Raw genomic sequence first — 50,753 nt, forward strand, 5'->3', positions numbered from 1 at the left:
GGAGGCTCGGCCCCCACCAGGTCATCACCTCTGCCCGCCTTCCTCGCAGAAATGCTGGTAGCAGGAATTTCGTCTGCGCGTATGAGCCAGGTCCCCGTTCCTAGGGGCACTGTGGGGCTGGAAGGGGTCAGCCACTCGCACTTGGGCAGCAGATAGCTCAGCCCTGGCTGGAGACCCCACAAGTGTAGGACAGGAACTGCCCTCAAGCCTTCACAGTCAATGTCCCCGTCCAAGCCAGCACATCCTGACCCACTCCCCTTGAGAGGGGATGGTGAGAGGGGCTGCAGGTGGGCTATAAGAGTTTCCTGTATCCCTTGTGAATGAGCCACTTGGTGACTAAATGGCAGGATGGGCCTGGCTGGGCTATGCCGGGTCAGCTGCTGTCTGGGCATCAGGAGGAAGGCACCCACTGCCCGGGGAACAGCTCCCTGCTGGCAGAGCAGGGAGGGTGCTCAGGGACACTCACGCTGCTCCCTGTATGAGTGGCTCATGTTTGTCCCCACATCTGAGAGTGAGTCTGGCCTCTGCACAGGGACTCGGGGTCCAGTGAATTGGGCAGAGTGGTTTGGCACAGGCTGCAGCAAGGACAGACCCAGGTGCTGCCTGAGGTGCAGGGTGGATTCGCGGGGTGGCCGGCAGAGGGCAGCAGAAGGCTGGCCGCCCCTGAGGGAGGGGAAGCCAGGTGGGTGGCTCTGATGGCTCCTCCCCAGCCTCAGTTTCCCCACTTGTGAATGGGAGAGGTGGGCCTTGTGATGTCCAGTGTCTGGGGGGCACATAGAGGGCGCACCCTAACCTGAATTGTAGACCTGCCGGTGGGGGAGGGGTGGGGGGTCCTGCAGCACCCCACCCCCTCCCAGCTCCTTGGTGTAGGAGGAGGGGCAGCCGGGGCAGGTGGGTGGGGCACAATCCCCCACCCACGACACCCACCCCACCCTGCAGCCTCAGGACACTTCTTTCTCACTGGTCAGCATGTGTGGCTGGGTCAGGGCAGGAAGTCACTGGCAGGTCTTTCCCACGAGCCACTGCCAAGGGGGAGGGAAACTTCCTGCCTCCACCTGCCACCCACCGCCAGCTGGGGCAGCGACCAGTTTGTGCCCCAGCCCAGGGGCTTGGCCTGCTGGGGCCCCTGTCAGTGCCACCCAGAGGCTCACCACCAGCCTCCTTTCTCCTCCTCCGCCCACCCACCCCGCCACAAGGGGCTCCCCCTGGCTGCAGCAACATCCTCCGTGTCCCCTCGCTGCCCATGCCAGACCAGCCGGCAGCCAAGGGGAACCCCACGTCACAAAACAGGTCCTATCACACCCGGGAAGCCCCTGCAGCCTGAACGAAATCCCAAGGCCTCTGAGACAGTGCACCTTCGGTCTCCAGCTGGGTTTCTGACCTCAGCCCTGCTCCCACCCACCTTGGCCTTTCGGGGGTCAGGGAAGGCTCTCCGATGCAGAGCCCTTTAGCAGGGGCTGAAGGAAGCCCCGGGGAGCAGGCAGAGCCTGGCGGGGGAGGGCGTCTCAGGCAGAGGGAGGGGAGAGGCCTTGAGATGGTCCCATCAGGACGAGGAGGCCTGAGTGGGCGGGACGGCAGGGGGAGAGCAGATACAGGGGGCCCTGCGCCATCAGACTCGGCACACGCTGTTCTTGTCCTTTGTTTCTTTATTGACCGAGGCCTCCTGCCTGAGGGGACTGCAGGCTGCAAAAAGCCCAACAACTTGGCTCGCTGGTCACAGTCTCCCAGGGCCCCGCACCGGTCTGCACACAGGGGCTCCAGCGCTGTGGACGGAGAAGGGGGACGTGCCTGCACATCTGAGGCAGGCGAACTCAGTTACAGAGGAGGTGTGGGGGACCCAGGTTTTGCCTCCAGCAACTGCAGGGTGGCATGTCCTCAGCACTGAGGGCCCTGCCTCCAGCCTCTCTCAGCCCCACATCCAGAGAAAGACTGATGCCACCCCCCGAGCAAGATTTGAGCAAGCTGGAGAGGCAGGTCCTCAGCAGCCTCTTATCTTTGATTAACTAGCAACACCCACCCCCGTTGCTCCCTCCCTGCCCTCACCTGCACCCCCAATGCCTGCTCCAATGCCCACCACCCTCCTCCTCCAGCCAGCCTGCCCAGACCACCCACTCCCCCATGAGCCTTGCTTCCTGGGCTCCAACCCCAGACTCCAAGTTAGCCTGAGGGTTGCCATGGGGGGCCGGATGCCTGGTGGTTTGATTTCAACACCCAGCCTTTCACCCACAGCCCTAGCTCCCAACCACCTTCCCCCACCTCCTGTCGTGGGCGGGCTGGAGCTCAGGACTGGAACCAGCCCTGGAGGTCCTGGTAGACCTGGCTGCGGGGCAGATGGGGGTAACGGGCACAGATGGCGCAGAAGCGCTCCCGCCAGTCTTCGACCAGCCGCACGCGGAGCCGGTCTCGCCAGGCAAAGTAGCGCCGATAGGAGCTCTCGTTCATGCCGGTGAGGAAGGCGGCCAGCTCGCGGGCTGAGCCGAAGTCGTCCACGTGCACGAAGGCATCCGGCGGCACGAAGGCCTCATAGGTGGCCCGCGGGGGCCCCAGCACCACGGGCACGGCCCCAGCCGCCAGCGCGTTGCGCCACAACTTCTCTGTGATGTAGTCCCGGTGCTGGGAGTTCTCGAAGGACAGGTAGAAGCGGTACCGCGACACCGTGGGCAGCAGGCAGCTGGCGCACAGCGGTCGCCTGTTGGCGCGGCCGAACACGTCCACCTGCAGGTGAGGCGCCAGCTGCCGATACAGCTGCACGCGCCGCTGCCGCTCCCGGAAGTTGCTGACCACCCAGGCGGCCACCCTGTCCTTGGGCGGCAGGGGTGGCGCGGGCCCCTCTCGGGGCTCCAGGCGGCCGTAGGGCACAAAGATGTCAGAGTCACGCCGGTAACTCAGCACCCAGTTGAAGATGCCGCGGAAGTCACTGAGGCCATGGCTGTTGCTGGGTGACTCCATGGAGGCCCACACCCAGGGCTGCCCGCGTGGCCGTTCGGCCAGGGGCAGGCGGATCCGCCCGTCCCGTAGCTCGCGGTGGTGGAAGACCACGGCGTCGGCGGTGGCCAGCAGGCTGCGGTTGGTGCTCAGGTGGCAGCGGGCCACGCCGTAGCTGGTACAGGTGTTGCTGGGCAGCTCCGGGGGCGGGTAGGTGAAGGGCCAGTGCCAGATGAGGATGGTGAGTGTGGGCTGGGGCATCGGGGCTCCCCCAGGGGAGGATTGGAGTAGCCACAGGAGCCAAAGGGCCATGAGCAGGGCCACCCCGGCCAGGCTCACCAAGGCCCGAAGCCTCTGGGTGGGGCCGTGCCATGCGAAAAGAGGCTGTCTCCTCGGGCTCAACCACAGGCCCCATCCTCCCAGCTCAGGGTTCCCTAAGGACCAGACACTCACCGCCATTATTCATCCACAGCTCCCAGAATCTGTCACCCAAGAAACCCCAGGTTCTCAAATCACAGCAGCCACTGGGCAGAGGCGCCCTGAATCACAGCGGCACCCCGTGCTCGGCCCCACCTGGAAGCGCTCTCCTTTCATCTGCCTGAGATGAGGGAAACCAGGGTCCCTTGCCCCTCCTGCCCCGCCCTGCCCCCCGCCCTGGAGGTGAGCTTTGGCATCAACCACCCTTCTCACCTTGCCTCCCTCTAGTCCTCTGGCTGCAGGGGTCCTCCGGTTACAGGAGGGGCGCCAGGCCAGGGCCCAGCCTGTGCTGCCCACCCCTGCCAGCTCTGAGGAGGCCCGGAGACGACCTTCTGTGCAGGCACAGGAGGCAGGAGCAGGAGGGGGCCCTCTTGGCCTCCTGAGCCGAGGCAGCCTCCTCCCCAGAAGGGCACCCCAGAGTCACTGCCTGCCACCCAGGCTAGCGCCACCCCCTGCCACACTGGCATTTCTCACTTCCCTTGCTCACCTCTGCCCCGTTCCGCTGTGGGCTCCCAGACCCTGCAGCCACAGACCTGCTGTGCTCAGCTCTTTGCCAGGAGGCTGAGGTTTCTCCAGTTGATTCTTATTGGGCCACCCCACCCCACCCAACCCCACCCCTGCCTCCTCTAGGACACCTTATCCCAGAACCCAGATTCTCAGAAGAGGGGTCCGTCGGGGGTCCTAAGAGAGTCTGTCCACACGAGGCCCCAGCACATGCCCACAGTGGGCAGATGCCAGGCTGGGCTGGCCCCGGAGTGGACTATAGGCCACCACACCTTCTCTCCCCGCCCAAGGACGTGTGTCCGTAGAAGCCCCTGGCTGTGGGTGGGCCCTGGCTCCTGGCCAAGCAGAAGGAACGTGGGGTGGGAGGGCTGCCCTTGGGGGCTCCAGGTCTCTTCCTCCAGCCCCCACAGCCCAGGATGGGGGTGGGGAAGGGAGGGGGCTTTCCAGGCTGGAAGGAGAAGGCGTCGTTGTGTCTCTGACGGGGACGGGCAGGGGGCTGGCACCCGCTCCAGGAAAAGGAAGGCTGATGTCCAGAGTCCCTCTCCTCCCCGGCCTCCAGCCAGCCCGGGGGCCCTGACCTGGAGGTCCAGTTCCTTCCCCTTTTGCTCTGGTTCCTCTGAACTGGAGATGCAGCAAGCCAGCACGGCCAGACTTCCCCGAACTCCAGCCCTCACCCCACTCTTAGCTGAGGTGGTGCCTCTCAGCTTCCTTCACCCCAGCCGGATCCTTGCTTGGTCCTGGACGTGGTGCATGCGGCAAGGCTCCTCCCTCATGCTCAGCATCCTGGAGGCCTCAGGCTGCTCAGGTTCTTGGGGGCTGTGAACCGGGGGTTGTGTAAGGAAGAGCAATCAGGAACCGTTGCCCAGTCTGCCACCTCGTGCCATCCTGAGGGCCTCCCACTGCCCCACCATCCCTGTCCTGCTGCATGCTCGGGTCGCAGGGCTGCTGGCCTCCCCCAGCTCTTGTCCCCAGTGAGGACCAGACTGCCATCGGGGTGGAACCAGGGAGCTGGCAGCAGACCCACTGGGGGGGCAGAGGCAAGTCCAGGAGAGGGGGCCAGTTTGGCCCCTCTGGGGCTCCCCACCCCCTGCATAACCACCAAGCTGTGGTGGGGCCTTGTGCAATATCGAGGGAGGGGAGGGAGGGCTGTGGGTGCTGTCAGAAACCATGAGGCAGGCCCAAGGTGTGTGTGCAAAAGCTGGGCCTGGCATCCCAGGGCCTGGCCCGAGCAGGTGGCTGCCACCATCCCCTGCCCTTCCGGCTGCCCAAATATTTAGGGAGAGGACCACGGTGGCACTGGGTCTTTTGCCCGACCCTGGCATCTGTTCCTGGGCAGGGCCACCCCAGGAGAGAAACACCCTGGCTAATGGCCTCGCTTCAGTGCACCCCTTCTCCCCATAGCAGGCACCCTGTGGGCGGTGGTGGGCATGCAGGAAGGAGCTGGTCCTGCCACAGCCTGCCAGCCACATGGCTTCTGGCTGCCAGCACCTTTGCCCTTCCTGTTTGCACTGCCAGGCTGGCCGGGGTGCTTACCACAGGCCTCACCCTTACCCGTGCCCAGATCCCTTCCTGGGAGGATTCAAAAGAGCCTCTCCCACCCTTGGCCCTGGTCTGCTGCTCCCCCGCCAGCCCGCCAGCTCACATTGGCAGCCACCACGCCCATCGTGGGAACCTGCCAGCTGGGAAACAGGGCTCCGAGGTTTGGTGCAGAAATGGGTCAGAATGAGAGCCGCTCAGAAGAAGAGCAGGTGAGAGAGCGTGACTCAAAGAGAAAGCAGGGCCTCATCCTGCCGACTCCCCCCAGGCCTCGGAACTCGCCAGGCCGCGGGGCAGGCATCTGACTCCAGCTCCACTGCTCTTGAGCACCTCGGAATCAGGTGCACACTGTCACCCTCCCAGCTGAGCCCCAAACCAGCTCCGGGGCCAGCCCCTTGGTGGGCACCTATTGAAGAAGCGGCCACCAGCGGGGCATGCCCCCAACAGAGGGCCGGCCAGTAGCCTGTGGATTGCCACCCCCTCACAGACAACAGCAGCCAGGGCAGTGGCAGAGCACCCAGCCCGAGGGGCACCCCAGGGAGAGAAGGGCAGAGTCTAACTGCCGGCCCACTTGTCCCAAGGAAGGGCTGGCCTGAGCAGGGCAGAGTCCAGACCTGGGCCCAGAAGGCCCCCTGGTGGCCGAGCTCCAAGCCACCTGACTCCAAGGGAGTGAAGGCAGCAGAGAAGAGCCAACACACACTTTATGCTCAACAAGAGGTGGAGCGGGGGGGTAGTCAGGGAACCCCCTGGGAAGGTGGGGACACACAGGCTGGCAGGTGGCTAAGGGGGTCCCCGGGGGGGTGTGCAGCCAGGGCATCAGAAGTGGGTGCCAGTTGCCAGCCGCAGCAGGCAGCAAGAGGGGCCGTCCCTCTGTCCTGAGTTGCAGACGCTGCCCTGGACCATCTAGAGGTGCGGCTGCGGTCCAGGGCTGGGCAGACCCCTCCCTCTACGCCTTCCCTGCCCACCCAGGCTGGGGAGCCGCCCCGTCCTCGTCCAGGAGCAGCTCCAGGATATCCCGGGGGCTCCTCCAGGAACCTGTGCTCCGCACTGGAGTTTGGTTCATCCCTTTCTGTTCTGCTCGGAGAACCGAGACCCACTCCTCTGAGCCGTGCACCTGGGGGAGGGGGTGCAGCTGGGGCACTTGGAATCTGGACCAGTCCAGCCAGCTAACCGGGCTGGCGGGAGAGTGGGTCTCAACTGAGTGGGAGGATGTCACCTCCTGGGGTCTGCTGCTGGGGACGTTCCCACTTCCTAAGGTCTTGTCGAGGGGACCACACCACCTTTCTGTGCCAAGCGTGGTCCCACGCCATGATCTTGCGGGGTGGGGGCATCTCCAGATGGATAGGTGTCACCTCACGGTCTATGCTGGGGTTTGGGGGTGTACCCATCTGTCACCTATACTTTGGGAGGACACTAGGCTGGGGAAGCTTGCTAAGGAGCTGACGCACAGGCGGGCTCAGCGGTCTGGCGGGGTCTGGCCAGAGGGCAGAGGCAAGATCAGCCTTTTGCCCCAGGAAAGGTCCTCATGGGCAGGGTCCCTGGGGCAGGGACAGGACCAGCAGCCTGGGGCTCTGAGGCTGCAGGGGCAGCAGAGGAGAGTAATGGGCCCACGGTCGGCGTCTCCAGAGTCCCTGTGGAGCCAGGGCCTCCATGGCCCTAAGCCCTGGACCCAGGGCAGCCCACTGCACCCCGGGGCCTGTGGGAGGAAGGGTGGTTGTAGGAGATTGGACGAAAGCGGGGGCTGGCTCTGTGTGAGCTAGCCTGGGGCCAACGGAAGAGAACAAGCCAGGTGAGGCGTGGAGTGCTGACTGCTCAGGGCCCTGTGCCAAGTAAGTGGGCCGAGGGAGGCCCCACCGCCTGGAGGACCCCTGCCACCTACCCCTCCTTCCTTGGCCCGGCCTTGCCGGCTCCTATCTCGTTGCAGTTTCCCTGGAAGGGGGACCCTCCTCACTGGGGCCCTGGGGAATGGGCAGCGAGGACTCTGGGGACCGGTTGGGGACCCACAAGAACGTAGAGAGGATGCGGTGCATGGGGAACATGTGTGTGGCTGCTCTCTGCCCAGGTCAGGCCAGCAGGAGGGGGGACAGGCAAGAGTGGTGGCCCCAGGAATGGACCCCAGAGCTCCACGGGAACCTCCCGGTGCTTTGTCTACAGGGTCCAGCCAGCGAGACAGATTGCCCTGGGCCAGACCCAGCTTGGTGCCAGGCTGCCTCTGCTCTGGAGTGAGGAGTTAACCTCTCTGCCCCCCACTTCTCTCTGTGGATCTCTCCCCTAATGCAGATTAAACGACAGCGGACAGGCAACCCTAATCACCCTGCCCTCATCCCACACTGGCGCCCAGCTCCCTGTACTCGCCTCTCCCATCTCCCATACCAGTGCACAGAAGGGAAACTGAGGCCCCCAGCTGAGGGCCAGCCCAAGGCCACAGCCTGGGAGTCAGGGTGGGGGACTTCCCAGCCTGGGTGGGCTCTAGCCCCAGGATCATACTGCTTTAGGACAAGCCATTAGCTCCAAGTGGGGCGACCCCATCTCCCCCAGCCCAGCCCACTGGCCTCTCTTCAGGAACCCACCTGTCCTAAACAGGCCCTGTCTTCCCCTTTGAGGGCTGTCTCCATCCATCCAGGAGGCAGAAGTCCAGTATTCTCCGGACCCCCGGGCCCAGGAACCACTGAGGGGCTTCTGAACCCAACCCTTCCGCCGTCTCCAGCCTTGGTGGGGCAGACAGGGCCGATCCCTCCACCCCATCTGCACCAACCCCACTGCTGCCTGGGCCCCAGAAACCCCTCTCCCCGGCCCAGACTCAGCACCTCTGACGACACAGTGTGGCCGCTCTGGGCCTTCAGCTGAAGGTCACCCTCCCCGTCTCCCTGCCTCCTTGCTCCTGGGGGTGGGGCTTGGGGTGGGCCGAGACCCAGCTCCTGACATCCTGGGTTGCCCCTGGGCCCAGCCTGGTGTACCGCTGTCCAGGCATCAGGAGCAAGGAACCCGCTGCCCGGGGAACGGCTCCCTGCAGGCACAGCAGGCAGGGTGCTCGGGGAGACTCAGGCTGCCCCCTGTATGAGTGGCTCATGTTTGTCCCCACGTCTGAGAGTGAGTCTGGCCTCTGCACAGGGACTCGGGGTCCAGTGAATTGGGCAGAGTGGTTTGGCACAGGCTGCAGCAAGGACAGACCCAGGTGCTGCCTGAGGTGCAGGGTGGATTCGCGGGGTGGCCGGCAGAGGGCAGCAGAAGGCTGGCCGCCCCTGAGGGAGGGGAAGCCAGGTGGGTGGCACTGATGGCTCCTCCCCAGCCTCAGTTTCCCCACTTGTGAATGGGAGAGGTGGGCCTTGTGATGTCCAGTGTCTGGGGGGCACATAGAGGGCGCACCCTAACCTGAATTGTAGACCTGCCGGTGGGGGAGGGGTGGGGGGTCCTGCAGCACCCCACCCCCTCCCAGCTCCTTGGTGTAGGAGGAGGGGCAGCCGGGGCAGGTGGGTGGGGCACAATCCCCCACCCACGACACCCACCCCACCTTGCAGCCTCAGGACACTATTTCTCACTGGTCAACACGTGTGGCTGGGTCAGGGCAGGAAGTCACTGGCAGGTCTTTCCCACGAGCCACTGCCAAGGGGGAGGGAAACTTCCTGCCTCCACCTGCCACCCACCGCCAGCTGGGGCAGCGACCAGTCTGTGCCCCAGCCCAGAGGCTTGGCCTGTTGGGGCCCCTGTCAGTGCCACCCAGAGGCTCACCACCAGCCTCCTTTCTCCTCCTCCGCCCACCCACCCCGCCACAAGGGGCTCCCCTGGCTGCAACAGCATCCTCTGTTTCCATTGCTGCCCACGTGCAACCAGCTGGCAGTTAAGGGGAACCCCACGTCACAAAACAGATCCTATCACACCCGGGAAGCCCCTGCAGCCTGAACGAAATCCCAGGGCCTCTGAGATGGTGCAGCTTCGGTCCCCAGCTGGGTTTCTGACCTCAGCCCTGCTCCCACCCACCTTGGCCATTCAGGGGTCAAGAAAGGCTCTGCGAAGCAGGGCCCTTTAGCAGGAGCTGAAGGAAGCCCCGGGCAGCAGGCAGAGCCTAGCAGGGGAGGGCGTCTCAGGCAGAGGGAGGGGAGAGGCCTTGAGATGGTCCCATCAGGACGAGGAGGCCTGAGTGGGCGGGACGGCAGGGGGAGAGCAGATACAGGGGGCCCTGCGCCATCAGACTCGGCACACGCTGTTCTTGTCCTTTGTTTCTTTATTGACCGAGGCCTCCTGCCTGAGGGGACTGCAGGCTGCAAAAAGCCCAACAACTTGGCTCGCTGGTCACAGTCTCCCAGGGCCCCGCACCGGTCTGCACACAGGGGCTCCAGCGCTGTGGACGGAGAAGGGGGACGTGCCTGCACATCTGAGGCAGGCGAACTCAGTTACAGAGGAGGTGTGGGGGACCCAGGTTTTGCCTCCAGCAACTGCAGGGTGGCATGTCCTCAGCACTGAGGGCCCTGCCTCCAGCCTCTCTCAGCCCCACATCCAGAGAAAGACTGATGCCACCCCCCGAGCAAGATTTGAGCAAGCTGGAGAGGCAGGTCCTCAGCAGCCTCTTATCTTTGATTAACTAGCAACACCCACCCCCGTTGCTCCCTCCCTGCCCTCACCTGCACCCCCAATGCCTGCTCCAATGCCCACCACCCTCCTCCTCCAGCCAGCCTGCCCAGACCACCCACTCCCCCATGAGCCTTGCTTCCTGGGCTCCAACCCCAGACTCCAAGTTAGCCTGAGGGTTGCCATGGGGGGCCGGATGCCTGGTGGTTTGATTTCAACACCCAGCCTTTCACCCACAGCCCTGGCTCCCAACCACCTTCCCCCACCTCCTGTCGTGGGCGGGCTGGAGCTCAGGACTGGAACCAGCCCTGGAGGTCCTGGTAGACCTGGCTGCGGGGCAGATGGGGGTAACGGGCACAGATGGCGCAGAAGCGCTCCCGCCAGTCTTCGACCAGCCGCACGCGGAGCCGGTCTCGCCAGGCAAAGTAGCGCCGATAGGAGCTCTCGTTCATGCCGGTGAGGAAGGCGGCCAGCTCGCGGGCTGAGCCGAAGTCGTCCACGTGCACGAAGGCATCCGGCGGCACGAAGGCCTCATAGGTGGCCCGCGGGGGCCCCAGCACCACGGGCACGGCCCCAGCCGCCAGCGCGTTGCGCCACAACTTCTCTGTGATGTAGTCCCGGTGCTGGGAGTTCTCGAAGGACAGGTAGAAGCGGTACCGCGACACCGTGGGCAGCAGGCAGCTGGCGCACAGCGGTCGCCTGTTGGCGCGGCCGAACACGTCCACCTGCAGGTGAGGCGCCAGCTGCCGATACAGCTGCACGCGCCGCTGCCGCTCCCGGAAGTTGCTGACCACCCAGGCGGCCACCCTGTCCTTGGGCGGCAGGGGTGGCGCGGGCCCCTCTCGGGGCTCCAGGCGGCCGTAGGGCACAAAGATGTCAGAGTCACGCCGGTAACTCAGCACCCAGTTGAAGATGCCGCGGAAGTCACTGAGGCCATGGCTGTTGCTGGGTGACTCCATGGAGGCCCACACCCAGGGCTGCCCGCGTGGCCGTTCGGCCAGGGGCAGGCGGATCCGCCCGTCCCGTAGCTCGCGGTGGTGGAAGACCACGGCGTCGGCGGTGGCCAGCAGGCTGCGGTTGGTGCTCAGGTGGCAGCGGGCCACGCCGTAGCTGGTACAGGTGTTGCTGGGCAGCTCCGGGGGCGGGTAGGTGAAGGGCCAGTGCCAGATGAGGATGGTGAGTGTGGGCTGGGGCATCGGGGCTCCCCCAGGGGAGGATTGGAGTAGCCACAGGAGCCAAAGGGCCATGAGCAGGGCCACCCCGGCCAGGCTCACCAAGGCCCGAAGCCTCTGGGTGGGGCCGTGCCATGCGAAAAGAGGCTGTCTCCTCGGGCTCAACCACAAGCCCCATCCTCCCAGTTCGGGGTTCCCTAAGGACCAGACACTCACCGCCATTATTCATCCACAGCTCCCAGAATCTGTCACCCAAGAAACCCCAGGTTCTCAAATCACAGCAGCCACTGGGCAGAGGCGCCCTGAATCACAGCGGCACCCCGTGCTCGGCCCCACCTGGAAGCGCTCTCCTTTCATCTGCCTGAGATGAGGGAAACCAGGGTCCCTTGCCCCTCCTGCCCCGCCCTGCCCCCCGCCCTGGAGGTGAGCTTTGGCATCAACCACCCTTCTCACCTTGCCTCCCTCTAGTCCTCTGGCTGCAGGGGTCCTCCGGTTACAGGAGGGGCGCCAGGCCAGGGCCCAGCCTGTGCTGCCCACCCCTGCCGGCTCTGAGGAGGCCCGGAGACGACCTTCTGTGCAGGCACAGGAGGCAGGAGCAGGAGGGGGCCCTCTTGGCCTCCTGAGCCGAGGCAGCCTCCTCCCCAGAAGGGCACCCCAGAGTCACTGCCTGCCACCCAGGCTAGCGCCACCCCCTGCCACACTGGCATATCTCACTTCCCTTGCTCACCTCTGCCCCGTTCTGCTGTGGGCTCCCAGACCCTGCAGCCACAGACCTGCTGTGCTCAGCTCTTTGCCAGGTGGCTGAAGTTTCTCCCATTGCTTCTATTTTATTTTTTTCATTTTTATTTATTTTTTTAAAGATTGGCACCTGAGGTAGCAACTGTTGCCAATCTTCTTCTTCTCTTTTTTTTTTTTTGGCTTTTTCTCCCTGAATCCCCCCAGTACATAGTTGTATATTTTAGTTTTAGGTCCTTCCTCCCGTGGCATGTGGGACACCACCTCATCATGACCTGATGAGCGGTGTCATGTCCGCGCCCAGGATCGGAACAAGTAAAACCCCGGGCCGCAGAAGTGAACCCTGCAAACTTGCCCTTTTGGCCATGGGGCTGGCCCCTCTCCCATTGCTTCTAATTGGGCCATCCCACCCCACCCAACCCCACCCCTGCCTCGTCTAGGACACCTTATCCCAGAACCCAGATTCTCAGAAGAGGGGTCCGTCGGGGGTCCTAAGAGAGTCTGTCCACACGAGGCCCCAGCACATGCCCACAGTGGGCAGATGCCAGGCTGGGCTGGCCCCGGAGTGGACTATAGGCCACCACACCTTCTCTCCCCGCCCAAGGACGTGTGTCCATAGAAGCCCCTGGCTGTGGGTGGGCCCTGGCTCCTGGCCAAGCAGAAGGAACATGGGGTGGGAGGGCTGCCCTTGGGGGCTCCAGGTCTCTTCCTCCAGCCCCCACAGCCCAGGATGGGGGTGGGGAAGGGAGGGGGCTTTCCAGGCTGGAAGGAGAAGGCGTCGTTGTGTCTCTGACGGGGACGGGCAGGGGGCTGGCACCCGCTCCAGGAAAAGGAAGGCTGATGTCCAGAGTCCCTCTCCTCCCCGGCCTCCAGCCAGCCCGGGGGCCCTGACCTGGAGGTCCAGTTCCTTCCCCTTTTGCTCTGGTTCCTCTGAACTGGAGATGCAGCAAGCCAGCACGGCCAGACTTCCCCGAACTCCAGCCCTCACCCCACTCTTAGCTGAGGTGGTGCCTCTCAGCTTCCTTCACCCCAGCCGGATCCTTGCTTGGTCCTGGACGTGGTGCATGCGGCAAGGCTCCTCCCTCATGCTCAGCATCCTGGAGGCCTCAGGCTGCTCAGGTTCTTGGGGGCTGTGAACCGGGGGTTGTGTAAGGAAGAGCAATCAGGAACCGTTGCCCAGTCTGCCACCTCGTGCCATCCTGAGGGCCTCCCACTGCCCCACCATCCCTGTCCTGCTGCATGCTCGGGTCGCAGGGCTGCTGGCCTCCCCCAGCTCTTGTCCCCAGTGAGGACCAGACTGCCATCGGGGTGGAACCAGGGAGCTGGCAGCAGACCCACTGGGGGGGGCAGAGGCAAGTCCAGGAGAGGGGGCCAGTTTGGCCCCTCTGGGGCTCCCCACCCCCTGCATAACCACCAAGCTGTGGTGGGGCCTTGTGCAATATCGAGGGAGGGGAGGGAGGGCTGTGGGTGCTGTCAGAAACCATGAGGCATGTGTGTGCAAAAGCTGGGCCTCTACCAGCCTGCCAGCTCCCGTTGGCAGCCACCGGGTCGCAGTCGTGGGAACCTGCTGGTGAGAAACGGGGCTCCGAGGTTTGGTGCAGAAATGGGTCAGAATGAGAGCCGCTCAGAAGAAGAGCAGGTGAGAGAGCGTGACTCAAAGAGAAAGCAGGGCCTCATCCTGCCGACTCCCCCCAGGCCTCGGAACTCGCCAGGCCGCGGGGCAGGCATCTGACTCCAGCTCCACTGCTCTCGAGCACCTCGGAATCAGGTGCACACTGTCACCCTCCCAGCTGAGCCCCAAACCAGCTCCGGGGCCAGCCCCTTGGTGGGCACCTATTGAAGAAGCGGCCACCAGCGGGGCATGCCCCCAACAGAGGGCCGGCCAGTAGCCTGTGGATTGCCACCCCCTCACAGACAACAGCAGCCAGGGCAGTGGCAGAGCACCCAGCCCGAGGGGCACCCCAGGGAGAGAAGGGCAGAGTCTAACTGCCGGCCCACTTGTCCCAAGGAAGGGCTGGCCTGAGCAGGGCAGAGTCCAGACCTGGGCCCAGAAGGCCCCCTGGTGGCCGAGCTCCAAGCCACCTGACTCCAAGGGAGTGAAGGCAGCAGAGAAGAGCCAACACACACTTTATGCTCAACAAGGGGTGGAGCGGGGGGGTAGTCAGGGAACCCCCTGGGAAGGTGGGGACACACAGGCTGGCAGGTGGCTAAGGGGGTCCCCGGGGGGGGTGCAGCCAGGGCATCAGAAGTGGGTGCCAGTTGCCAGCCGCAGCAGGCAGCAAGAGGGGCCGTCCCTCTGTCCTGAGTTGCAGACGCTGCCCTGGACCATCTAGAGGTGCGGCTGCGGTCCAGGGCTGGGCAGACCCCTCCCTCTACGCCTTCCCTGCCCACCCAGGCTGGGGAGCCGCCCCGTCCTCGTCCAGGAGCAGCTCCAGGATATCCCGGGGGCTCCTCCAGGAACCTGTGCTCCGCACTGGAGTTTGGTTCATCCCTTTCTGTTCTGCTCGGAGAACCGAGACCCACTCCTCTGAGCCGTGCACCTGGGGGAGGGGGTGCAGCTGGGGCACTTGGAATCTGGACCAGTCCAGCCAGCTAACCGGGCTGGCGGGAGAGTGGGTCTCAACTGAGTGGAAGGATGTCACCTCCTGGGGTCTGCTGCTGGGGACGTTCCCACTTCCTAAGGTCTTGTCGAGGGGACCACACCACCTTTCTGTGCCAAGCGTGGTCCCACGCCATGATCTTGCGGGGTGGGGGCATCTCCAGATGGATAGGTGTCACCTCACGGTCTATGCTGGGGTTTGGGGGTGTACCCATCTGTCACCTATACTTTGGGAGGACACTAGGCTGGGGAAGCTTGCTAAGGAGCTGACGCACAGGCGGGCTCAGCGGTCTGGCGGGGTCTGGCCAGAGGGCAGAGGCAAGATCAGCCTTTTGCCCCAGGAAAGGTCCTCATGGGCAGGGTCCCTGGGGCAGGGACAGGACCAGCAGCCTGGGGCTCTGAGGCTGCAGGGGCAGCAGAGGAGAGTAATGGGCCCACGGTCGGCGTCTCCAGAGTCCCTGTGGAGCCAGGGCCTCCATGGCCCTAAGCCCTGGACCCAGGGCAGCCCACTGCACCCCGGGGCCTGTGGGAGGAAGGGTGGTTGTAGGAGATTGGATGAAAGCGGGGGCTGGCTCTGTGTGAGCTAGCCTGGGGCCAACGGAAGAGAACAAGCCAGGTGAGGCGTGGAGTGCTGACTGCTCAGGGCCCTGTGCCAAGTAAGTGGGCCGAGGGAGGCCCCACCGCCTGGAGGACCCCTGCCACCTACCCCTCCTTCCTTGGCCCGGCCTTGCCGGCTCCTATCTCGTTGCAGTTTCCCTGGAAGGGGGACCCTCCTCACTGGGGCCCTGGGGAATGGGCAGCGAGGACTCTGGGGACCGGTTGGGGACCCACAAGAACGTAGAGAGGATGCGGTGCATGGGGAACATGTGTGTGGCTGCTCTCTGCCCAGGTCAGGCCAGCAGGAGGGGGGACAGGCAAGAGTGGTGGCCCCAGGAATGGACCCCAGAGCTCCACGGGAACCTCCCGGTGCTTTGTCTACAGGGTCCAGCCAGCGAGACAGATTGCCCTGGGCCAGACCCAGCTTGGTGCCAGGCTGCCTCTGCTCTGGAGTGAGGAGTTAACCTCTCTGCCCCCCACTTCTCTCTGTGGATCTCTCCCCTAATGCAGATTAAACGACAGCGGACAGGCAACCCTAATCACCCTGCCCTCATCCCACACTGGCGCCCAGCTCCCTGTACTCGCCTCTCCCATCTCCCATACCAGTGCACAGAAGGGAAACTGAGGCCCCCAGCTGAGGGCCAGCCCAAGGCCACAGCCTGGGAGTCAGGGTGGGGGACTTCCCAGCCTGGGTGGGCTCTAGCCCCAGGATCATACTGCTTTAGGACAAGCCATTAGCTCCAAGTGGGGCGACCCCATCTCCCCCAGCCCAGCCCACTGGCCTCTCTTCAGGAACCCACCTGTCCTAAACAGGCCCTGTCTTCCCCTTTGAGGGCTGTCTCCATCCATCCAGGAGGCAGAAGTCCAGTATTCTCCGGACCCCCGGGCCCAGGAACCACTGAGGGGCTTCTGAACCCAACCCTTCCGCCGTCTCCAGCCTTGGTGGGGCAGACAGGGCCGATCCCTCCACCCCATCTGCACCAACCCCACTGCTGCCTGGGCCCCAGAAACCCCTCTCCCCGGCCCAGACTCAGCACCTTTGACGACACAGTGTGGTCGCTCTGGGCCTTCAGCTGACGTTCCCCCCCCCCCCACCCTTCTTCCTGACATCCAGCGTTCCCCCTGGGCTGAGCCTGGTCTACCTGTGTGTGTGTGTGCACCCTTTGTCCCTCAGGTTCCTCTGTCTGGCATGCCCTCCCCCCCAAATATGTGCTGCTGGGGCTCACGGCAGGCACTGTGTGATCTCTAACAAACCCACACTCAGGGCCTCCGTCCTGTTCCTTCCTGCTCTCCAGCCCAGGTGGACAACAGGCAGGAATGGAGGTGTTGGCTGCCCACTGCCAGGTGTCGGCAGTTGCCCGCTCACCAGCCCTTTTTCTCAGATTTGGGATGGGGTCTTTCAGGGAGCAGCACCAACTCCAGAGGGGCCTGGTCCAGCACTCCACCCCTCCCCTCCGAAACATCGGGCAGAAATGTGGTGGGATGAGGTCTGGAGGAGGGAAGAGGTTGGTCCTCTGTGTCTATGGAAAACTCAAGCCTCTCTTCCCCAGTGGGGGTGGGGGCTCACCAAGCAGGGGACAGAGATGCTCCCTGTCTATGGAGTGTGGGAAGCCCCAGGCCCCCATTAGGGGGTCCGTATCATGGCCCCAAATGGCAGGGGTGGGGGTGGGGGGTGGAGGCTGGGGGGTTGGCAGGAGCAGCCTACAGCACTAGGGCCAGGTTTGAAATGCACCTGAATTGGCTGTCTCCAGGCTTCCCCATCCATGCCTGGACTCTTGGGGTCCCCTCATGCCCTGGCTTGGGAACTTGGACTCAGAGAACAGGACTCAGGACAGGCGCAAGGGAGACAGAGGTTCTGGCAGGGCGGGAGGTCTCCCCAACAAGGGCTGGGGCTCAGCCACAAGCACGCGAGTGTCAGAACGCGCTCTCTTTAATGGGAAACGCCGGGCCCTGCCCCTCCCCACCGGTGAGCCCAACGGTCGGAGAGGGTGGGTGTGGGCCTTCGGGTCACTGCTGCGGGGGCTCGGACAGCGAGGGCGGGGGCGCCGACAGCGAGGAGTGGTCGAACAGCGGGTTCCGCACCTCCATCTCTCCGGTCTGCGAAGGTGGGCGTTAGGCGAGCCTGGGGGAGGGGCGGGCGGCGCGGCGGGGGTGGGGCGCCCGCCGGAGGAAGGACCCTGAGGAGCTTGTAAGCTCCCAACCCGGGGCACTCACCGGGGCCAGGCCCGGGCACTCGTACACCGTGAAGTCGCCGTCTTCGTCCTCCTCGTCCGAGGAAGCCGAGTCCAGCTCCTTGGGCGGCTCTTTATGCCTGGGTGTGGGCGGGATCGCTGGGTCCTCCCGCACCCCCCAGGTGCCAGGGGCCCAGACTAGAAATGGGCGCTCAGCGCACCTGGGCCCGAGCCTGGGGCGGTGGGGCGGTGAGCTCTGGGGTGGCCGGGCCCAGGGTGGGGGTGGCGGGGGCCCGGGGTGGGCCAACGCGGGGGTGGTGCGGGGACTCTAGGGCAGGTGGGCCGGCCCGGGGCGGGGCGGGGCCTCTCACCGCTCCAGGCACCGCATCTGCTGCCTCTGGTGCTGGTAGTGGTACATCTCGGCGCTGTGGGCCAGCCGCTGGTCCCCGGGCTGCTGGGGGAGTGTGGAGGGAGGGTCAAGCCGCGGTGGCCGGCCGAGGGGCGCGCGGCGGCGCGGCGCGACCGGGGCGGGGCGGGCGACGCACCGAGATCCCGGGCGCTGCCGGGGAGCCGGGCGCCGGCGGAGCCGCGTAGTCAGCCTTCTGAGTCAGGCGGGCGTCCCGCTGCAGCCTGCGGAGAGGGCAGCCTGAGATCCCCGCTCGCCCCTGCCCGCCCGCCCGCCTTCGCGCTCGGCCCCCTGCTCACCTGCACCAGCAAAGAGCGGCCACGGCGAAGGCGGCGGCGCCGGCCACGGAGCACACCACAACCAGCACTGCGAGGAGGGGCGCGGTGAGGACGGCCTTCCCGCGGGACCCTGCCTCCCCGCCCGCCCGCCGAGACCTACCGAGGGCGAGGCCGTCACCGCGCTCGCCCCGGGGCTCCAGGGGGGCCATGTGCACCGGCCCAGATGACACGGGGGTGCCCAAGGAGGTGTGGGGCGTGGGAGCGGGGGCTCCCCGAGTGGACGGGAGGCCCAGGTCGGGGCCCTGGCCGCGCTCTGAGAGCCCCAGGGTGGCTGCTGCAGAGAGAAGGCAAGTTAGAAAAGCAGGACCAGGCTGGGTCCAGGGCGGTGGGGAGGGGCAGGGAAGCGGGGCAGGGTCCTCACCAGGCTCCAGGAGCCGCTGTCGCGCCCCAAGCTGGGGCGGGGCCGTGAGCCTCGAGGGCCCCGCCTCCTGCCGGGCTAGCTCCCGGGCCAGGAAGTCGATCTCATCTTCCAGTCTGGGCTGGGGTGGGCCCTCGGCTGAGAAGGGTGAGGAGCCATTAGGTGGAGAGGCCACCAGCCCCTCCCTGGCAACACCAGCTGCAGGTGGTCTCCCTAGAGGGAGGGCCCCTCCTGGAGCCAGTCCCCAGGCGTCCTCCTCTCTCTAGGCTCCTCCCAGGCACGGGTCGCCTGAGGACCAGGTACCAGCCTGCAGCCCCTGGCCATCCCAGGTTGTCATGGTGACAACTGCAGGAGCTCAGTGTGCACCAAGCCTTCCTAGGGAGAGTGGGGGTGGGGGCAAGGGGGCAGAGGTGCTGCAGGCATGTGCGACGGCCAGGCAGGAGGAAGGCAGGGGTGCCCCTTACCCACCATTACCCACAAAGGGGTGGGCAGAGCATCACCCTGTTCAGCCCCTTCTCTGCCATCCCCCCACATCTCCCAGGCCATCAGGAGGAAGGGAGGGCAGCTGTTGGGGGGTGGCTAGGGGCGGGGCCCCCTTTGTCCTTGTCATGGGCTCCATGGTCCAGACGGAGGCTGCAAGTAGACACTTCTGCACAGTACCGAAAGAGCAGAGCCCACTGCCTTCTACAGCAGGACCACTCCTCAGTCCCCCACCCCACTCATGGCCAGGAACATGCTCCTCCAGGAAGCCCCTGCCACCCACCAGACTCTTCAGCACTCCCAGCAGCCCTCTGTAATGCCCCATCACACCTGAAATCACTCAGCATCTAGCTGGCTGTCCCCACAGACTCTGGGCTGGGGTCAGCGGGTGGGGCACCCCCAGCACACATCAAGTGGACAAAACGAGTGAGCAGTGGAGAGAGAGAGTGTGCTGAGTAAAGAGCAAGGGTGGCTCAAGGGGTGGGGAAGTGGGTGCCCAAAGGGTTTAAGGCAGACCTGCAGGGACCCAGGCCTGGGGCACTATGACCCGCCTCTCCCAGGATCACCCCAGCATTCTACATGGGACACTCCTTGCCCTGGGAGGAGCTAAGCGCCCCAGGCCTCAGCCCACTGCCAGGCTCTGGGCTGGTGCCATCTGGAAAGGAGAGTGACATGAGAGTCCCTGGCATCCCACAAAACTCAGGGGACCCGGGAGCTGAGGCCATGAGGAAAACATATCCAGCAGGGGACAGAGGAAGGACATCCTGCTCTTCCGTACCCGGAGGCCGGCGCATCCTGGGCACGCAGAGCCCTTGATGGTCCTCCTGGAAGGGCTGAAGGCAGGGCCCACAGATGTGTGCACCCGGGGGGCACCGTGCCCGCCTCTTCAGGGCACAATCCAGACTCCCAGGACAGGCGGCCACATCTGGGAAGGAAGCAGAGGCAGAGCAGGGTCACAGCCCTGCCCGACTCGGCCCCTGCCCAGTGGCAGTACTGCCCCGGCCACCCCTCCCCCTTCTCCACAGAGCTGGCCAGGCCTGGCTCAGGCCATTGTTCTGGGCAGGCCCTTCCTCCCAACCACCAGGGGTCAGAACCAGGAAGACAAACAGTCCCAAGACTTATCGGAACTCATCTGCCCCACCCACTCCCCAGAGTCCACTTTCCAGGCCTGAGCCAGCCCTCTGCACGGAAATTGTCCCTCACTGTCCAGACAACACAAAGCTCTCCCCGGCAGGGCCTACAGCCCTCCAAGTCCCGCCTCTGGTCTCTACGTGCCCCAGAGCAAGCCTCAGTCCAGACTGGGAGCCCCAGAGGGTGGGGCCCAGGTCTCCCTCTCTGGCTCAGGAGGAACAAAGGATGCTGGCCATCCACCCCTCCTACCACATCAGGGCTGCGCCCCCAACCCCCTTATGTCATCCTATAGCCCTAGAGAGCTGAGCTGGAAATGACAGAATCCCTGCTGGCCAGGAAGATAGCAACCCTCCATGTCTAACGTCTGCTGGTCCCCAGGGCACGGAAGCACTGCTGGGCACTGCCCTGCTGGGACAGGGTCTGCCAGTCTCACTCACTTCAGATACAGAACCTAGACTGGGGTCACTCCCGCAGCCACACTGCCAGGGACCAGGGAGTGCCAGGGAGGCCCAGTTCCTGATTTGGGGTCCAGACTTCGGTGTCCTGTACACTCAGCCAATGGGTTCCATCCTGATGCTGGGGGATGGAGGACAGTGGCCTTCTCTGCCTCAGTTTCCCCTCTGGGATGCAGAAGGTGAGTTGCCTCAAAGCTAAGGAATGTCCTGAAGCCTGGGACACTGGCCCCAGTTATCAGGCAGCAGAGCCAGTAGAGCCAGTGAGATACCCAGCAGGACCGTCAATTATGCTTGGGGAGGCTGGGATGAGGGTGTCTCTGGAGGACCAGGACGCTTGCTCTCAGTCCAGCCCCCACCCCACACTGCACGAAGACCACTGTGGCCTACGGTGACATGGGGGATCAGGGAATGCCCACCTCTGTCCTCTAGACCTTGGCTAGCCTGGCTTGGTTTCCTTGGTAACCTGACACTCAGAGTCTCCTGGCCGTAGGCATCCCTGCAAGCAACTTCCAGCATCGCCATCCCAGGGATCCCCCATCCTGCACAATCAGGATCTGCAGATGCCAGTATCAGTGAGCTGGGCCCGGGGCTGGAGCTAGTTAAATATTAAGCCTGTGCCAGCAGGTCAGTCTGGACCCCACCCATCGGCTGAGTGCCTGGGAGCCAGGTAGTCCCCTCTCCTGGTGCTAACAACCCAGAGTGTGCCAGGCCAAGGGTAGGGGCCCGAGGTACAAAGCTGGCTCTGGGGTCTGGGTTCCAGGAGTCTCCCTGCACTCCCAGCGCCCCTGCCCCTTGCTCAGAAGGACGTAGCTGCTGCCTGTTTAGTCCTGGGAAAGTCCCCACTCCAGCCTCAGGGTGCAGGAGGAGGGCCCTGGAACAATGGCAGCTGGAGAGTGGCTGGCACCCCACCCTGCAACTGGGTGAGCATAAAGCACCTGAGATGGCACCTGCCCACGCCAGGGGCTCAGCACAGCCCTACAGTCCATTTCATCAAGAGGCCCCGCCCTGCATGCCCTGGAGCCAGGCTCTCAGCAGGTGGCCTCCACCGTCCCTGGCCAGCCCTGCTCCAGCCTTCAGGCCTCCTGGGGAGCCTCCCTTGGCCCTGCCAGCCTCCTGTGCAGGGGGGCTTGCCCAGGAAGAAGCCTGCTCTGCTCTGGCCTCTTGAGGCCACACACATGGAAGCACAGTGCCCAGGTTGACATCCCAGCTGCACCACGTACCAGTCACTTATCTTCTCTGTGCCTCAGTTTCCTTGTCTGTAAAATAGGCTAAAAATAGCATCTCTCCTATGGGGCTGCCAGGAGAATTGAGTGAAGTATGGGCACACCCTGGGGAGTGTATTTCCGATAGTGGGTTCTTGTAGCCCTTGGCCACTTGGAGCCTCAGTGCCCATGTGGGAAGGAGACGGGGTCTCCCAGGACCCTGGGCTCATCGCTGTCTGCCTGAGTCTCCCCTTGGGGTGTCCCTCATCCCCTAGCACAGAAGACAGAATGGCTGGGTCCTCCACGGCTTGGTGTGAGGGAGGAAGCTCTGAGACTGGAAGTGCCTCCTGCCCCCACTGAAGCCAGAACAAGACCTTATGCCTGGGACAAGCTGACAAATGCCTCAGACCCCGCCATGACAGCAAAGCAAGGTGCGTGCCCAACACTATCCGAGGCATGGGGACAGGCAGACCAGCACTGCGACCCCCAACTCGGGAGAGAAGGGACAGACACGGGCAGCAAGACCGGCAGGCACACAGGGCCAGGCCCGCACCGGCGGGGCCGAGACGCGCGCACACAGACGCGCGCACAGGACAGACTTCCGGCGGCGGGCCACGCAGAGCACTCCGGAGACACAGACACAGACAGGTTCACGGACCCAGAGACAAAGACAAGAAGCGCATGAACTTCAGGTTCGCCCCCAGCAACCTGGGAGAAGGCCCTTCCAGGGGAGCCCTTCGACGGCCCGGGCGCCGCGCCCTCCGGGCCAGGCCTGTTTACCCCATCCCTGGCGAGGCGGGGCTGGCAGGGAGGGTGACAGCGGCGCCGCCCATCCAGACCCCCGCAAGGCGATCTCCGGCCCCGGGGCGCCCCGCGGCCTGCGCCGAGCGCGCTCGCTCACCCGGGCGGCCGGCGGCGGCACCGCGCAGGGCCGCGCCGAGGACGAGGCCGGAGAGCAGCAGTCGCAGCAGCCGCAGGTGCCGCGGGGAGGGCGGAGGGACGGGCGTCGCCATCCTTCAGCGCCGCCGCCGGGGCAGCATGGCACCGCACGGCCCGGGACTCGGCGCAGGCTCCGGGCGTCGTGTCGGAGGAGGAGGAGGAGGAAGAGCGGGAGGAGAAGGCAGAGGAAGAAGAGGAGGCGTAGGCCGAGGAGGAGGAGGAGAGAAAGCGGCGGCGGTGCTGACGCTGCGGCAAAGGATCCGGAATGGAGGCGCGGCGGCGACAGGCGCGCACACGGGGAGTGCGCCTGCGCGCTCCTCCTGCGGGGGCGGGCCGGCATCTCCAGGCTTCGCCCCCTCCCCCTCCCTCCAGTTCTGGACCCCCACCTCTCCAGGCTTCAGGGTACCTCAATTTCTGCGATCTCTGCAGCTGGGGATCTTCTCAGTTCTCCATAAATCTGGCTAGGGACTGGCTGCGGCTCAGCTTCCCCGAGATGCGCTTCCCCACGGCCCCTTCCCCGTCGGGCTGCCAACACCACCCCCCGTCCCCCCAGTCCTCCCCAGCCTTCCCCCCGATCCCGTTCTGGAGCAGGGGACCTGCCTGGGCCAGGAGGCTCGAACACCCAGCAACACAGGGACACCAGGCGCATACAGACGGGCAGGTGAGCAGGGAGGCACAGGTGTGCCCAAAGACCCACCTGGCATTCCGAGACACAAGGGTGAAAACACACGCACAGAACTCGGCCAGTGCTGGTGGCCACTGTGGTTGTAATGGGGCACCCGCTCTCAGTGAGGCCACCTGGGGGCAAGAGGGACCTGGAGCTGCTGGGAAGAGCCAGCTGGGAGCTGTCCACGGTCCCCAGGTGTCAGCCTTTTAGCTCCCTGGGGCCCCACGACAAGCAGGTACGATTCACCCTCTTACACCCTACCTGTTGCCTCCTGAAAGCACACCCTTCCCATCCCACCTGGAAACGTCCCTCTGGCTCACGTCCTCGGGAGAAAACCATGAGCCCCCCAACCCGGTGCTTCGTCTCAGCTGTGTCTCAGAACTCGGAAGACAGGGCTGGCTGCCCTCAGGTGTGAAACAGCTCAGAAACTGGCAGAAGGGGGAGGGGGTGAGCAGAACAGGGACCGCCCTCTCCCCTACAGAGCACTGACTAGGCAGAAGTGGTGTCTGAGCTCACTTCCCAGAAAGGTGGGGGTCAGGGAGACGCAGCCAAGACAAGCCCTCAGCCGCTAGAGGAGACAGTGCTGAAGGGAGGGGCTGCAGGAGTGGCAGGTGTGGGGCGGGGGCTGTCTCTCTGGGATGCAGAAAACAGCATCGGAGCAGGAGGGAAGTGGCGTCCCTGTGTGATTGGGTGGCTTGGCTCTAGAGCCAGGCTCTGAGAGGTTCATCTCTCTGAGCCGTGGGGCCCTGCGTCCCTCCCGGCCCTGTTCTCGACACCCCCACAGCACCTCCTGTTGAGAAATTGCCCCCTCCCCCAGTCTCTTCCAGCACAGACCGCACCCTAGGCAGCCACCTTGCTCACTGCCTCCCCCTCTGCCACCTCTGTGTCCCCCACCCCCAGGCCAACTCTAGGCCAGGGCCCAGCCTCCGGTCTGGCCTGGAACACTGATGCAGATCTGAGGGTGCTGCTGGGGCTCTGCTGGCCAGAGATTCAAGGGACTCAAGGACTCTCTCTTAGGCCAGCCATCCTGCAGCTACTCCAGGCCACCACAGCAGAGGAGGGGAGCAGGGCAGGGCCGCCCAGGTCTGGGCCCAGAGAGGAAGAGAGCAGGAAGAGCTGGGGTCCTCCCTTGGGACCAGGAGTGGGTCTTCATGGCTAACACAGCTGTGGGGAGGGAGGGCAGGGAATGGCAAAGAGGCCCCATCCCATGAACATTCTCTCCACTGCTCTAGGAAAAACTCTTTAATTCAAAATTTTTACAAGTAGGCACTGGGCTGGCACCTAGCCTGTGGGCTCTGACCCCTTTCCCCCAGAGACCAGGACTCTGGAGGGTGGGGGTAGGAGGGACTCTGAGGGCCCTGATTATCAGAATAAAAGGTCCACTCCCTGGAGCCCCAGGCTGAGGGCTGTGGGGTGTCTGATCCCCTACCCCCAAAAAGAAGAGGGGGAGCACAAGGCCTTGAGGCAAAGTCAAGGCTGGAGGGGGCAGGAGGGGCAGGATTCAGTTCCCTTCACCCGCCTGGCCCTGCGTGGGCACCAGAGTCCCGGTCTCCGTCCGGGGCTGCATTAGGGGCAGAGGTGTTGGGAGGTGGCGTGAGGGGAAGGCTGGGGGAGATGGGGCTGGGCAGCTGTGCCCAGCCCGCCCCTAGATGGCGCCCGGCGACTTGGCGGAGCGCGCCTGGCGCAGCAGCAGGACGAGCGCGGCCAGGAGCACGGCGGCGAAGAGCAGGAGGAGGACGACCCAGGAGCTGAAGTCTGTGCCCTTGCGCAAGCCCGGCGGGTCGGCGGGGATCAGGTTGGTCAGGTTCAACATATAGCCGAGCGCCCAGCCGACCGCGGTGTCTCCGGCCTGCGGGCGAGGGGCGTGGCCTCAGCCTCAGCGCGGCCCGGGCGCCCCGCCCCTGCGCCCGCCGCCAGCTCCCACCTTCTTCTGGAAGGTCACCCCGCTGAAGGCGCGCTCGTCGAAGCCGTAGCCTCGGCTCAGCAGCTGCTGCATGAACGTGGCCCCAGCGCAGTAGTTGGGCAGGTGGGCCCGCTCGCCGGGCGCCCGAGCCTGCAGCTGGGACGCAGACGGGAGACTGTCCGGCTGGCTCACTGGGAGGTCTCGGCCCCCGGGCAGGGGTGGTTGGCACATGCTGCACCTCTCCACACGCGCGCGCGCGCGCACACACACACACACGCACCGGTAACGCTGGGCCAGAGACCACTCACAGGGCCCAGGAAGGCCGAGGCGGCCGCCCTCAGCTGGAGTGTTCCCTTGGGAGGAACAGCCTGAGTTCTGGATGGTGGCCAGCACCTGCACCTGGGAGGGTCCAGGGGTCGGCAGGGATGGCCACCCAGGAGCAGAGGCTGCAACAACCTTGGCGCTCGACCAGGGGAACAGGAGAAGCTCCAGGCTTGAGCCCTGGACCCTGGGCTTCCCTCCTGCCCCGGCCCCGCCCCCATCTGCCTGAGACTAGAAACAGGACAGGATGGGGCTGCTGCCACCCCCTGAGCCTGCAGACACTTGATGTTTCTCCTGGAGTCTCCGGTGGGCCCTCATGCTCTACATGCCCAGAACCCCCATCCTCCTTTACCTGGCACCAGCATCTGGCCTGTGGCAGAAGCCAGAAGCCTGGAAGCTGTCTTCACTCCTCGCTCCCTCACCCCCCAGCCCAGCTAAGTCTCTCCTGAGCCTTCCACTTCTCTGGTGGGGCATCCCCCCCAACTCCTCCCTGCACCTGTTCCACCCATGCTCCCCACTGCCTCAGAGCCTTTGCACTGGCTGTTCCCTCTGCCTTCCAGCTTTTGGTTCTAGGGTCAGGCCCCATCTCGTCTGGCTCCTGGTCTCCCTGCCGTAGTCTGGCCACTTTTTGAGTCTGAGTAGTGGTGTGTCCCCCATTGCAGTGGGTGCTCTGAAAGGCCTGGGTCCCCCTCTAGTTGTAGAGCTAATGAGTGACAGGAGGTATGATGTGGGCTGGCTGAGCCCTCTGTGTGGCCCGGGGGGGAGCCAGCCTCACCTCACTCCACGTCTGGCTGCAGAGAGTGGTGGCGGCCGCCTCCAGCTGCTGCAGGGTGGCCACAGGCAGCCCCATCACGGTCCTCAGGAAGTCCATAGTGTAGAAGAAAGCGGAGAAGGCCTGTGAGGGGCATAGCCACAGCTCGGCCAGAGCCCACAGCTTCAGGGTGCCGCTGCCCATGCCCACCGCCTGGACTCACGATGAAGCTCCCTGTCACAGGGGGCTGGAAGACGCCATTGAAGGAGCACTGAGAGAAGTGGCAGGAGGAGAAGTTGAAGAGCTGCGAGACAAGGCTGCGGCAGAGGGCCGGCTCGCTGCTGCCCGACAGGCTGATGCTGGCACTGCTGTTGAAGGTCAGGGGTCCCTGGGCTGCCGTGCACGGCGAATCATACACATCCTGGAGCTGCACTTGGGCAGAGTAGCCCCTCGGCCAGCAGGGGTGGGGGCCATGGGTCTGGGGGAATGACGAGGGTGCAGGTGACACCACCTCCACTCCAAGCACTGCCCACTACCCTCACCCCGGACCCTCACAGGGCATCCCCCAGGACCAGCCTGATGAGGCTCCCACAACTTCCACACTCTGGCCATATCACTTCTGTGTTCAGGAGCAATCCATGGCTGCCCACTGCCTGCTGGACAAAACCCAACACCTCTGGCCAGGCCCCCTGAGATCTGGCCCTGGCCTCCTTTCTCCCCAGCCAGGCACTCACCAGGCCTGCCTCAGCCACTGGCCTTTGCCCATGCTGGATCCCTCCCCACCTGTCCTTCCAGTAGTTTAAGCCCGGCTTCGGTGGCTGCTGCCTGGAGAAGCCCCTCAATGTGCCTGCTGTCCAGCTCTGCTCTGGGCCCTTGGCCCCATCCCTTCTCACCCCCTCCCTCCAGGGCAAGTGGGCTGGGGGTCATGGGGCACCTGGAGGGCTCCAGCCAGCAGCCTCTGGAGGACCTGGTCACGGCCATAGCAGAGGAAGCTGTGGGTGTAGACGCGGTAGTGCTGGCCGTAGAGCCGCAGCTGGACCTCATTGGCTGGGTCCTCAGCTGGGCTGGCTGTCTCAAAGGTGATCTGTGTGGACGCGCCCCCCAGGTCCATGGCCCCCAGCGTCCCCTTCCTTGGCTGGAACCACTGGCCCACCCAGCCATACTGTGGACAGGGGAGATTGGGGTGAGCCAGTGGGTGGGTGCCCGTGACCCCCAGTTCATCGGGCCAGCTGCCAGGCCCACCTTGATGAACTTCTCCAGCAGGTAGTTGGCAGTCACCCAGCCAAACACCCCCTCGTCCTGGCCCGAGAGGATGCGGGCCCCATGGAAGTGAAAAGGGTACTGCGTCAGTGTCCGGGTCACAGCTGCAAGCACGTTGGTCGCGGCCTCTGGACGGGTCAGGCTGTGACACAAGGAGGACTCTGAGGGGCAGCTCCCAGGTGGCTGTGATCCTGCTGCTGGGGAGCATGGCACCTGCCCAGCCAGCTGAGGGGGGCCCAGTCCAGGGCTGCTGTGGAGGGCATGTGGGGCCCACCCTATGCCCGGGCTGCTGTGTGGGCCTGGGGCCAGGAAGGTCGGGGGGTGGGCACACTCACTTGAGCAGGCGCATGCCTGCCGTGGCTCCCAGGTAGAGGGGCGTGCCCCTGTGTCTGTCCTTGGGCACGTCCCGAAGCGCCTGGTCCAGGCATTCGACAAGACTCTGCCCAGCCCCGGAAGGGTTGTCTGCATAGCTGGAGATGCCCCCACCTAAAGACTGCCAGGTGGTCAGACCTAGGCAGGCCAGAGGCCAGCAGGGCTGGGGGGCTTTGGCTCCCAAACCAGGTGGCAGCTTAGATACACCTTCCCAGCATAAGCCTCAGAGACGCCCAGTTCAGAGACACAAAGGGACCTGCAGGCCACCCAGAGTCTCTGAGGCTGCCACCTGCCCAGTGGGTGTGCACACAGGTGCCACAACAAAGCACTGTCAACCCAGCCTAGCCACCCAGGGGGCTGCCTGGGTGTGTCCACCAGCTCCTTGGAGCCCCTCCTGTTCCATCTGCGGTATAAAGGCCAATCTTGGGTCGGGAAAGGCCCAACCAGTATCTGGGGTTTTCTTTCTAGCATGGAACTGCCCCCAGCACCTTCCAGGCCCAGGGGCCCAGCCTCTCTTTCCGGGGGTCCTGTAGCATCTGCCTGGAGTGAGCCCCCCCACCCCTCAGTATCAACAAAGGGACCTGACTGCTGGGCCTACAGAGCTAAGGCTGGAGAGGGCCCCTGAGGCCTCCAGGGAGTGGGGATCCAGGCCAGAGAGCGCCCAGCACTCGGGGACTCTCACCGTGCACGTTACAGGAGCTGTGCTGGCTCACGATGCCTGTGTCATTCTTCTTGTCCGCCGGCCACTTGTAGATGAACATGGACGTGTGGGAAGAACCAGCGTCCAGAACAATCCCATACTAGGGGTGGGGTGGAGGGCAGTCTCGGGGTGTGGGCAGAGGCCTGATGGCCATGCCCTTTGCCTCCCCCAGCTCTCCACCCCACCCCACCCTGTGTCGAGGTTGGAAGCTTCAGAATGAAGTTCTGAGGCTCTGAGAAGGCCAGGGACAGCCAGTGACACAGCTTGGTTGGGGGGAGGATGGGGGCAGGGATAGGTGGCCAGGAGCCTCTTCCCCTCTGACTGCAGGAGCCTACCTGGTAAAGGCAAGCTGAGGGGCTGTGTCAGAGTCAGAGGGTCCCAGGACCACCCTTAGAACCTTGTCCTGGGGACATGAGGCCCCCAGGCTGGGAGAGAGAAGCCCAGCTGCAGGAGGGACCCCTGAGCCGCTCTTCCTTTCTCCTTTGTGCTCCCATCTCTCTGACTTCAGCCCAACCTGAGGATGCCAAAGCAAGGGTGGGGGAGGCGGGGCTGGGGCTGCCTAAGACACCCCCTTCCTGAGCCTCAAAGCCAGGGCCAGAAAGAGCTCTGTTCTGAAGAGCTGAGGGGCACTGGCCGGACCTTCCTTGCAGGTGAGGAGAGGTTGGCACCCAGCTTGCAAATGCCACCTTCCAGGAGCTGCCCCCAAGGGCCTGGATTCCGACAGGGGGAGCCCAGCTGGAGAACACACCCTCCTGAGGGGAGGAGGAACCCCTCCCCGCCTCCCCCGCACCAGGTATCTCCAGCATCAGCACCAGCAGGCCAAACCGTCCACCCCACCCCACCCCCACCCAGTGGTCACCCTTGGTTACAGGGCGCCCACCCCTGGGACCTGCCATCCTGGGGTACTGGACTTTGGAGCCCCCCCACCCCCAGACAATAAAGGGTTAAGGGAGCCAGGCGGACTCCTGGAGGCTGGGTCAGCCGGAAATCTGGCCTAGCCCACCCCAACTGCTTTAGGACCAGCCCTGGCTGCCCCCGCCAGGCCCCCCTCAAAGGCAGCGCCCGCACTGTCTGGGCCACGGAGCTGGTGGGGAGGGTTCCCTGGGCCCCGGCGCCTGTCGAACCCCATCTGAGCCGAACCCTGAGTCGATGTGCCCCTGGCGGCCGCACTGGTTTGGAAGGCGCGTGTCCTGCCGCGGCGTAGGGAGCCCCGAGGCTGCGTCCGGGCAGGGAAGACACAGCCCCTAGGCCGCACCCGTGACAGGGTCCGTAAGCAGGGAGTTCCCGGGACTTTGGCCTCCAGCACCGTGTCGCCCACGAAGCGCCGCTGCCGCCGGGTGGACCCGGCGGGGAGCAGAGAGCGCGGGGCCGGGAGCGGTGCTCGCGGGGCCGGGGACTCCACCCCGCGGGGCCGGGGCCGGAGCGCGGGTAGGGGTCCAGGGCTGCCTCGCGGGCGCAGCCTGGGCCGGCTGCTCCGCGGACTGCGCCGGGCGCCGGGACGCCAGAGCGTGCACCTTGAGGGAGGGCGGCTCCCAGACGTCGCGGGTGGGGACGCACAGCAGCAGGAGGCCGGCGAGGCCCACCGCGGCCAGCAACGACGGCAGCAGCAGCGACAGGACCTTCCTGGCCATGGATGGGTGCGCGGGCGGTCGAGGCGTTGACGGAGGGGCGGCGGGGAGCCGGGAGGCCGCGATCCGGGGGCAGCGGGGTAGGCTCCCGGGGTGGGGCGCTGGCCGGCACCATCCACGGCTGGCCCCGCCCCCAGGGCCGCCCCGCCCCGCCCCCGCCCTCCGGAGCCCGCTCCCGGAGCGCAGGTGAGAGCCGCGGCGGCTGAGTCACCGCGCCGCTCCTCCCAGTGCCCAGGTCGCAGCCCTGGCGCCCAGAAGCTATCGCCCACCCTTCTCATTCCTGTCTGCTGAGCTCCAAAGACTCATCCCCTCTCACCTGTCCCCTTGACCCCTAGTGCTTGCCGCCTAGGGTCTTCCAGTGCGCTCTCAGGGGTTCCACTCCCGCAGGACCCAGAGAACCCCCACCCTTCTCCAGGGGGGTCGTGGTGTGTGGTGTGCATTGGGCATGGAGGCAGGAGGCCAGGCCTGGGTGGGGCTGGCTCTGAGGTAGGCTTGTTTGGAGGGTCTCACGGCTGGGAGAGCCCAGCTTTTCCCTGGCCTGGTCCTGAGGGAAGGTCCCTGCCATGCCCTTCCTGCACAAAAGGGCCAGCCAGCCTGCGGTGCTGACCCAGCCCTGAGCTGCGTGGCAGGGCACCACAGTGGTCAGGCCCAGGGATGCCCAGCTGACCCAGGTGGGGTCTGCCCTTAAGGTGCTGGGAGCTCCAAGCTGAGCAGCCAAGCGGCGTGAATCCAGACCTACAGCACCCAGCGCCCAGGTGACAGGTGAGGGTGCAGGCAGAGAGGGGCAGGGTGCCATGGTCACACAAGCCCAGAAACAAGAGGACTCACGCTCAAATGGGCCCAGCCCCTGTCTCCTGCCTGAAGGAGGGAGCAGGAAGGGTCTTCTGCACACAGTCTCCTCCTGCAGATAAAGGAGAGACCCAGGAAACTTGTCAGCACCAAGGTGCCTGGATGCTGGCTGAGATAGGCCAGTGCTCAGTCAGCCCCAGAGCCCAGCACTGCCCCTCTAGCCCACGAAATGTCTGGCCTCTGCTTTCATCCCCATGCGCCCTCTCTGCCAGCCTGGCCAAGCATCACTCCTTTTCCTGGCCAGTGGCCACCCCCACTTCATCCCCTCGGCAAAATGGGAATCCCAGCCGTACAGCAGAAGGGAGCCAGTGGCAAGACCACCCGGGAGCACCAGTGACTGGGGGTGAGGAGGTGGGGGTCCAAAAGGCAGCATTTGATGGGGGCAGAATCTGGGCAACACCCTGGCTGGCTGGAACCAGCTGGGACGACTGCCCGGGCTGAGGGTCTGGTGCCACAGGCCCAGCAAAAGAGCCTTTCTTCCAGCTCAGGACCCTGACGGGAAGGGTGGGAGCCCCGGGAGGTCACTCAGCTGCCTCAAAGCTCCGGCTGGCTGGGCGCCAGCAGAGAGGCCCTGGGTGCGGCCAGCACAGGGCCCCAGGCCACGGTTTCCCGCCAGCACTCCTCCTCCCTTCCCCCAGGCCCTTTCTTCCACCCCGGAAAGCCCAGAGGAGGGAGAGGCGTGCACAGCAGGCTGAAAAGGAAAGGACAAAGGCGGCTGAGAGAGCCCGGCATGAAAGGGCCCAGACGCAGTGCTGCAGGCCTGCTCCCCCTGCGCTGCCAGCCCCACCTCACCCACCTGGCTCGTCCTTGGACGAAGACCTCCCAGGCCTGGGAGGATGGGGCAGGGAGTGGAAGCCTGGATGCTGTCCTTGGGAGATGGGCTCATGGCTGAGGGCCCAGATTAGCCTGCGAGGAGAGACAGGGAGGTGGACAGGGAGCAGGGAGCAGCCAGGACAGAGTCTGGGAGTGAGTTATCTCCAAGACAGAACCAGAGCGGAAAGGCTCCTTCTTTCAAGGGCCGTGGCAGGCAGGCTGGGGGTGTGAGGGGAGGCCAGCCCTGGCAAGAGCCCACCAGGCGGGCGGGAGGGGGCTCTGGGTGGGGTGCCTGGGCCTCTGGAAACGGGTGGGGCGCGGCTCCAGATGTGCTGCGCAAGGCCTGGCCCGCCTAGCAGCAGAGGAGTGCCTCTGCCTGGGAAAGAGGTGGTGCGAGGAGAGGCCCTCGGGAGAGGGGTCCTTAGAGCCCACCTCTGCCCACAGGGTCCAGCCTCCTCAGGGAGGGGCATTCGCTGAGGCCTGCTGAGATCTTGGCCACCCTTGCCTCAGTCGCCTCGTCGGAAGCCAGTGTCTTGTGTGCGAAACACCTTGATGGGAGAAGGCCCTTCACTTGCCTTTCTTCATGTGCTCACTCAGTCAATCAACCAATGCTTGCTGAGTGCCTCCTATGGGCCAGAGGCATGCCAGGCTCAGTGCATGCACAGTGAGCAAGGGGTGAACTCGGTGGGGAGGTCCACCCACCACCTGTCGGGGGAAAGCAGACTCATCAAATCCTTCCCCAGTGGGGGAAGCCTGTGCTGCCTGGCGAGATGCAGCAGACACAGAAGAGCGGGTGCAGGGGGAGCACCCACACACAGGCCTGCCTGGAGGGCAGACAGCCTGTGGTAGTCCTGACGGAGGGCCCACTCTCTTGGGTTTTGTGTTTGTTCTTCTCTTGATTCTCTTTATAGTTTTCTCCCGTCACTGCGTCTCTACAGTCATGTGTTATGTTGTTTTTCCTGGTTCCAAACCATATTTTATTTACTGGACATACTGTTCTGTAACCTGCTTCTTTCACTCGCATTATATTTTTGAGAGTCATCCGTGTTGACATCGTAAGTTGTGGTCCCTTCATTCTGGTCGCTGTATTGCTTTCTGCTGTGAGTGTGCAAACTTACCTACCATCTGTGAGCGTGAGAGGCTCCCGACTCCAGGCTGTCTGGAGTAAGGTTGCTGCTGTGCATGTTTGCACACTCCTGAGTGTTTCTCTGGGGACCATCCTAGGAGTGAATTGTGGTTGCAGCATGTGTTCAGCTTCACTAGCAAATGCTGAGTGATTTTCAAAATGATGTGCTGTCTGGCACTCTCCATGACAGTTCTGGTTGTTCCACATCCTTGCCAACATTTGGTATTGTGCAACTTTTAGTTTAGTTTTTTTTTTTTTTTTTTTTTGCTTGAGGAAGATTAGCTCTGAGCTAACATCTGTGCCTGTCCTCCACTTTATATGTGGGTCACTGCCACAGCAGGGCTGATGAATGGCGTAGGTCCACGCCAGAGATTGGAACCGCGAACCTGGGTGGCTGAAGCCAAGTGCCCTGCACTCAACCACTATGCCACTGGGCGGCCCACAATTTTTAGATTTCTGAGAAGCTGGCACGGGTGAAATCTTGGGATGCTTGTGGCAGTTCCTCGGCACTGACAGGGTGGAGCCTCTCTCCTGTCTTCTGAGAAGCATCTGCTCAAGCCTTCGATCCGTTTTCTGGGGGTTGTTCCTCTCTTCCTTGCTGACGTGCCGGTTTGCTCTGGACGTCAACCTGGGTGCCCTGGAGGTCAGTCCTCTGCGGTGGGATCGCAGAAGCTCTCGGTGAGTCCCGGGGTGTCCGTTCGCAGCTCTACCATTGGCTCTTTGGGGTCTTGGGTGAGTAATCTACCTCGAGGTTCTCCTTGTCGCTCACTAAAGGTTGTCTTGATTTGCTGATTGCAAGCTTTTGCTCCCCCGGAGGTGGGTTTTGTGTAGGACGGAGAGAGGATTCCCGCCCCATTTTCCTGCATCTTGGGCCACGTGGCCGGGCCTCTGCCGCCTGCGCAGGGAGTGCCCGGCCTCTCTCTAGGGCCAGGGGCGCTCCCTTCGCCCCACGGCCTCCATCCCGGCAGACCTGGGTGAGTCCTCACCTCTGAAGAAGGTTTCCTCTCTCGACTTTTCTTCCTGGAGCCCTCGGCTCCTCCCCAGAACCAGCTTGCCAGTTCCTTGAAAAAGGCTGTCAGCATCACAGAGTGCACTTACACAACCTGGATAGTAGTGCCTACTGCACACCTAGGTCTATGCTGCTAATCTTATGGGACCACCACCGTATACGTGGCCCATCGTTGACCCAAACGTCGTTGTCTGGCCCATGACTGCATTTCCATTTCTTTGGTAGTCATGGGGTTAGTTAGGTTTTCTGTTTCTTCCTGAGTTAGTTTTGTATTTTTCTAGGAATTTATCCCCTTCAAACAGAATGAAGTGGAAGTATCCACTTCATTTCTGCAGCATACGTCCTTGTTTCCCTCTCTTGCGTTCCTGGCCTTGTTTATTTCTGCCTTATCTCTTTTGCTCTTTGTTAATCTAGGTGCTGCTTGTGCGCTTCATTAGTTTTCTCATCCAAGTTTTTGCTTTTGTTGATGGTTTCCGTAATGTATGTTTTTTATTTTTCTAATTTCTGCTCTAGTCCTTCTTATTCTCTCTTACGTGGGCAGGACATTTTGTGTCTGTTTTGTCTGCCTGTTTCTCAGCATCAAGAAAAGTGGCAGGTACATAGTATGCTCAATGAATATATTTTTAAATAACTTGTTATAATTCCTTCTGTATTCTTTGTATTCATTCCACTCTTTCTCCCACTTCTGGAGTTCGTGCTCAGTCGTTCCGTTCTTCTTTCCTGCCGTGAGTGGTGAATGTATGTATGAATTTCCCTCTGCTCCCGGCTTTCAATGTATGCTCTTCTTGTTATCTTTTAGGTAATTTTTTCCCTATCTTCATTGTGATTTCTCATTTGACACGTGAGTTGTTTAGGGGTGTGTGTGTGTGTGTGTGAGGAAGAAAGGCCCTGAGCTCACATCTCTGCCTGTCTTCCTCTATTTTGTATGTGGGATGCCGCCACTGCGGAACTTGGTGAGTGGCAGTAGGTCTGCGCCTGGGATTCAAACCTGCGAACCCTGGGCCACCAGAGCAGAGCGCACGAATTTAACCTCTGTGCCACTGGGCCAGCCCCCGGGTGTGTTGTTTCAATATCCAATGCCTGGGCTTTTTCTAGTTCTCGCTGGATTTTGTTTTTCTAGCTCACCTGCGTGTGGTCTGTGTGAGAGCAGTCTCTGCAATATTGTGACCTTTGTTGGGTTGGCTTTTTGGGCTAGCTTGTCATCATAAGCCATTATAAATGCTCCATGTGTGCTTGAGAAGAATGTGTGTCCTCCTGTCAGTGCGTGCATTGGTCTCTGTCTGTCCATTAGATCCACATTATTAGTAAGTTCAGATCTACTATGGCTTATCAATTATTGAGAGATATATGTTAACATTTACCACTGTGATGTGGGCTTGTCAATTTTTCTTTACAGTTCTGACCAGTCTTGAGATATATACATAATTCGTTTTTCTTAAATATTTGTTTTATCTCACCTTTTTACTTTGAAATAATTATAGATTCATAGGAGATTGCAAAGAAATGTACACAGACGTCCCATGTACCTTTTCCCCAGCGCCCCCCAGCATTAACATCTTGTGCAGCTGTATTACAACAGCAAAACCGAGAAATTGATGTTGGTACAATCTAAAGCTCTTATTCGTATTTCACCAGTTTTACCTGCACTCCTGTGTGTGTGTGCATACGTGTGTAGCTTCTGCAATTTTACCACACGTATAGCCTTGCGTAACCACCGCCACAACCAGGAAACTCAACTGAACCAACACCACAAGACCCCCTTGCACTGCCTCTTTGCAGCCACATCCACGTTGGCTCTGCATCTCTGGAGCTGTGTCATTTCACAACTGTTGCCTAAGTCGGTCACGCATAATGGATCCTTTTCGGACTGGCTTTCACCACTCAGCATAATTTCCTCGAGGCGCATCCATGTTGTTGCATGGGTCAGTAGTTCCCTCCTTATTGCTGAATTGCATCCCATGGTGGGAATGGGCCATAATTTGCTTGGCCAGTCACCCACGGGAAGATATTTGGGCAGTTTCTAGTTTGGGGCTATTGCCAGTTAGCTGCTATAAACATTCATGTACATGTTCCTGCATGAAAATGTCTACTTCTCTGGGATGAATGCCCAAGAATACAATTGCTGAGTTGTATGATGTGTTTAGTGACGGTGCTCCAGAGAAGGAGAACCAACAGAGATATATGTAAGAGAGAGAGAGAGAGAGAGAGGGAGACAGACTTATTTTAAGGAATTGGCTCATGCAACTGTGGGAGCTGGCAAGTCTGAAGTCTGCAGAGCAGGTCGGCAGGTTGGAGACGCAGGGAAGAGTTGATGTCACAGTCTTGCATCCCAGGGCAGTCTGGAAGCAGAACTCCTTCCTCTCTGGGGGACCTTAGTCTTTTCTCTTCAGGTCTTCCACTGATTGGGTGAGGCCCACCCACATTATGGAGGTTACTCTGCTTTACCCAAAGTCTACTGACGTAAAGCTTATCCACATCTACAAAATACCTTCACAGCAACATCTAGAACATTGTTTAACCAAACGACCGGGCACTATACCCTAGCCAAGGTGACGTATAAAACTAACCATCATATATTGTAAGTTGATTTTAGTTTTAACAGGAATTACCAAACTCTTTTCGAGAGTGGCTGTGTCATTTGACAGTCCCACCCATAATGAATGAGCAATCCAGTTCCTCCACATCCTCTCTGGCATATGGTGTTTTCACCATTTTTCATTTTAGTCATGCTGATTGGGGGGTACTGGTATCTCGTAGTTTTAATTTGCATTTTTCAAATGGCTAATGATATAGAATATCTTTCCATGTGCTTATGCCATCTCTATATCCTCTTCAGTGAACTGTCTGCACATCTTTTGTGATTTATATATTTTTATATATTTATTATTAAATTACATATTATTAATAAATATATTATTAATAAATATATTAAAATATATTTTATATATTTTGAGGCTATGTTATTGGGTGATTACAAGTTTAGGGTTGTTATATCTTCCTGGTAAATTCAGCCTTTTATTATTAGGCATGTACTCTCTTTATCACCAGTAGCGTCTCTTGCCTTAATATCTATTTTGCTTTATATTTACAAAACTACTCAAGCTTTTCTTTTTTGGCGTCATTATATTTTAGGTTTGTCTCTTAAAACAGCTTACATCTGAATTTCTAAAAGTCCAATCTGACAACTTCATCTTTAACTAGAGAGTTTAATCCATTCACATATATTGTGATTACTGATATATTTCTACCACCTTATGTGTTTTCTGAGTGTTTTCCTCTTTTCTTCTTAAGATTGAGCTTATTTTTCCTTTTCTTATCCCATCTCCCTGCCCGCCCCCTTCATTGGAAGGTACACACTGGATAACTCCTAGTTTACGTGGTTATCCCAGTTGTTTTAATATACATACTTACTAAAATTTAAAGTTAATATCTTTTCCCTCCTTATGAACAATTCAAGTACTTTAAAATGCCTTACCTCAATCACTCCTCCCTACTTATATGCCATAATTGGTGTTATTTCAGTTCTATCCTGTTCCCCGCCGCCCCACAAATAGTAATAATAATAATTATTATTATATACAGTTAATGTTTGCTTAGATTTCCCTATATATCTAATATATTTTGGTTGGTTTTAAAATGTGTCCACAGATTGCTTGATTTTCCTTCCTTGAAAAGGGGGAGCCTAATTGCCCTGCACGCCCCTTGAGAAAGGACTGGACTTAGTCTTGGCTTCTAATGAATAAACAAGACAGAAGGGATGCTGTGACTCTCAGCGACTCCTGAGACTAGGTCCTGAAAGGCACGTGGCCTTCTCGTGGCTTTCCTCTTCAATCATGTACCCTAGGGAAGCAGCCACATGCTTGAGGACACGCAAGCAGCCCTGTGGAGACCAGAAGCCAAGACACTCTGCCACAGCCAAAGAATGTGCCATCTTGCAAGTGGGTCCGCCAGCCCCAGTCAGCCTTTGGAGGACACCGTGACCCCAGCAGATGGGACTCCAAGCCAGAAGCACCTGCTGCAGCTGCTCCTGAATTCGTAACCCACAGAAACAGCAAGAAAAGAATTATTGCTTTAAGCCACTAAGTTTAATTTGTTCTGCAACAATAGATAACTAACTCATCCTCATTCAGGATTCCTTCTTGAATTTCACCTTCTTTCTGAAGTCTTTCCTCTGAAATTTTCTTCAGTGACATCCTGTTGGTGGTAAACTCTCAATTTTCTTTTGTTTGAAAATTTTATTTTGCCCCCATTCTTGAAAGATAGTTTCTCTGGGTGTGGACCTCTAGATTAATAATTGTATTGTCTTGGCTGTCAAAATCATCGCTCACCATCCCTGGCCTCTGATGTTGTGGCCCTTCCTTTGTACACAACTCATTTTCCATCTCTGGATTCCTCTACGGTCTTGTAAGAGAAAATGTGCGTTTCTTTTTAATTGTCCTGGCTGGAATTTGTTGGTTTCCTGGATCTGAGAATTGATGTGTTTAGACAAGTCTGGAAAAACTGAAGCCAGTTTATCTTCGTATATTGCTCCCTTCCTATCCTTTTTCAGGAAATCCAGCCAGATGCTAAACAGCCCTATCTATCTATCCTTCAAGACTCTTCACCTCTCGTGCATGGTCCCCATCTCTCAGTCTCTCTGGGCTGTATTCTGGGTAATTTCCTAAGCTCTGTCTTTCAATTCACTAAATCTCTTTTCAGCTGTGCTGAAAATTTTCACCTGAAGTTTAGTCCATTTGGGTTTTTAATTACATTTTTTTTAATTTTTAGAAGTTGTATTTGATTCTTTTTCATCCTTTATTGGTCACTTTCACAGAATAAAAGATTATAGTTTGTTATAGAATAAGAAACTATAGGGGCTGGCCTGGTGGCACAGCAGTTAAGTTTGCGTGCTCCACTTCAGTGGCCCAGGGTTCACTGGTTCGGATCCCGGGTGCAGACCTAGGCACTGCTTGTCAAGCCATGCTGTGGCAGGCGTCCCACATATAAAATAGAGGAAGAAGGGCATGGATGTGAGCTGAGGGCCAGTCTTCCTCAGCAAAAACAGGAGGATTGGCAGCAGATGTTAGCTCAGGGCTAATCTTCTGCAAAAAAAATAAAAATAAAAAAAAAAACTATAAAGACTATTCCTTGTTCATATTTTCAAGGATCTTTTATTCCTTTAGATAAAACATAGTTATATTCTCTATCTGATAATTCCAGTATCTGGAACGTCTACAGAACCCATCTCTTGTTTCTGCTGGCCCTCATGGTGGATTATTTCCTTGTGGTATGTGTCCACAATTTTTAACCTGGAGGTACTCATTTTCTTCAGAACTTGATTGACATCGAATCCTTGAGGCTTCGTGAAGCTGCATCCTTCTAGATTCGCAACCTGGGCGACCCCCCCTCCCAGGACATTGGGCAATGCCTGGAGACATTTTGGTTGTCACAACTGAGAGTGTGTGTGTGTGCTGTTGGCATCTGCTGGATAGAGGCCAGGGATGCTGCCAAACGTCCTACAGTGCACGGGGCTTACTCTGAGTCCCACAGAGACTTCCTCTGCCCCAGACATCCCTCTTGTGAGGCTGAGAGCCTGTTCAAGAGGATGAGTGTTTGCTTCTGCCACTCACGCAGGCCCTGCCAACCTGGGGCCACTTAAAATTCTCCCCTGAGGTCTCTAGGGTGAGACGGGTAGCCTGGTTTCAGGCTGCAAACGAAGAGGACATGTTTTTCCACCCTGCACGGAACACCAGGGCTGAGAGGGCCCTCTCCTCAGTCGCCTTCTGCTTAGCCAGCTCCTTTCACATCCACCCTGCAGCTGAAGGTTGTGAGGTTTTCTGATGAAAGTCAGCCTGGGCAGACACTATGTTCCATCTCCTGCCTCCCAAGTTCTGTGAAGACATCAGAGGGAAAGCAGGATGCCCCAGGCCTGGCAGACACCCTCAGGGGAACGCTGGCCACCCCCTGCTTGCCCCAAGGCACCACCTTCCCTGTTGTGGCCTCTGCAGATTCCTTCACTGCTTGTCTGCCTGGAGGGCTGGGACAAGGGCTGGTAGGATCAAGCTCCATGAGGCAGGAATGGCAGGAACAGCATGGACAAAGCCCAGAGATGGGAAAGGCTCTGCTCAGCTGCAGCCCGGGCTACTGGAGGGACTCAGGTGGGGCCTGTGGAGGCCACACTGTTTGGGGCCTGGATTTGCTCTGAGTGATGGGGTCATGGAAGAGTCAGGGGCAGAGGAAGGTGCAGTTTTCAGTTCTGGAAATGTCGGGGGCTGTGTTTGGAGAACCTGTGAGCAGAGGGACTCCTAGTGAGGGTGGGCTTGGGGCCTGGGCTGGTGTGGGGGGACTGGTTGTGGGATGGAAGGGGAGTGGCAGATTTGGGGAGGTCCTGGTAGGTAGGCCCCACCCTGACGATTGGGAGGATCTCTCCTGGCTGGCAGTGGTCTAACCACTGCACCACAGGTCTGCTGGGTGCTGGAGGCTATCTTGCCCTTTAGGGCCTGCTCCTCTTCCTGTTTCCCCTCCCAGGGAGCCTGCCCAGGAGGTCTAGGCTGGGGGGTGGTATAGGGTCTCAGGCCCCTAGGAGAACCCACACCCATCCTCCGAGGAGGGCCGTGTGCACACTGGGCTGATTTGGGCCTGACTTGGGATGCTCGCCCCCCAGGCCCTGAGCGCAGTAGGGTCAGTGGCTGGTCCAGGTTGCTGCTGGCAGGTTAGCACAGAGCTGGGGCTGGAAGGGAGCACCTGGCCTGCAGCCAGGATCCCTTCCCTGTGGCCGGGGTGTCTTCCAGGGCTGCGCCCAACCTCTCCAGGTGTGCTCCTGTGCCCCATGCATGCCCACCCCCCGCATCTGCGGCCCTCTCCCTCATAACCTGTCCTTGATGTCACTGTGCCCTTGCCTTGGGGGTCCCCGTGGGGATGGCAGCACAGAGCACTGGGCCTCTCCTGGGGTGGAGGTGCCGTTAGCAGGCCCAGCTGAGCAGGTGTCTCCCAGCCTTTTCCTGAGCTCTGTGGTTCCCCTTTTCCATGGCTGAGCGGAAGTGTTCTCTCCCAGCCCAGACCTGGGGCCAAACTAGGGGTTGGGGGGTAGAGGTGTGAGAGGCCCCCGTACCTGGGCAATCAGTTGGGTGGGCTGTGGTGGGGGTGCTTGGCCTATAGGAGGTGGCTATGGTCCCAGGAGCCACCCCGTGACCATAGCCTGCTCACGTGGCCTTGCGGGCACAGGCCCTGAGCCTGGGTCACATGTTGCTCTGTGGAGTCTTGGCCAGGAGGGATGACAGCTAACCCAAGTTGGTTTAGGGTCTGAGGTCTGTGGGGAGGGGGTAAGCAGCCTTGGCCCAGGCATGAACCCTGACCACGATCCTGGGGAGCTCCCCCAGAACTCCACGCAGGCAGACCCTCCTCTTAGAGGCCATTTCCCACCCCTACCATCTTCCCCCGCTGAGGGGCGGCCCCCTAATGTGGGTGCCCTGGGTTGAGGGAAGATGCCCTTGGGCCCTCGGGTGTCCCAGCCCATCCCAGAGTCCCCTCCTGCCGGCCCCCATCTGAGACCTGCGGTGGGGGCTCCAGGCAGGGCCTATGACAGTGCACGCAGCACCCTCTGCTGGCCGCTTTCAGGAGTGCAGCCTAGTGTGACCAGTACCTTTTCCTGGAGACCCCAGGTCCAAGAGGCAGGCCAACTGTAAACGTGGGCGGGCTCCCGACAAGCCCAGCCTGCCAGGGCTACCCGAGATCCGGTAAACACGAGGAGGGGCCCCCACTGTCGACCGACAGTGGCAGTAGCAGCTTCAGATTGTGTCGGCAGGATGAAGCCCCGCCCCAGTCCAGCCTGGGAGGCCAGGACCAAGTCAGCGTGCCGGGCTGCAGCACATCTAGGGAGCAGCCCACCTGCTGGCTCCACTTGGGGTTGGGGGCGTCTGGGGCACCCCAGATGGGAAGAGAGGAGGGAGGGCTGTGTCCAGGCCGGCCGGGTGGTCTTCAGCCTGAGAGGTGGAGTCAAGGGGGTACCCACCCGGGGCTGAGTGCCAGGCCGGGCTGAGGGGCCCAGTGTCTGTGTCCGTGCCTGTGGCAGCTAGATGAAGGTGGAGTCCAGAGGCCCAGTGTCCTGCTGGCTGAGGGCGCGTGCCTCAAATAGCTGCTTGATGAGGGCAGATTTCTCCTGCTCCAGCTGCGTGATTCGTTCGCTCTTGTCGGTCACCTCCTGGGCAGGTGGGAGGATGGTCAGGGCCTGTGGGGCCTGCAGCCCCCCGCCCCACACCTCTCCCAACAGCTCACCTGGGTGAGGAGCCGGTTCTGCTCCTTCAGCATGAGGATGGTCTGCTGCTGCCAGCTGGGAGCCGAGGGTGAGGCGGGGGCCGGGGCAGGGCACGGGGGCCCCGAGGACGAGGACAGAGCCTACGGGGGGGCACGGTCAGGCAGGCCCGGCATTCCCCAGCACAGCCTCTAGGACAAGGGTGAGGGGTGGCCCCAAGCTGGGCCTGGGCCCTGGGTGGTCCATGGGACACTCACCCTGCTGGCACAGGCCACAGCCAGCAGCTCCCCCAGGCACCGGGCCACCTCCTGTACCTTGGGCAGCAGCTGCCCCAGCGGGCGGGGGCTCCCCTCAGCCCCAAAGTCCTGGGAGGAAAGCAGGGGAGGGGTGATCAGAGAGCAGGGCCAGCCCAGGTCAGCCACTGTGCCTGGATGGGTCCCCCAGATGGCACTCCCCACGGATGACCCCCTGAAGTTACTGCTCAGAGCCAAGGGGGAGCCCAGGGGTGTTGCCGGTGGGGGACATCTGCCCTAGGGCACCTCAGGTCCTGGGGGGACATCACAGCAGGGGATGGCCTGGCACCCTGGGTGAATGGGTCAGGCCTACACCCGCCCGGGGTGGTTGGGGTTAGGTGGGTGGTCACTGTGTGTGTGCATGGCGGGGGTAAGGGTCCCTTTGTCTGGGGACAGCCTGACCCCAGGCAGTGTCACTCACAGTGCTGGCCCTGCTCTGGCCCAGGCGGCGCTGGCGCTCCTGCACGTGCTGCAGCTGCTGCTGGTACCAGTCCCGGCCGTGCGCCATCATCTCCAGACCCTGCAGCAGCACCTCCTTCTCCCGCTCCAGCTCCTTCATCTGCTTCAGCTGCCACACACAGGACACACACATGCCAACGAGCACACGTGCAGCACACGCCTGTGCGCCCACGTATGTGTGCCGGGAGCCACAGCCGTGCACTCAGACCAGCCCACACAGGCACACACGTGCACACACCTGCGCAAGTGAGCCCCTGCATGCCTCTGCGTTGGGGGGCACAGCCCCATCCCTCCTCCCAGGAGGGTCCTGGGCTCCCTTAGCCCCTCCACACAGGCTTCCCCAGGGGAACAGGTGGCTGTCCCCAGCTCAGAGCCCCACTCATTCTGGTGAGCGGTGAGCACGCGGCTGGTGAACGGGGCTTAGCTGGCAGAGGTGAGCCTCAGGAAGCAGGTGCGGAGGGCACTGCTGAGGACGGGCCGAGCCCACTGCCACGGCACACCCAGGCCACCTTCCCCCTAGAAGACTTCTTGACCTGACCCCGGGCCGTCCCTCAGGTGGATTCAAGCCGGGTGAGGAGGCACATTTAGAACTGACTGGTGTTCCTAAGATAGGCCCCCCAGAACCCAAGCCTGGCTGCCCTCTCCCAGGCAGAGGGGTGGTCCAGGAGACCAACTGTGGGGGCTGAGTCCAATTCCAGGCAAGACAGAGAGTCCCTCAGAGCCCCAGGGCCCCACTCACCAGATCACAGTCCACACCGTTGGTGATGGTGTGCCTCCGACGCTCCCCTCGAGCACGGGGGGCCCGCTGGGAGTCCCCCACACCTAGCTCCCGGGCCCTGCAGGCCATTGCACCTGCAGCAGAAGAGGCGAGGGACTGCCTGGTCAAGCTCAACCCCCCGACAAGGCCTGGCTTCCAGGTCCGTCTCAGATGCCCCCATACAACCAACCCCAGCAATGCATGCCTATGGGGTCATCAGCAACTCAGGGCCTCTGCCACCCCATTTCAGTCCAGCCCTGGGGGTGCGGGCACCGGCCTAGCCTGGCCCATACCTCACCTCTGTGCCTAGCTGGGGTCTGGTCCCCCACCAGCTCCCCTCGCACCTGCCTTCGGGAGGGCCATGTGGCTGCTGACACCCCACACATGCACACACACTCCGGTGTGAGCTCCCTGAGGGCAGGGGCTTCATCCGGCTTGTCGGGGCGCCCCCAGTGCCTAGAATACTTCGGGCACACCTTGGGGGCTCAAAGGCTGCTGAATACGAAGCTAGCGAGCGGGGCTGCTGGTCCTCCCGACTCCTCTCCTTATCTGCACGGGCCCTTAAGGGTAACTGGGGTTCAAGGAGGTGAAATGTGGGGCATGGCTGGTGAGACCTAACTTTCCCCAGGAAGGTGATCATGGTATAAAGTTAGTCCCCACAGAAGTGCAAACACAGTGCACTCAGCAGGTGACTTAGGAGTTCCCACAGCACATGTGTCCACCTGCAGTTTGCTTGGGGCTGGAAAGCCAGGCACTTCTCTGTGGGAGCCTCCAGGAGGGCCAGTGGCTTCCTCGGGGGACATGGGAGTATGCACAGGGCTGCCCAGGAGGGGAGGAGTGGGTGCAGGTGTGGGGGAGGGCACCCCTGGCTCTCTAGCCCTGTCCCCGGCACCAGGCTCACCCTCGCAGGCCATGCCCCCAGCACCTGGCAATGGGAGTGGGCAGGTGATGCAAGAAGGGGGTGCAGGTGTGCCTGGCAGGGACATGCCCAGAGAGTTGGCACCAGGTGGCTATGTGGGCTGCCAGCCAGACCTAGCAGACAGGCTCCAAGCAGGCCCAGAGTTCATGTTCCAACCTGCTGTGCAGCTGGCAGAGAAGGTACAGACAGAGGGGGGCCCCCGGAAGACCTGGGCCTGGTCTTTACTATCAAGTCTGCAGGGCAGCTCCTGGGTTCCCAGTGACGGCACCTGACATCCAGCTGGACGACTGAGCTAGCAGTCTACCTACGGCGCCTGGCCAGCCTGGGGTGCATACTGAGCCCCAAAAGGGGACAAGGAAGGAGGGCCTGGATCTGTGGGGGCCTCTGTGTATGCGTGGCTTTCTCTTCCTGGGGAGATGGGAGGTCTTGGAGCTCTAGATTTGGTACCTCAAGAGCATGCCACACCCCTTTTCTGGGCCTCTGCCTGTAAAAGGTGACAGTGAGAGCCACGGCCTGAGGCTTACAGAGGAATCCGTGCTGATGCTTCCCCCGGGTGGGCATGGCCACATGCCTGGCCCTCAGAGGGGTGCACTAACTGACCCAGTGGCAGAGCAGGCCTGGACCACAGGCCTGAGGCCTCCAAACCCCGATCCCATGGCTGATTTCCAACTGTGTGCAGTCACATGGATGGCAGTGGCCCAGTGCTCTAGGCCAGCGACATCCAGAAGCTCCCCTCACACACACCATGGGGACAGGGAGGCTGGGCAGTGAGGAGCAGGGAGAGCCTGGATCAGCTCACCAGGGAAGCCAGGTGCCACTAAGACTCCAAGTGGCCCTCATGGGGCTGGGGAACATGCCTGAGGCTGGATGGGGTGGGGGTGGGGAGGTCCAGCTAGGCTGGCAGAGTGGTGGGCAGCACAAAAAGGGCTGGCAGCTGCCGTGGGTGGAAGGCCTGCACCTGGCAGGCATGTGTGTAGGCTGAATGAGCTGAGCGGCCTGGCTCCGCCCCCAGCCATAATGCAGGTCCTGTTCCCAGGGCAGGCACTGGGGGGACAAACAGGGGACCATTCAGCCATCTCCTGTCTCTGCCAATTGGACCGGAAGCCAGAAGAGGAGCCTGCCGGCCATCCCCAGGGGCTGTGGTCTGTGTCCCTCCCAGGTGTCAGTGGCGGCACAGCCCCACAGGCCTCGAAGACTGGGCTGGAGACCCACCCACCGCTCTGCTCTTCCTGGCACCTGGGCCACGTCCTCCTGGACCACCCCCAACAGCTCCTGCCTACCCCGGCCTCGGTGGGGGACAGTGGGTCCACCCTCTTGGCCAAGCTGTCAGACGGAGAAGGACCCAAGAAAGCAGCAAGGGCCCCTGCCAGTCTGGGGGGCCCTCTCTCATCTGCACTAGTGGAAGCCAACTGTGTCTAAGCAGTAACCAGAGATGAGCCAGAGGGCCCAGGTGGTCCCAGGTGTGAGGCAGGTATTGGAGGTGGAGAGCCTCCTCACGCCACGTAGAGGTCCCCAGTGTCCAACTCAGGACTGACACAGGGCGGGTTCCTGGTGTGGCTTCCCGAGTCACCCCAGCCCCTTGGCCCTGGTAGCCTCACGCTGTGTCGGAGGAGGGGCTGGCTTGCCTCCTGGTCCCTGAGCACTCCAGGACAGGCACGAGGCCTCTTTCTCTCCAGGTCGCAAGGCGCGTTCCAGGCTCAGGAAGAGCTGCCCGCCCCGTCCGCCGGCCCTGGTGGGAGATGCGCAGGCAATCCCTCTCAGGCTCTGGCCTTGGGAGAGGCCAGGGGCTGCCCGACACTCACCAGCGTCCGCGCTTGGGCTCCGCTCCAGCGCCGCCCCCTGGGGCCGCTCGGGCTCCGCGGGGCCGGGCGCCGCCTCGGCCTGGCAGCACAGCTTCTCTAGGATCCGGGTCGCGCCGCTGGGGCCGGCCGGCGAGGGGCGCGCGCCCAGCGGCAGAGGCTTCCTCTCCAGGACCGTCCGCGGCTCGTCGGCCGGTGCAAACACCAGGCGCTGCGGCGGCAGCTGGCCCCCGGGCCGCGCCGGGCAGCCTCCCCGGGCCGGGGCGCGCGCCTGGCCCCGCGGGCCGCCGTCGGCGCTCAGCAGCGAGGTGCGCAGGCCGGCCACGAAGCGCTCGAAGGTGAGGTAGCCGCTGGCCGGGGCCACCTGGCGCAGGCCCTCGAGCACGCCGCGGGGCAGCTCGCGCGCGTCGGCGCCCTGCCAGCGGGACTCGATTTCGCGCAGGTGCACGTAGCCCCGCTGCCGGTCGTCCAGGATGTCGAAGAGGGTGCGCAGGCTCTGCAGGAAGGCGCGCGGCAGCCCCTCGGTGCCCGGCGCGGGTGCGGCGGGCGGCCCGCGGCCCGGCTCGGCCATCGCGGCTCCGGCCATGGGCGCCCGCTGGTCGGGCTCCGTCCTGGGCGCGCCCGGGGCTGGGTCCCCGCGCGGCTGGACGGCGGGGCCCGGCCGGCGCGCGCAACCGGCCGCTACAATAGCTGCTACTTTTTGAATGGGCCTCCTCGTGGCGTCAACCCCTCATTAGCATTCGCGGCGGCCATTGGCTGAGGCTGGCCCATCTCCTCCCCGATTGGCTGAGAGGTCGCCAGCCAGGTTTGATTTTCCGGCCGAGGGGCCAGCGCCCGGCGCGCTCCCGCCGCGGTGCTGAGAGGGGCCGCGGTCCCAGCGCTGGCGGGGGGCGGGATCCCCCACCTCTGCCTCGCTCCCGGCCTCACGGACCCCCTTCTGCTCCCCACCCCGACCACACCAGGCCTCTCGCCGCAGATCAGCCCTTTCTGGGGTTGACTGCCCTGCCCACCCCTCCGAGGGGCGAAGCCTGGCCCCCTGATGAAAACCTGTCCCCAGGTGGCCTCGTAGGACAAGGATGCGGAGCGTACCCGCTCCGAGGGTCCACCTTCTCCCTCTAGCTCCCCCGGCACTCTTCGCTGAGGGTCCCCTGGCACAGGCACCGCCGACTCTGGGGCCCCTTTCTCTTGCGCCAGGCGGGCCCCAAGAGGATTGTGGGTTCCAGCCAGCTGGGCGCTTCCGCTCACAGAGGCCTCTCTGTCCCCACCGCTTCTAGCTCCTCCACTGGCCCCTTGGGACAGCCTGGCCTTTCCTGACGGCTGCAGGACAAAGCCACTTTTTCCTGTGTCCCCAGATCCCCATCTGGTGACCAGTTCCCTTCTGCTCCCAAGGTCCTCTGCTCCAACTGCTTCTTCTGGCTGGATACCTCTTCCAGCTGCTCTCCTGTCTCTCAGGTCTCCTCAGGCCTGCCAGGCAGCCCTGTGTCCCCGGAGGCCCCTGCCTTATTTCCAGCAGGATCCACTCATTCCATCTCATCATTCTGGGACAGAGCCAGGGCTTAGCCTGTGGTCCTGTTGTGGGAGCCCATCTCAGGACTGACTAGTGGGAGAAGCTAAGGAGGTGCCCAAGATGCAGTCTGCCTGGAGCCTCTGCCTTACCATTGCCTGTCCTCCAGGCCCTGCCCTGGTCCCCATACCTCCTCCAATGGTCTTGCCAGACGTCCCCATGCCATGGGCACCTTGCCCCTGAGCAATGCCCATGTGTTATCTGCGGCTCTGTAAGCAGACCATCCATCTTCAGGGATAAATCAGCAAAGAATTGCCAAACACCCCCTCCAGACAGGCACAGGGCTCGCCTCAGCCCAAGGCACTGGTGCCTGTATCTCAGGCTGTAAGAGCCCTGGCCAGGGAGTATCCAGGGTCCACTTCTCCCCTGGGGTTACTCCTCAAGGTTGGGGCTCCTTTGTGGTAAGGGATTTTGGGGGTACCTAGAAAGCTGTGAGCCCGGAGTCACCCCGTAGAGCCTGGTGCATCCTGCCTTCCCCTTTAGTGGCAGGATTGGTCAAAATTCTAGGACAGCATTCAAGCCATTTGTCCTGCAGTTCACCTCCACCCTCCTACTGTCCTCCCAGCACCCCTAGTCCCCCATCCTTAGGGAACCCGGCATTTCCTCACCTCTGAGCCATTGCACATGGCGGCTTTCCCACCAGGAATGCCCCTCCCTGTCTGCTCCTGGCTGATCCCTGTGCATCCTCCAGAACTCTGCTCAAGTACCTGAACCCCCCGCCCCCAAATTCTGGCTGGGTGCCCTGACATTCAAAGCATGGGGCTGCTTTCTTCCAGCAGGTCAGGGCCACCTTAAGGCCTGGCTCAGGGTGGGTGCTCATCCTGGGGGTCACAGCGAAAACGCCATCCTTGGCTGGGACACTTGCCAGGGTGGGGCCTGGGGGATGGGGAGGCCTGGGGACAGCTCTGTGGGGGTTAGCATGGGTGTGGAGGCCAGCGGCCAACAGCAAACAACACTGCTACAGCTCAGGACAGCATGGCCAGCGGTGCCCAGGCCAGATCAGGGTCCCTGTGAGCCTGAGCCCATCGTGTAGGGAAAACAAGGGCTTCTCAGAGTGTCTGGAGCCGAGGGGGTGGTGGCCTCTGCTGGTCCTTGGTCTGTGGGCTTCCCTGTGGCCCCTGGCTAGCACAGGAGGAAGGTACAGAAGAAACCGGAGTCAGTGGCAGCTCTGGGTGTGGGACTAAGGTGTGGCCCATGTGCTTCTTATCTTGAACTCTGGTCATTTCCTCCTTCCACTTTCCAGTCTGGCCCCCAACACTTTCCTACCTCTGTAGCTTTCAGCTTTGCTGTCACCCTGGGGGGGCTTCCCAGTGCCCCAGACCAGGCGGGTCCCTGTGGCCCCTGTACTTTTTGAGTTGCCCATCCCAGTCACAATTATGTTCTCACTGTGCGAGCCTGGAGCTCCTTGAAGGTGTCCAGGAGGTCATTGCCCACCTCTGCCTCATTGGCACCCCCACCTGTCTGCACCCCTGTCTGCCCAGTGGGTCAGCTCCCTTCTCCTGGCCGTGCATGTGCCTCTGGCTGCACAGTCCCGATTGTCCAAACTCTTCTGATGTCAGCCCCACTCCCACTTTGAGGTGGGATTTGGGGGTCACCCTGACCAACATGGCCCCGAGTTCATGTTCTAACACCTGCCTTCAAGGGCACAGGTACAGGGGTGATAAGAGTTCCCATGGACCCTGGCCTGGGGTGTGGAGCCCACTCTGCTCCCACGCACACCTTCCACCTCCAGCATCTGCCTCAAACTGCCTTTCAACCGCCACAGACTATTGGCGCAGGCCACTTATTCATTCATTCAACAAGCACTGCCTGAACACCTGCTGTGGCCCAGTCACTGCGCTAGGCTTGGGATCCAACACCCCCTCATTCAGTCATCAAACATGTACTGAGTGCCTACCGTGGGCTGGGCATTGATCTAAGGAGATGGGGCAGAGCAGTGACCCAAACAACCTCCAGCTCTCATGGAGTTTACTGCTCATGGGGGAGTCAGGGAGTGGAAGATGCAGAAAGATGGGAGGGAAGAGAGAAGGATGGGAGGGTGCTCTCTGAGCTAACCTCACCTGGAAGCGTCTCTCCAAGGAGGTGCCACGTTGGCAGAGACCTGGCAAGGTGGGTCAGGAAGTCATGTGACATTCTGGGGAGGAGTGGTCCAGGCAGTAGGACAGCAAGTGTAAAGGGCCTGAGGCAGGCCTAGATCATCCTTGGAAAGATAACTCCCTTCAGGCCCATGAGAACACACAGTGGGCCCCCAGGGGGCTGTGAAGCTCAGCCTCTGAACCCAGGAATGGTGTGTGTGTTGGGGGGGTGGTTCTATGTGCAGAACCTGCCTGCAGGGAGACACAGTTGCCCTAACAGGGGTTAGCTGGGGTGGGCCTGGGGGAGATGTGACTTTCCACTTTAGGTCCTAAAGCACCATCTAAATTTGCTTTAACTCTGTGCATATATTACTTTTAGACTTAATAAAACTCGTTTCTAAAACTTTTGTCCCAAAATGGCGGAAGCTACAGTTTTATCTTTTTCACACAGGAGTTTGTAAACAGCAGGATATTTTAAAGCCTGATGGTTGAAATAACAAGCCAGGGTGACAGGCCTCTGCTGAGCGGTTCTGGTCATCAGAAATGGGAAGGAGGAGGGATACGAAGGAGGGAGCCCCCAAGGAGGCAGGGTGGCCTTCTGGGGGGCCTTGGTGACATCCAGACACCGGCCCAGCTGATGACCTGGTCCATCGTCCGCAGCCCAGCT

The 50,753-nt window shown here is 61.8% G+C and overlaps 5 protein-coding genes and 1 long non-coding RNA gene across 18 annotated transcripts; 1 reads left to right on the forward strand and 5 right to left on the reverse strand.

Moving 5' to 3' along the window:
* Window positions 1–1,628: 1,628 nt before the first annotated feature.
* On the reverse strand, window positions 1,629–5,348 carry FUT7 (fucosyltransferase 7). Of its 2 annotated transcripts, XM_070596268.1 has the most exons (3): window positions 3,616–3,831; window positions 2,257–3,523; window positions 1,629–1,763 (listed from the first exon to the last, which is right to left on the reverse strand). In XM_070596268.1, exon 2 carries the CDS (start codon window positions 3,382–3,384, stop codon window positions 2,281–2,283), a length of 1,104 nt encoding a protein of 367 aa, XP_070452369.1. In that variant the 5' UTR covers window positions 3,385–3,523; window positions 3,616–3,831; the 3' UTR covers window positions 1,629–1,763; window positions 2,257–2,280. The 2 variants fall into 2 exon arrangements, with proteins under 2 accessions (XP_070452369.1, XP_070452368.1); XM_070596267.1 differs by having other exon boundaries at window positions 2,257–5,348.
* Window positions 5,349–9,646: 4,298 nt separating this feature from the next.
* Window positions 9,647–11,829, reverse strand: LOC103568008 (alpha-(1,3)-fucosyltransferase 7). The gene is made up of 3 exons (XM_070596287.1): window positions 11,634–11,829; window positions 10,275–11,541; window positions 9,647–9,781 (listed from the first exon to the last, which is right to left on the reverse strand). Exon 2 carries the CDS (start codon window positions 11,400–11,402, stop codon window positions 10,299–10,301), a length of 1,104 nt encoding a protein of 367 aa, XP_070452388.1. The 5' UTR covers window positions 11,403–11,541; window positions 11,634–11,829; the 3' UTR covers window positions 9,647–9,781; window positions 10,275–10,298.
* Window positions 11,830–11,975: 146 nt separating this feature from the next.
* NPDC1 (neural proliferation, differentiation and control 1) lies at window positions 11,976–24,489 on the reverse strand. 4 transcript variants are annotated; one of them, XM_070596284.1, is made up of 10 exons: window positions 23,556–23,688; window positions 22,554–23,389; window positions 19,643–19,789; window positions 18,388–18,522; window positions 18,127–18,300; window positions 17,988–18,054; window positions 17,828–17,912; window positions 17,654–17,733; window positions 17,326–17,422; window positions 17,026–17,208 (listed from the first exon to the last, which is right to left on the reverse strand). In XM_070596284.1, the coding sequence occupies exons 2-10, from the start codon at window positions 22,663–22,665 to the stop codon at window positions 17,119–17,121; spliced, it is 987 nt and encodes a 328-aa protein (XP_070452385.1). In that variant the 5' UTR covers window positions 22,666–23,389; window positions 23,556–23,688; the 3' UTR covers window positions 17,026–17,118. The 4 variants fall into 4 exon arrangements, with proteins under 4 accessions (XP_070452387.1, XP_070452386.1, XP_070452385.1 ...); XM_070596286.1 differs by lacking the exon at window positions 17,026–17,208 and adding an exon at window positions 11,976–13,045 and having other exon boundaries at window positions 22,554–24,489; XM_070596285.1 differs by lacking the exon at window positions 17,026–17,208 and adding an exon at window positions 11,976–13,045 and having other exon boundaries at window positions 17,654–17,736; window positions 22,554–24,489.
* On the reverse strand, window positions 24,486–30,456 carry ENTPD2 (ectonucleoside triphosphate diphosphohydrolase 2). 8 transcript variants are annotated; one of them, XM_070596276.1, is made up of 9 exons: window positions 29,706–30,456; window positions 28,548–28,665; window positions 27,829–27,979; window positions 27,476–27,635; window positions 27,168–27,395; window positions 26,457–26,711; window positions 26,258–26,377; window positions 25,183–25,560; window positions 24,486–25,107 (listed from the first exon to the last, which is right to left on the reverse strand). In XM_070596276.1, exons 1-9 carry the CDS (start codon window positions 30,306–30,308, stop codon window positions 24,904–24,906), a joined length of 2,217 nt encoding a protein of 738 aa, XP_070452377.1. In that variant the 5' UTR covers window positions 30,309–30,456; the 3' UTR covers window positions 24,486–24,903. The 8 variants fall into 8 exon arrangements, with proteins under 8 accessions (XP_070452377.1, XP_070452381.1, XP_070452379.1 ...); XM_070596280.1 differs by having other exon boundaries at window positions 25,183–25,317; window positions 30,080–30,343; XM_070596278.1 differs by having other exon boundaries at window positions 30,080–30,329.
* LOC139079702 (uncharacterized) lies at window positions 24,917–38,115 on the forward strand. 2 transcript variants are annotated; one of them, XR_011533559.1, is made up of 4 exons: window positions 26,488–26,610; window positions 27,494–27,672; window positions 29,216–29,358; window positions 37,639–38,115. It is a non-coding gene; the product is annotated as an uncharacterized lncRNA (long non-coding RNA). The 2 variants fall into 2 exon arrangements; XR_011533558.1 differs by lacking the exons at window positions 29,216–29,358; window positions 37,639–38,115 and adding an exon at window positions 24,917–25,053 and having other exon boundaries at window positions 26,477–26,610; window positions 27,494–28,314.
* Window positions 38,116–39,076: 961 nt separating this feature from the next.
* SAPCD2 (suppressor APC domain containing 2) lies at window positions 39,077–47,161 on the reverse strand. Its single transcript, XM_008544791.2, has 6 exons — window positions 46,451–47,161; window positions 43,712–43,824; window positions 42,935–43,081; window positions 42,478–42,585; window positions 42,244–42,363; window positions 39,077–42,169 (listed from the first exon to the last, which is right to left on the reverse strand). Exons 1-6 carry the CDS (start codon window positions 47,031–47,033, stop codon window positions 42,041–42,043), a joined length of 1,200 nt encoding a protein of 399 aa, XP_008543013.2. The 5' UTR covers window positions 47,034–47,161; the 3' UTR covers window positions 39,077–42,040.
* Between the last annotated feature and the right edge of the window lie 3,592 nt (window positions 47,162–50,753).

This window comes from Equus przewalskii, chromosome 26 (assembly GCF_037783145.1).
Source record: "Equus przewalskii isolate Varuska chromosome 26, EquPr2, whole genome shotgun sequence".
Taxonomy (NCBI): Eukaryota; Metazoa; Chordata; class Mammalia; order Perissodactyla; family Equidae; genus Equus; species Equus przewalskii.

Coding starts and splice junctions, on each gene's coding strand:
- FUT7 (XM_070596267.1), bottom strand. CDS start 3,384: ATGGCGGTGAGTGTCTGGTCCTTAGGGAACCCTGAGCTGGGAGGATGG.
- LOC103568008 (XM_070596287.1), bottom strand. CDS start 11,402: ATGGCGGTGAGTGTCTGGTCCTTAGGGAACCCCGAACTGGGAGGATGG.
- NPDC1 (XM_070596283.1), bottom strand. CDS start 22,665: ATGGCGACGCCCGTCCCTCCGCCCTCCCCGCGGCACCTGCGGCTGCTG. Junction 18,055..18,126: donor CGGTGACGGCCTCGCCCTCG/GTAGGTCTCGGC, acceptor CCCTCCTCGCAG/TGCTGGTTGTGGTGTGCTCC. Junction 17,423..17,653: donor CAGATGCGGTGCCTGGAGCG/GTGAGAGGCCCC, acceptor GCCCACACCCAG/GCATAAAGAGCCGCCCAAGG.
- ENTPD2 (XM_070596276.1), bottom strand. CDS start 30,308: ATGGTGCCGGCCAGCGCCCCACCCCGGGAGCCTACCCCGCTGCCCCCG. Junction 27,396..27,475: donor TGCTGGAGAAGTTCATCAAG/GTGGGCCTGGCA, acceptor CCCTGTCCACAG/TATGGCTGGGTGGGCCAGTG. Junction 25,108..25,182: donor GGGTGACCTTCCAGAAGAAG/GTGGGAGCTGGC, acceptor CCTCGCCCGCAG/GCCGGAGACACCGCGGTCGG.
- SAPCD2 (XM_008544791.2), bottom strand. CDS start 47,033: ATGGCCGGAGCCGCGATGGCCGAGCCGGGCCGCGGGCCGCCCGCCGCA. Junction 42,364..42,477: donor CTGTGGCCTGTGCCAGCAGG/GTGAGTGTCCCA, acceptor GCCCCCCCGTAG/GCTCTGTCCTCGTCCTCGGG. Junction 42,170..42,243: donor AGAACCGGCTCCTCACCCAG/GTGAGCTGTTGG, acceptor CCACCTGCCCAG/GAGGTGACCGACAAGAGCGA.